Source organism: Poromitra crassiceps, assembly GCF_964638095.1.
Source record: "Poromitra crassiceps genome assembly, chromosome: 18".
In the NCBI taxonomy this organism is placed as follows: Eukaryota; Metazoa; Chordata; class Actinopteri; order Beryciformes; family Melamphaidae; genus Poromitra; species Poromitra crassiceps.
The window spans coordinates 24,510,355-24,581,599 of record NC_139636.1 but is presented as its reverse complement, the minus strand read 5'-3'; the positions used below and the strand labels follow the sequence as shown (position 1 = coordinate 24,581,599).

At 43.0% G+C, this 71,245-nt stretch overlaps 6 protein-coding genes across 6 annotated transcripts in view; 2 read left to right on the top strand and 4 right to left on the bottom strand.

The window, feature by feature from the left end:
- megf11 (multiple EGF-like-domains 11) overlaps nt 1-9,743 on the bottom strand; it is a gene marked incomplete at its 3' end in the record, with an annotated part of 72,691 nt that extends 62,948 nt beyond the window's left edge. The window contains exons 1-2 of the mRNA XM_083654536.1: nt 9,668-9,743; nt 5,042-5,134 (exon numbers count right to left, since the gene is read on the bottom strand). Coding sequence (XP_083510662.1) covers nt 5,042-5,134; nt 9,668-9,728 — 154 coding nt within the window. The 5' untranslated portion in view covers nt 9,729-9,743. The remainder of the gene's footprint in view (nt 1-5,041; nt 5,135-9,667) is intronic.
- Nucleotides 9,744-31,943: 22,200 nt separating this feature from the next.
- map2k1 (mitogen-activated protein kinase kinase 1) lies at nt 31,944-47,014 on the top strand. The gene is made up of 11 exons (XM_083654347.1): nt 31,944-32,159; nt 42,457-42,667; nt 43,356-43,502; nt 43,712-43,789; nt 44,027-44,078; nt 44,844-44,968; nt 45,730-45,937; nt 46,166-46,230; nt 46,364-46,422; nt 46,601-46,646; nt 46,733-47,014. The coding sequence occupies exons 1-11, from the start codon at nt 32,077-32,079 to the stop codon at nt 46,844-46,846; spliced, it is 1,188 nt and encodes a 395-aa protein (XP_083510473.1). The 5' UTR covers nt 31,944-32,076; the 3' UTR covers nt 46,847-47,014.
- Nucleotides 47,015-47,747: 733 nt separating this feature from the next.
- Nucleotides 47,748-52,461, bottom strand: rpl4 (ribosomal protein L4). Its single transcript, XM_083654437.1, has 10 exons — nt 52,393-52,461; nt 51,594-51,765; nt 51,195-51,301; nt 50,806-50,944; nt 50,371-50,495; nt 49,966-50,095; nt 48,598-48,754; nt 48,295-48,378; nt 47,982-48,102; nt 47,748-47,884 (listed from the first exon to the last, which is right to left on the bottom strand). The coding sequence occupies exons 1-10, from the start codon at nt 52,393-52,395 to the stop codon at nt 47,813-47,815; spliced, it is 1,110 nt and encodes a 369-aa protein (XP_083510563.1). The 5' UTR covers nt 52,396-52,461; the 3' UTR covers nt 47,748-47,812.
- A 646-nt stretch (nt 52,462-53,107) lies between these two features.
- On the top strand, nt 53,108-59,011 carry zwilch (zwilch kinetochore protein). Its single transcript, XM_083655122.1, has 18 exons — nt 53,108-53,198; nt 53,372-53,414; nt 53,515-53,607; nt 53,827-53,936; nt 54,115-54,302; nt 54,427-54,503; nt 54,586-54,741; nt 54,929-55,000; nt 55,081-55,174; nt 55,271-55,323; nt 55,417-55,543; nt 55,648-55,727; nt 55,871-56,027; nt 56,222-56,250; nt 56,344-56,480; nt 56,582-56,677; nt 57,995-58,110; nt 58,602-59,011. The coding sequence occupies exons 1-18, from the start codon at nt 53,149-53,151 to the stop codon at nt 58,688-58,690; spliced, it is 1,767 nt and encodes a 588-aa protein (XP_083511248.1). The 5' UTR covers nt 53,108-53,148; the 3' UTR covers nt 58,691-59,011.
- A 1,208-nt stretch (nt 59,012-60,219) lies between these two features.
- On the bottom strand, nt 60,220-66,626 carry lctlb (lactase-like b; the record flags this gene model as incomplete). Its single annotated transcript, XM_083654426.1, has 14 exons — nt 60,220-60,362; nt 61,243-61,287; nt 61,911-61,974; nt 62,321-62,520; nt 62,701-62,827; nt 62,977-63,253; nt 64,541-64,706; nt 64,818-64,872; nt 64,978-65,073; nt 65,230-65,358; nt 65,478-65,587; nt 65,688-65,775; nt 65,920-66,080; nt 66,500-66,626. The coding sequence occupies 14 exons, from the start codon at nt 66,624-66,626 to the stop codon at nt 60,247-60,249; spliced, it is 1,761 nt and encodes a 586-aa protein (XP_083510552.1). The 3' UTR covers nt 60,220-60,246.
- A 1,766-nt stretch (nt 66,627-68,392) lies between these two features.
- snapc5 (small nuclear RNA activating complex, polypeptide 5) lies at nt 68,393-70,644 on the bottom strand. The gene is made up of 4 exons (XM_083654559.1): nt 70,511-70,644; nt 70,019-70,146; nt 69,839-69,919; nt 68,393-69,034 (listed from the first exon to the last, which is right to left on the bottom strand). The coding sequence occupies exons 2-4, from the start codon at nt 70,106-70,108 to the stop codon at nt 68,849-68,851; spliced, it is 357 nt and encodes a 118-aa protein (XP_083510685.1). The 5' UTR covers nt 70,109-70,146; nt 70,511-70,644; the 3' UTR covers nt 68,393-68,848.
- Between the last annotated feature and the right edge of the window lie 601 nt (nt 70,645-71,245).

The following is a 71,245-nucleotide window of genomic DNA, read 5'->3' as shown; positions in this document are numbered from 1 at the left end:
TTTACACGGCAAATACCCTGCTGAGAACAATGCTCTCTTTTTCAAGACAAACACTGTTGACCAAACCAAGTAAACAGCAGCACACAATACACAAATACATTGTAATAAAGAGAAGGAAAGAACGCTAAACAACAAACAACATCAAACACAAACAAAGCATAGCAAGACACATGGTGAAACTTAAAGCCAACAACAAACCACAAACATTGACATAACAAGTGCGGGTACAGTACGTGTCAACATTGACGCCTTGTCGTTTTACAGTACAGAGCTATTATTTCTTCCGCAGCCTCAAACGGGTTCAATGAGGAAATGAAAATCTCATCTCTCAAAATCTTCTGATGATTAATATTATTATTATATATTATTTATTAACCCCAGGGAGAAACTCAGACGCCACAACAGAGAGGCCAGAGAAACGCGCTCAACACCAGTCTGCACAAACACAACACACGAGTGATGCGCAGGCTACCCAAAACCCACCGGGTCTGCGGGTTGGGCCGTGCCCCGCGGGCGGACTCGGTTGGCAAATTATGAAAATATCGCAGGTGCGGGCGGAACAGGCTCAGAACCTGACAAAGCAGCATTATTAATTAACTTACATACAGTACAGCATAAAAACAAGCAGACTAACCCTTTTATTAAATACGTGAACTCTCTATCTCTCTCTCTCAGACACACACACGCGCGCACACACAAGGCTGTGAGTTTGACATAAGCCTCTCTCTCAGACTCAGACACACACACACACACACACACACACACACACACACACACACACACACACACACACTCACATGGCTGTGAGTCTGACATAAGCCTACTGCCCCTGCCCTCTGTAAAAAGACGCGTGGTGGAAAGACTTCAAATGAGGTCGCCTCTGTGCCCTCAAAACAAACATTTTGGAAGGATTAATCGGTTGTAATTATCTGAAGTGTCCATAAACGAGTTCCACCGCATATTTTTGTCTTCATGGACTGTGATCTATTTTTTTCAACTTTACTGCAACATGAACATATCAATTGAGAGCGGTGAAGACGTATGAACGAAATTAAAAGATACTGGAAAGAATAAGAACTGTTTCTGTAGTCCTGCCTCCTTTTGAAGAACTTTTGGATTAATTGAAGAAAGACTGATGGGTATTTAGAGTCTGTAACGACGACGAAGCATGAAAGACATGACAGATCAGCCGTGCATTGAGTAGGAAAACTGTTGCACGTGTGTGTGTGTGTGTGTGTGTGTGTGTGTGTGTGTGTGTGTGTGTGTGTGTGTGTGTGTGTGTGAGAGAGAGAGAGGGCGAGAGAGAGAGAGAGAGGGGGGCGGGGGAGAGTTTTGACACCTTGGAGAGCGCCGCAGCGCTCAGCCTGAGTCCTGAGATATATTACATAAAATTGGCAGTTTGCGGGCCACCGGGTTGGGGCGGGTTTGACATTAATGCATACTTTAACGGGGTGGGCGGGGCGGACTGGCTCTAATGATGGGTTGGGTTGGTGCGGGGCTTAAAAAACCCTGACATCACTAAAAGACACACAAACAATAACAACAATCACAGAAACCAACAACATAATGAATCATTCATTCCCTCTTTTGGGTGCATAGCCTAAACTGCGAGCGCCCCTATTCTAAATCCATAAGTTGAACTTGAATGGAGAACCATCATTCCCAGTGAGATCAACATTCCTGGATGGTCAGTACGGCGGCCATTTTTATGTGTACTAGGCTAGTCATAGCGCTTTCAGACAGACACGGTTCTGGTTCTGGCTCCGGCTCCGTTCTGGAGTCTCAGAACCTTGGTGCTTTCTGGCGAACCAGCCCGTGTTCACACCAGTTTAAGCGGAACCAAAGTGGGAGGACATTATTCGGTAGTCCTTCTTCAGTTTATTTTTTATTTTTTTAAGTTTATTAATTATTTGGTCTGGCGTTCGAGTGAACCCAGCCTTGGCCCTCTCTTCTGCAAGTTCGGCATATGACTTGCTCTTTCTTGTACTGCTTTCTAGCTTTTCTTGAGATTCGGTAGAAGCCCAAATCGCCACTAAACATTTGGTTTCCTCAGCAGACCACTGCAAATTATTTTTCTCCATGTTGTCACTGCCTTCTTCTCCTTCCTGCTCGTTTTCACAGCCTAGAATGAGACACGCCCACTGATGATGTCACGGTTCCCAAGGAAAACCAACTATTTTTTGGTTCCGCTGAGAACCAACTTTTCAGGTTCCGAACCAATTATTTTTTCGGTCTGAACATGCCGGCCAGTTCAGATTAGGGTTCTGGAACCGGAACCGGCACGGAGCCCTGCCGGTGTGAAAGCCCTATCAGTGTAACGGTAGCCAGCGGGTAGCGCTGTGCAGTGAGTAAACCTCCTTTGCCGAGACCCCCATAGATGCTCAAGCTCATGGGTTTTAGCCTCCTTGCCAGAGCGTCTGCCTCCCATGCCGGAGGTTGCAAGTTCGATCCCCAGCTGTGGGGGGACTACACAACGCGGGTTACTCAAGCTTGTCTATAAATTGACTCACAAGTCGCCGAGGTGAGAGGCTTTACAGCAAGGACTAAAGGATCTCCTCCATCTCCTTGATGCCATGGACTACCAATATGCAAATATTGACTAGAAGAGCTAGCGAGAGAAGTACAGTCTTTGATGTTACGTAGTAACGTAACCTTGTTGCTATTGTTGGCTTTCAGTTGAGTTTGACAGTCAAACACATCTGCACAGTTGTCAAAGCAAATACGATACATAATACAGCCTTAATTGCATTTTCACTATAGCAATTAACCCTTGTAATTCCATAATCGCCATTTTATTTTATGCTGTACTAGCCAAATTACCAAGGCAAAAAATGGAAGGACTGTTCTATCCATTCAAATTCTGTGGTGGTAGTTGAGTCGAAAGTTCGCAAGCTATTGAAATTTGCTATTGGCCTGCTCTGCATCTACCAATGTGCCGTGTCCTTGAGATGAGTCGGAGACACCAGGACTCCAAGGAGGTCGCAGGGCAGATCTGTTCTCAGTGGGACAGTTGCCTCGGGCACAAGGACGAGCACAGAACGTTTTCTGACCACAGCAGGTGGACACCAGCAGGTGAAAACTGGAGATACGGTATCTTTCTCCAGCCTTACCACCACCCTGCTCCCTGCAACTTGCAGCATCTGTCCCACCGTATCGCCTCTCTCTCTTCTAGCCACCAACTATTTACTTCCTCCACCTGACCCATATGCTAACTAAACTGTTTCCTGGCGAGTGCTGCTCCAGAAACGAGGTCCAAAGCCTTTGATGCAGCTCCAGATCCGTGGCTGAGAGGCTGTGACTTTGGCTTTGGGCCGCTCAGCGCTCAGCATCCCACCGCATCCACCTCTTCATCTCCAAGCCTTTTAATCACACTCCCACATCCTTCATCATGCGACCAGCTCATTCTGCCCTCTCACAGCTAACAGTACCAGGGAATTGGCTTTCATGTGAATACAAATACCCCAACTCAAACACAATAGCTGTAAGAAATACAACAACAACCGCTAAATAAACCATGGCTGTGATTGTGTTGAACTGAATAGGTGTGTAAATGTGTGCTTTTCAAGCGCGGCGAGCCATAATGTAAAGGCTGAATCCACTTACATGGAGGCCACCAAAGCTCCCATCTGTGTCGGAGGGAGGAAGTAAAAATTTACAGTGAAAGACAAAAAAAGCATGCTGCATCATTTATATGAAGGAAAAAGGGGGCCGATTTAATTTAAAAATTGGCACACATTGCTCATTTCTACAGATGAAAGCTCGTAAATGAAAAAGCCTGGAATGGTGCCTGGTATGGAAATCTAAAGTTATGAATAATGCCTCTGTCTCAATCATCAGGTCTGTTTTAATAAGGTGGATTAGCCAGACACCTGCAGCAGGCTGGTATGTAGCCCTACGCCCGACTGCGCTCCTAACCAACCGAGAGTGGGACAAATGTCCCTGGGGGCCCCTGGACCTCACATCCTGCCTGTGAGTAAAGCCTGGGAGCCTCAGTGGTCTGTGAGAGGGAGCCGCGGCAAACAGCTCAGCCTTGTCATTTACGCCCATGAATCCATCTAAAGGGCCAGCGCCACAGCGAGAGAGAGAGAGCAGCTGATTTACACACAGCTGGTAATCAGGGAATGGCTCTTTTGTTAATGAAAACTCATAGATCTATACAACACTACATATATGATTTTTGCCGCCATTACTCATTCCTTAATATGCAATAGGCAATAAGGGTTAGACTAAAACGCTCCTGACATGCACACAGCTGGAATTAAGGATTTGGGGTCAGAAAGGTGTACGACTGTTAATAGTCATAGAGATACAAAGCAAAACACAGCAGCGTGTTTTCAGCGACACAGAGGCAGATAAATTCAGACAGTTGTGTTGTGAAGAACATGGTGACTGGGCCACGGAACATGGCTACCCGTCTCCTGACCTGTGAAAAAGAGCCGGTGTACATTCACTTCAACTAATCCCTCGTGTCCGGCGTCTGGCGCACATAAATATCAGGACGGAGTCAATAGATTCATTCGTCCCGTCTGGCTTCAGCGGCGCTCCGGCATTTAGCTGATTGCAGGAGGGATATGCCTAACTCCACCCACCCTCCCATCCTTCCTGGAGTCGAGCTAACGGCTAACCCCAGTAAACACAAAGGCCAGCACAATGGTTTTGTTTCAGCTCGGCATTGATTCATCATTCCACCACACAAGTCATATAGGCAGCAGTCTAATCATGATTAAAAGAGAGAGAGCTCGGTGCTAGACGTAAGGGGGGATGCAACCAGCCATCCGTCCGCGATATTCGTCATGAGCAAGTCACTCCCACTTCCGACAAATGAAAATGAATTCATTGTGACTCACCTGTTCCATCGGCTGTGTTTGCTGAGAGGAAAGAGTACAAAGCTGAGCAGCTTTGAGGTGGACTAACACTCTGAGGCAGGACACACTTGTACGTTTCACAGCAAATGATCATGGACCTCCTGACTGTGAAAACCATTTAGGGATAAATGAGTTTTAAGTGAGAAATTGTAGGTTTACAAGTAAAGTCCACTCACCGCTGGAGCAGTCCAGTCCGCCCCAACCAGGCTCGCACTGGCAGGTGTCAGGAGACACACAGCGACCATGGGCACACTCCTCTGAACACAGAGCTGAGACACACAAGACAAGTTCCCTCATTCAGTACACAGCTTATAATCACATTAACACACAGGCACACACACACACTCACACATACAGCACACACACACACACACACACACACACACATACATATTACACACACATACAGCGCACACACACACTCACACACACACACACACACACACACACACACACACACACACGTGCGAGCGTGCGCGCGTGCACACACACACACACACACACACACACACACACACACACACACACACACTCACAGAGTATAACATCATTAAACCACCAATAAACTGCATAATGAAAACCATGGAGATAACAGCTGAAAGAGAATGGCCCATAAAATTGAACACTCAATATCGCCCTAATACCATCAGGGGACTCAATCTGAGCCATGGCACTCATATTTAACATCCATCTCCAGCCCTTGACACCAGGCTAAATGATTTCTTAAGAGATTGAGTCCTTGGTCAAACATCTCCGTTGATCACATGGCTTTGCTTTCCACAATGAGCTGTTATCAGCAGGCCGAGGCACCAAGAAACACGCTGTAAATCCCCTGTAATTTGATCAGCCGGTGCTTTGTCATAGTGATGCTTTAATGTAGCAGGTCCCGGCACTGCAGTGTTTACTAAGTGCGCAGTTTTCTTGATCATTCATATTGAGCAACACGGCGCTCAATTGATTGGGTGGGCATTAGTATTCCTGAGAGGGTGTCGGGAGGAGTTGAAAGTTTGGCTCAGCCGGGTAATAAAGTGACCTACATGGAGTTTTTTTTGCTACTGTGCCAGTTTTGTGTGTGTGTGAAACCAACAAGGAAAGTATCATAAAAAATAGGCCCTTAGCATGAATAATTCTGTGTGCAGCCAAGGTCATCTGGCCAGCAGGTTTAAGACAGACAGACTCTTATCTGAGGAAGGAGACAGCGGGGCCAGTACGACTACAGCGGCCCCGCACTGATGGGAATCAGCAGTCCCCCATCATCGCCTGGGGAAGGGTGATGCACCATCCAAGGGCAGCAGAACAGAGAGATCTGTCCCTTAACCTGAGCAGGCCTCATCCCAGACACCGTCAAAGTTCTGCTGCTACTTTTGTTTGTTTCGCTTGTGCTACCTACGCCTGGGTCAGAAGTGAATAAGGAGAGTATCGGTGAGATGCGCAGCTATACTTTATGGAACACTTATGATGACACTCATCCTGCAGGCAGGGAGAGGGCAGTGCGAGCTGGCCGTGGGCCTGAACAATGCTACTATGGATTATCACTCAATCAGGCTTCGATTAGAATCCACCGGCGGGGAGGAGGGCTGCAGGAAAGGGAGGAGAAGGAGGAGCCGATTCCCAAAAGATCCACAAGCCGGGTCTAATCGTAGAAATGCTCCTGAGGCAGAAATGGTAAACCAGAGATTGGGGGATAATTCGGGGCAGATTTCTGAGCATCACTAAGCTGGCAGCAAACTGTCTAATTACAGTAAGCCAGCGGAGGAGAAAAAAAAAAGGGGGTGGGGGGAGCTTCAACATTTGTGCTGACGAAGGTGTCAGATCGACTACCTGTAATCAATGAGTCTACAGTATGTGGAGGATTCAGGGAGGAGGAGAAGAACTCAATGTCACCATGATGAGTTGATTCTGTTTAGTTTAAATCAGCAAATTCTGATCAGCAAGAACAGGGAAATGCAAATGTGTCACATCCTTTGGAAATATGGAAATGGAGTTTTGAATATGGGAGAAAGGATAACGCGCACCCTTCTCCTGAGATCTGAACCGGTGTAGTGAAGGGATGGTATAATAAAGTAGGAAGTAGGTCTTTCATTTTAATTGAAATTCATGAATCCCTCTGCTTAACTCATGTCTATGGAATCTGTCAGAAAATTGAGTCTTTCATCGAGATAAAAGACTAATCTAACTCATTATGCAGAGGTGTTATCAGAACGGGGAACAATGGAGCTAATTGGTTGGTGATTGTCATGCAGTGTTAAAAAATTTAATATTCTTGCACAGTCAAACTACAATCTTTTAAAAACGTCTGATAGAATATATATATTTTTTTAGACACTAAACATATGTTATTCCCCCTATCCTTCTATAGGAGAGCTTTGCAGCATTTAGGACAAAGACATAGCAATCATACAATAGTGTTTGTTTATGTTTTTGTACTTGGCAGTGTTGTTTAGAGCACTGTTAAGAGATAGGAAGTGACACACTTGGAACAATGGTTAAATCAATCAGGAGAGAGATCCCTACAGCAGATATCAAACTGCTCCCTCCAAAGGTTCATCCCTATCTATCATTTCTATCTCTATCTAGCACAGAGAGGATTTACTTTAAAACTGTCTTTGAAGCATAAAAAAATGCAACAAAGCCAAAATGAAAAAGAAATCAAAGGCACAGAATTCCTTTCTAGAGAAAAATCTCATCATCTCCTCTCGATCATTAAAGCTCAAACGTGAAATGTGCTAGCTCATATTACTGCCAAAAACTTTATCAAACCTTCGTCAACTAATTCTGCACGAAAATCAACGGCACATCCTGAGGCATTTTTTATAGGATTAAATATATTACATTGCATCACTTCCCAAGCAGGAATGCAAGAGACAGCCCGCCTATACGTTGTGTAGGAAGTGGAAACAATAGGCCCTGCTAACCCTTCAGATGCTGTTGGGCTCTTCAGAGAATCAGAGCAGGTTCCCCCGTCACTTCTTCAAGCACAACGGAAATGATTGCGCTCATTAGGAAGGATAACCCTAACCTACTGTAGGACTCATTAAAGAGAAAGTGCTCAAAGGTCAATGTATCACGCTGCAACGCTTTGTGAAAATAAAGACGTCACTTCCAATCAACCACAACAACGTGTAGTAAAACTGCATGAGGAACCCCTTAATCCAAACAGCAGACAGGCTGCATGCAATTCAAACAAACAAGGGAAAAAAAAAAAATCTAGCGAAGAAAAAAATCCAAAAAAAGATCATTGTTGATCTGGCGTCAGATGTATTCTCTTTTTGGGTGTTTGTGTGCCAATCATTGTGGTAATTTTGTCTCATTCGAGGCCTTCAAATCCCCAGATTCATTTAGCCCCCCTCTCACTAGAACTAATGTTGTGTTGATGTGGTGCCACATGGGAACTGTAGGCAGGATTAAAAGGCAAACGCTCTCAAAACTTTTTTTTTTTTTACTTAAGACTTCATGGAGATTACTAAAGAAAACTAACAATACACATGGATATTTTTACATTCAGTAAACAACAAAATGTCCAGAAATAGAAGACTTGAGTTAATTTTGGGTCGATTTCCTCCATAATGTCCCTTCTGTCGCTGTGTGCAGAACATCTCTGGGAGTACAAATCTCTTAATCCTGGTAGTGAGAGGGGTGGGATTAGAAGGGGTGGAACGCTTTGCAAAGACAGCAGAAAGCAAAACTGCCCTCTCTGCCCCTGTCAACTCGCTCTCCGCACTTCACCTAGAGGGGGCGTCGGGGGTCAACTTGCCGAGACATCATGTTATGGTAACAACCTCTTTGAGGAACAGCAACATACATGTCGTTCTTTACATTCACCTGGGTTAACAAAATGCTCAAAATGACTATTAATGAACAAATCCTCACATTGTCCGTCAAATGTTGAGTAAATACATTATTGATATTGGTGCCTCCCTCCACAAGACCCTGGGATAATCACGTCGGCTCCTCCTACTCCCCGTTGGCAGGGTTCCCACTGCTCCGCTGCCCTCAGGCTATAAGCCTAGACAAGGACGAGCTGAGCTGTGGTCAAAGAGCATACCCATATGGCTGATGTCACTATCAATAAATCCCTCATCTTCGTGAAAGATCAGGGAAAATATTAGAGTGAGGTTTTAATCTATTTATAGAGAATAAAACATTAGATAGGTTGAGAATATCAAACACGTACGTCTCAGAAGAAGCTCTGTCTTTATTATTTGGTCAAGATGAAAAATATTCCGTTTGATGCGCTGGGTATAAAAATAGAAATCAATGACGATTAATGAAGCCGTAAAAATGACACCGTCGGATGGTAATCAGCATATTGCTATACTCCAATTTTCCTGGCTTCTGCTCTTTTTATGTTATTGAATTCTGGTGTGGTTTTATAGCCAGCGCTGTGCGTTCTCGGCCCGTAACCAGGGCCCACTTGGCTCGTTAATTTTTCTCATTGTTATAGAACTTCAATTAAATTACTCTGGGCTGCAAAAGTAAAGCCAGGAACGGGCTGTCATGTAAAATAGTGTGCAGCTACCTTTATGCTAAATCATGTGCTATCGTCTTAAACTGAATAAATTCACACGGCTATGGGCATGCTAACAGAGGAGGTAGTGGTGGAGGAGGAGGAGGAGGAGGAGGAGGAGTGTTATTGGTTACTCATGATTTAAAAAAATTACTATCAAGTTTGGAGGGATTTTTATAGCTTCATCTGCAGGCCATCCACAGTAATGATCAATCACACTATTTACTCCTCTTCTCCAAGTGTCTAGTAGATATGTGGCCACGGAGGACAATGGAGTAAATATAAGGATACTCACGAACACACAAGTCTCCGCTCTCAAAGTAACCAGGGCAACACTGTGAGCGGCGCCTATACATGGTCCTCACTCCCCGCCGGTAAGCCGTCTTATAGCTGATCCTGAGAAACAGACGCACAGAGAGACAGCTACGTGCGTTAGAGAGTGAGTGACCCTTTTTGAAGGGCGTGCAAGCATTCAGCTGGTGAAGATGTGCCACGTGTCATTCTTCATCGTAATTGTCAAGTTTTGAAAGTCGAGGGGGCAACGAATGCGAGACAGTAAAAAAAGAGTTGATGGAATTTCGTGCACATTTTGTGCTACATAGAGGTCTATTCGGGAAGTGAGTCACTGTGTACTTAGCTACTTACTTAGATGCCCACTATAAACCTTAATGGAGTAATTAAAACAGACGCTGTAAGATGATTACAGTCGGTAGCATCCTGCTTCTGTCACTTCGGTGTCAGCTACATTAACGGGAGGCAACAAGGACGTTTTACTGTGGCCGTCACAGACTTGGCTCTGACTTGGGGGAAAGACAGGAAAGGGCAAACCTCTGATGGAACTGCATGGGGACATGTAAGGAGACTTCTCAAAACGTACCTGTGCCTCGTGCATTTAAACCAGTTGAGAATGTCAGTGCATCTGGTGTAGTAGATCTGGTCGAACGGGTGAGCATAGGATTCCTGGACGGTCACAGCATAGCTGAAAGAGAAGACATTTGTGATGATCGCCACCATCGTAGTGGATGTACGTAGCTGCCCGCCATATAGAATTTTCTTGTCGTTTCAGTGGATGGATTCATAACATCTACTTGGAAAAAAAACAAAAACAAAACATAACAAAACTGATTCTGTCCATTATAGTGTCTGAAATGAATAAAATACCTTTGATATGCAAAGAATAGGACTTGAAAGGACCTTTTTGATTATTCATGCTAGTGACGATACATGCAGTCAGGTACAGTGTGAAGCCATGGGAGCATCGTACCTGATTAAAATTCCAATTTCACCTCAAAACCATGAACACAGCGCACTTAGGGAATTCATTTGGATGCCAACAAGGTGGCACCACGGTCCCTAAGTACTCTCACCTCGGTCAGGCAATTGTCCAAACAATATATCTTCACAGCCTTCTTTCCTCCCCTTCTGCATTGGGGGGGACAGTAATTATTCCTGCTTATTTCTCATAAGTGACACTAGCCAGCACAACTAATAATTATTCCGGCTATATGGCTGTAGTGATTGATTGGGATGAGAGTACACTGATCAATTTGTCTGCATATTTCATTTGCTCCATCTCCTCCCACTGCTCACAGCTCGGTGATTGGAGCTGCGTGGGATCAATAGTGTTGTGTGGACTTTTGTGAAGAGATCTGGAACTTTGGTTTTCAAGAGTTCATAGCCGGGACGTTGAAAAGGCTCCGGCATCCGTACGTCAATCATGGCGGCTGGTACTGCCGACTTATGCCAGGATTCCCCTGCGACTCACTCAATCTGAAATTCAATGTGTTTTGTGCGCCGCGGGCTGCACAGGAGGATACATGCTCACCTCTCCCAGTGGCTGCAGACATTGGGGTCGTCTGGGTTGAGGCTCCACACACTGATGGTGAAGGCCAGAACAAGAAACTGGGCCAGGGGGGCAGCGAACAGCCCCATACTTCACTCTGATGTGGGAGACAGCGAATTTAGAGAGAGAAATAGATAGAGACAGACAATGCTATATAAAGGAGTGCATACATGCATATTCTGATCAAATGAAGGAATAAACGCAACTGACGCCTTGTTGTTCCAGAAATATAATAAGTTAGTACTAGGCTGCGAGAAGAATTTAACACTGCTTAGATCAGCACTCGTATTGGCCAATTTACCTAATAAAGTATCTAATAAACACATTTGTATCATTGTTTTGCTTCTTTTTTTGGCATTTTTAAATCCAGCTACAATGATCAAAACATAATGTCTGTGGTTGTTTCACATTTGTTGCAGCGTTTGTCTCCTTTGGTGAGACCTTCACCAAAGAGGGACCCTCCCTGTGACAGTGACAGAGAAGCTGATTTGTTTAGAGCAGCAGGTTATTTCATTAGATGTATGGCGTAGGAAGAGAGCATACCATCAACAGACATGACAGTGATGGATTCTGCACATGCACGGGTCTTACCTCTGCAAATCGCTACCGAAGATGAAGGATGTATGGACGACACGTGTTTGAGTGACACACAACATATCTCATAGGTTAACACTTGAATGTCCCCAGCAAACATTTTCACGTATAACGACCGTCTTCTGCACGTCAAACCACTATGTCTAGTCAGGGTCTAATTATATATCTGGAATGGAAATCGTAGCGACGTCAGCTCCCCAAACGGCTATATTCTATTAAGAGTCCTTTCTCTTAACCACTACGCTGTTGATTTGTTGAAGTTACTCTCTGCATTTTGTCATATACTGTCCTCAATGGAAATATTCAGTTTCATGATTCCAACCAGCGATGAGACAGGTATTATTTTAGATCATGTACGATAATGTAAGAGACTTTATGTTGACTGTGCGTGCGTCTACTCTGTACGGCTTATACTGTCCTCAATGTTGAAGGTTCATACTACTTGCATTGCGAGGCTGCCTGGCAGTTAACGCTAATTCAGTTTGATGATTCCAAACAACAATGAGACAGGTATGTATTTTATATTGTGTACGACAATGTAACCAATGTAAGTTGACAATTTATTTAGCAGACAGCACCATACAGCACAATTAATATAGCCCAGAACACACTGCGTTCAGTTACGGCAAGAGTAATGGGACAATACACCACAGGATTCAGGAAGCTTGTGATAAATACAATAAGAGGCACTTCCTATGGTCGTGTGGCAATTAAAGTTCTATTCTATTCTATAAACTTGTTTTCATATTTAAATTTTTTGTGTGTTCATGAATAGTAGTCATTGCACGTGGAGTGCACGTCACACTGTGACTATCTGATCACACAACCAAATAAATTGTCAATCAAATGTCGTTTTATTAACTAAAACACAAAAGACACCTACCGGTACATGTGGTGTTTTCAAAGAAATATAAGATCAATATTTCTTGTTTTGCAAGGGTCAGTCTAGAAGACGCTACTTTGGGGGAACGTGGAGACAACGTCACCTTGTGGCCGGCCACCGCCATTACCTTCTGGTAGATGACGAAACAGAAATTCGACAGTCAGGTAACGTCACGGTCTAGACCAGTGGTTCTCAAATTGGGGTCCGGGGAACCCCAGGGGTCCTTGAGGGGGTTCCAGGGGGTCCCCAGCCAAAAGGGGGGTAATTTATTTTCCCTATAATTCCATTCACAAGTAACACAATGACTATTTTGGTCATGGGCTTTATACACAAAACACAAAACATCTAAAACCATCAATGCTATTATCATATGGGGGACCGTGGGACAAAATCAAATGGGGGTCCGTGGTCTAATCTTTGTCAGTTTAGGGGTCCCTCATGTGAAAACATTTGAGAACCACTGGTCTAGACAATGTTTGCTGGGTCTTTATCAGCAACACAATGGTACCCTATGTAGGTAATATGGCAGTCCGCTTCTGTCTATAGCCACTGAAGATAATATGGCCTTGTGAGGGAAAAACTCACATTGTTGTATTCCCAGAGCACAGTATGTTAGAAAAAAATACAAGGACATCTGAGTCTTTTGTGTTTGTGCCTATATGTCAGAGTGTAGGTTTGTATGTATATATACATGAGGTTGTGTGTGCCTGCCCAGCCATGTGTAACCCATGTTAAGACCTTGCCCATTGAAGCCGCGCTCTCCTGCTTCCAAAGTGCACGTGCTAACCGCAACAGCAAGAGAGAGCTATAGCTCCCTTGGCGGAGCTGCTTAACGGGCCTTACTGGCAGAGTGAGTTCAACCAACAACTCGCGACCACTCAAGACTCAGCAGGACTCTGATTCACTCGCTTACACATGCATGTGCTTTGGTGTGTTCTACTGGCTCAGGAGATATGCTCAATATTTCTGAGTGACTGTATCCAATAAACACAGGCATTCACATGTTCCCCTAATCTTCTGCATTGATGGCTGTGTGTAGTAGTTCATTCACATGTGAAAGAAAATCAATCAGACCCTCTACTTTCTCTAAGTAGCGGTTCATCTGAACAGGCAGAGGTTAAAGTCGTGTTAATTTCCGTAACAGGATGATTAATCAACGTACACACGTTGCCGGCTAGCGCCGCTTTCATATTCAACCGCTTCCCTGAAACAATCCTGTTAAATACTACGGGGACCCTGCTTGATTGACTAGAACGCTTTTATCACTCCTGCGATTAGGCCGCCGCCCATCCGTCACGGCGACGAAATGGCTCTGGACAAGTGGAATACCTCATAAGTCATCGTGTGACATTTTTAAAATCTCACACAGGTTCTCGATCACAAGCCCCGAGGCACAGGGGCTCAAAGTTGATCAAGTTGGGACGATCGTGAATAAGTGGCGAGATTGAGTGAATCTAATGGCTTTTGGAGAGTTGTTCGAAAGACGGCTGCGACCAAAGTAAGTGCCATGTAGCCCTTTGATGAGAGAGGCATGCGACAGATATAATAGCCAGAGGCACCTGTGGCCTTAACAGCTCACCTAATCTTACAGCCTGTGGTCCCTCGCTGGCTCTTTTCCGTGGATGTGGAGAGAGAGAGAGAGAGAGAGAGAGCAGTGCTGCTGTGCTCTCACTAGCCGGCAGAGGTGATGACAGGTCGCAGATCTGTGGAGGAGAGCAGAAAAATAACGAGCTTGTGATGACACACAGAAGACACATGCTTACTCGCTTGCTCACTCTCGACTCGCACACGAGCTCATACATTTCTTATGGGATCGAGAATCTCAGCAGGGGGTCTAGTTCACAAAGGCGTGTTCTTGAAAGGCCAGGGTGCGCCGCGCTCCGGCCTACACGTCCAATTTTCATTCCATTTCCCGCAGTCCCTCCTCCTACTGTACTTTTGGTTCGCAGACCCACCGAGCTACCCACGAGGATAAAAGCCTGCATTAACTCAAGAGGCGCTCACACAATGAACCCTGTCCACACTTCAAACGCTACGAGTGGCTTGTCGACAATACCCAGCGAGATCAAGTCATCCGTCCTCATTAATCAAGCCTACACAAGTGTTATATAGCAATGATAATGTCAGAACAGAACATCGATGTGTTTATCCTCCTCACTCTCGTTACACTGCTCTCAATTATTCCTCTGGCAGGTCAGGGGGCCAGGTTGGAGATTCTCTGGCCCTCTGTCTGCTGTGCACTGAATTAAAATGTAAACACGAGTGCAACAGAAAGCACGGTTGTTTTTGTCCTTGGCTGAATAAATAATTCAACGTTTCCTTCAGATGTAAAACTGTTCCTGAGGCCCAGCTGGCTGGACACTGTGACACGACTGGGCTGAGGAACCAGTTATACTCATTGTGTGTAAAAGTTGTCATTATAGCAGCAGAAACATAGTAAGGTTTGAATTGATATTCTAATAGTGTTGACCATTTTGCTTGTGCACAACTGTAATAATACTACAAGTGCCCGCTTTAGTTTTAAATTAGCCTATTTCACATTACACCCAAAGCAGCCATTTTGTGTCTAAAATGCAGGAAGTAACACGATATAAAAGATTTGACGGCATGCACTGACATAAATGGTATGTTTGAACAGCAAACGTCTTTGTTTTACTTCCTGCATTTTAGACACAAAATGGCTGATTTGGGTGGGATGTGAAATAGGCGTATAAAAAGGCTGTAATTTTAACTAAATTGGGTGATAATCTACTTCCACAGAAGGATTTGTGTGTGCAGCAGTGTTAGTATTGGTTCAGTGGCATCAAATCTAAGAAGGATAAGAAACTATCTGATACCGTTATGCCTGAACAAATCCCTGCCGTTTGCTTTAGCATCGGTTTTGACATTTGAATTTTCAGAAAATACAAAGGAAATTCACTCTCAGCAGAGGTACAGCAGGTGTGAGCCATCTACTGCTCATTGCTCATTCTCTGAATGCAGAGTCCATAAACAAAGAACAATAAGACGCACGATTCTGATCGATACGACGCTTATCACTTGGGGCTTCCCTGTATAGCTCCTCCCGCAATCTGCTAACATCCACAAAAACAGCTTGTTTCCTTGACTTTAGATGTCTTCACTTTAACAACAAAGTGCTCTCAAAAGACACCCATTCGCCCTCAATGAATTTCTCTCCCGCTTTTCCACCACTTTGATTTCCGAAACTATGAAACCCACTCAATCACTGTGCTGCCGCCTCTGATGCCGCTGACAAACTGCTGAGATAAGCAACATCCCTAATGATGGGGATAAAAGTGCAAAGTATACGAGGCAGTGTGGCGCGTTAAGATGTATATGGACATGTGTCGTGTGTGTGAAGAACTGAAGATACACCCCGCGGTTAACATTGGACACCTGTCTGCAGATAAGCATTTACAGTGATGAGACAGCGCCACCTCTGTCCCTCTTACCGTCAATCTGCATGATTAAGGCCACATGTCTCCAATGCAATTAACCAGCTGGTCCCCTGGGTCAGCAGCATCATCTGCGTTCCCCTGTGAATGATGCTCAGCAGCCATGAGTGACCGGCGAAAGTCAGAAGCTCAGCTCCCGTCTACGCATCCAAGAGACGTTCCAAGCTCATCTTAGTGCTCTACATGTTCATGCATCAGTTTCTTCTTCTTGCTTGTGTTAATTTACATCTACATAATGGAAACCGTTCACTGGAAACATCGCATGGCATTGCAATCTTGTCTGAAGTACTACAGAGAATGCCTGATAAGTTGGGGTCTTCTGTTTGTGTGTGTGTGTGTGTGTGTGCGTGTGTGTGTGTGTGTGTGTGTGTGTGTGTGTGTGTGTGTGTGTGTGTGTGTGTGTGCGTGCGTGTGTGTGCGTGTGACATGCCTCTGCACAATCAGCCTATTATCCCATCTGCAAATTCAAAGTGAACGCGCTCATATGCAATTTTTACGAGAATGCTTGTGGCCACTGAATCTGGTTTGTAATCACTACTGAAGGATTTCCCAGAGCAGCCTAATTTGGAGTGATCTAAAGTTTACAGATGTAACCATGGGTGGCAATGAGATAAGCCCCGCTGCTGCTGGCCCTCCCTGTCTGCTGCTGACCGTCCCTGTATGCTGCTGGCCCTCCCTGTCTGCTGCTGACCCTCCCTGTCTGCTGCTGACCATCCCTGTCTGCTGCTGACCGTCCCTGTCTGCTGCTGGCCCTCCCTGTCTGCTGCTGACCCTCCCTGTCTGCTGCTGGCTGTCCCTGTCTGCTGCTGACCCTCCCTGTCTGCTGCTGACCCTCCCTGTCTGCTGCTGACCCTCCCTGTCTGTTGCTGACCGTCCCTGTCTGCTGCTGACCCTCCCTGTCTGCTGCTGACCATCCCTGTCTGCTGCTGACCCTCCCTGTCTGCTGCTGACCGTCCCTGTCTGCTGCTGACCCTCCCTGTCTGCTGCTGGCTGTCCCTGTCTGCTGCTGGCCCTCCCTGTCTGCTGCTGACCCTCCCTGTCTGCTGCTGACCCTCCCTGTCTGCTGCTGACCGTCCCTGTCTGCTGCTGACCCTCCCTGTCTGCTGCTGACCATCCCTGTCTGCTGCTGACCGTCCCTGTCTGCTGCTGACCCTCCCTGTCTGCTGCTGACCCTCCCTGTCTGCTGCTGACCCTCCCTGTCTGCTGCTGACCGTCCCTGTCTGCTGCTGACCCTCCCTGTCTGCTGCTGACCATCCCTGTCTGCTGCTGACCCTCCCTGTCTGCTGCTGACCCTCCCTGTATGCTGCTGACCGTCCCTGTCTGCTGCTGACCCTCCCTGTCTGCTGCTGACCATCCCTGTCTGCTGCTGACCCTCCCTGTCTGCTGCTGACCATCCCTGTCTGCTGCTGGCCCTCCCTGTCTGCTGCTGCGGACTGAGACACATTAATTCAGGCCTCATTAGAGAGGCCAGTGTGCTGCATCATCACGTCCCCTGGCTCCTGTGTGACTGACTGGTGTTTGAGAGGCCAAGAGGAGGGGACAATGACATGTCAGAGGACATGCTGCTTTCTGACATCAAGCTATAGAAGAGATATGAGAAATGCCCATCAAAATAGAAATATTTACAGACTATGCAGATTGTATGGAAAACTTTTTTTAAATTCTTACATATACTGTACACTGCTTTGAAGAAAGGTTTTCAGACCACACACATGCCTTGGCATCCAGTGTATAACAGTCTTAATACCCGAGAGGGTGTTCATTGCTGAGATTCTGGGTATGTCAGTAATGCTGACGCTACGAGGTGCAGCCAAGCCAGCAGCGTCTCACTCCTGATCCCAGTAAAGTCAAGAATGCCCTCTGGAGTGTTATTGCTACATTACCTATTATGGCAGTTTCATGAAGAGTGCCAGCTCTCAACATGATCCAGCTGGGGATTCAACTCACAAACTGTCAATCTCAGACTGGACACCCTGGTCTGCCACTGAGGGACTCACTGGTCAGACTGGACACCCTGGTCTGCCACTGAGGGACTCACTGGTCAGACTGGACACCCTGGTCTGCCACTGAGGGACTCACTGGTCAGACTGGACACCCTGGTCTGCCACTGAGGGACTCACTGGTCAGACTGGACACCCTGGTCTGCCACTGAGGGACTCACTGGTCCGACTGGACACCCTGGTCTGTGACTGAGGGACTCACTGGTCAGACTGGACACCCTGGTCTGCCACTGAGGGACTCACTGGTCAGACTGGACACCCTGGTCTGCCACTGAGGTACTCACTGGTCAGACTGGACACCCTGGTCTGACCACTGAGGGACTCACTGGTCAGACTGGACACCCTGGTCTGACCACTGAGGGACTCACTGGTCAGACTGGACACCCTGGTCTGCCACTGAGGGACTCACTGGTCAGACTGGACACCCTGGTCTGCCACTGAGGGACTCACTGGTCAGGAAGACGGACATCATGCACTCCATTTTATTTTATATAAAGTGTTACCCAAGAAAAACACAGTTTTTTCAGCCGTTGCCATAGACTAGCACATGCTTCCTCCGATAGATGTGCAGTCTTTTCACCTGGCAATGAGGAGTTTCACCGGCAGGACATAATGCGTGGGAGAATCACACTATTCCCATGGATACTGACTTTGAAGAGTAGTCCATTTTTATTTCTCTGTCGTGTTTGGGTTTTTATTTCATTAGTGTGTAGTAATGATAAGAGTTATGCACGGGAACATGACAATCAAATTAGTCTTGATTGTCTTCTCTCCTTTTAGGAGACTTGTTCTTGTAGACTTAGAATGAGACTGACTAATCACGAGGATAACATGAGAATTCAGAGAGTGCTTCATAATAACTAACACTAACATTGATGATTGAAGATTGAACAAGCTAATTTGGAATTAAAACAGATCATCATACCCCCCTGATTGTGTTTGCACATTTCCAACAGCCCGCAGAGCCTCTCCACTTGGCTGCACGACCTCTTTGGTTTAAAAATTCCAATTATGGTGTTTCAAGTCGCTCTCCTAACAAACAGCGCACAAAAACGATAGTAATTTCCCAACCTTCAGCATGACAGCGTCGCTAAAGTCGTGCGAGATATCGGCTATTAAGCCTCACAGAAGATTTTAAAGCGGTTCGGCAGGCAGCTGCCGCGCCGGGGCCCCGTCAGAGAGCAGTCGTTTGAAACAGCAACAACACAACTTTCATGATTGTGTGCGATTTGATTTCCACGAGGAGGGTTCGAGACACCTGGGAAAATGCTGTGCGTCGTTTAACAGGAGCTTAATTCCGGCCACATGGTTTATTCATGTTGGCCACCGCTGATACCCCACGACTCTCATAAATCACGCAGTGCGGCACACTGGCCCGTTCGCGCGCTCGGGCAGGGCTCACTAATCTCAACACCATCTTTCATCTGAATAACCTTGCATTACCGCGGGGCAGGCCAACACCAGACACGGCTCATTGGAGGGAGGCTTCTTCTCCTAGGCTACTTTCATTTCTTTCACTCTGGGCACACAAAGGCTTTTTTTTCTGCCGCCTGTCATGTCAGATAAACAGTGTCCTGTGTGTGCTCTCAGGCAGGAGCCTTCCCACTCTCTCAACCACCACAGGCGATAAGAAGAGATGGCTGCTTCATGGACATCAGAGGAGCTCATCTCGCCTAGCGTTAGCTTTACTAATGTAGAATCTGTGGCACGGGGGAGGACAGTGTGGATATAGCAGTCGTTGAGCCATCTGTTCACAAGTGGCTCAAAGAAAGCAGACAGTTTGAGACCAATATGAGTAAACATGATCATCAAATAGATAATGGAATAGTATACCAGCTTTGCCCTCTTTTTTCCTTTTCTCTACTGTCAAACATTAACACGTTTTTTCTTTTATTCGTTAGATTTGAGTTCACGTCAAAACAAAACGCATAAAACCTGAAGTTATAAACATGTCACCAATTACCAGCTTTAGGCCCACATTTTCCTCAAGAAAAACTAATTAGTGAAACAACACCCACTTACTGAACAAAATAACTAAGTGCCGGATGACACATCACTCCTGTGTGCTACTTAGAGTAGTCAGAATGTTTCCCCCTAGGCATCCAATAACAACAAACCCCAGGCAGCACATTGACAGTGGAGTGGGTTTTTCGTTGCCCTGCGCGCTCCGTCTGGTCTCTCTGCTGGCCCCGCTCTCTGGCCTCATGCTAGTGCCCGGGCCACGAGGCAACAGCACGACTCCGTCTCCTCCTCTTCTCTCTCCAGCGAGCCTCTCCTCCTCGCCCACATAGACAATTAGCCACCCCGTGACTGATTGCGAGTAATGAGAGCTACGTGAAGAGCAGTTGGACGTCTTGGAATAAATTAGCGTGTGTGTATTAGCCTATTGAACCGTCTGCTCTCTCTCCCACCGGGATCCGTTCTGGCGGAGAACAAAACTGAACTATTCTATTACTCTGGTGGTGTTCTGGTCAAGGAAGCGCAACCGACCCACCTACCTACCGCACGACCGCGCATGCATACCAAGCAGGCCTAGGCGCTTATTGCTCTACATTATAAAGTTGCAGCTTTCTCGGGCCAGGTCAGGAGAGGTACGATGGTGTGGAGAGAAAACCAAATGGAACGGGGGGGGGGGGGGGTAAAGGTGGGATAGAGGAGGCACGGAACAGGCAAGCGAGCCGAGCACCGAGCAGCTCGCCATGAAATGCTGAAACAACAGCACGGCTGCCAGGGCAATTTTACACGTGGATAGTTTCACGCCTCAGCCAGCAGCACCCTCCCAACTCTGAACCTGGTGTCTTCTTTGTGTCTTCATTTATTTTGTGTCAGTGTCCAAGATGTGAGAAGCCAAGCAGTGAGAAACTCGCCCCAAATGTCGCGGGGTAAGTGATGTGTGAAGCAGCCGGGGGAGCGAGCTGGAGAGAAGCCACTGCTCTGTCTGCTATGCAGTGCACCCTTGCAGTCTGTCAGGAGGACAACTATCCTCCAAAATCTCCAGGGAGCGTTGGGCCCCTTGAGACCTGCACTGAACTTTATCATTTGTCTTACATTATCAATAATTATGCAATCACATACTGATAGATCACTGCATGATCAATATTGCAATCACATACTGATCACTGCATGTAGGTTCGGTATTTTACTGACCAATCAGGGGCATTTGTTGCAGGGAGGTCAAGCTCCAATGGTAATTCTGAGAAATTCCACGCTGGGCCAAGAGGACCGTCCGTCCCGCTGGCAGGGTGCATCTGTCTCATTACAGTAAAGTGGATACTTCTCTCTAAAAATAAGCATTCAGAACAACATTAACTCCTCGTGCTCTGATAAAAACCTATCATTCAGAACAACATTAACTCCTCGTGCTCTGATAAAACCTATCATTCAGAACAACATTAACTCCTCGTGCTCTGATAAAAACCTATCTCCCAAATCCCTCTATTGATCCATGGCTATTCCTTCGGGTAGTGTAGCGAATTAACCTTCAAGATCTGCAGTCAATGACTGAATGGGGAATGAGTTATCATCATGACCATTAAATCTGAAAATATGTTCCTGCGGCGTGCGCAGCCTGGCCATCGTGGACCCAGCTGATCTCAATGCGGTGAAAAGCTCCATCAACCCTTTTCCCATTAAAGATTTATGCCCAATTCTTGCCACCGTGACCTTTTGAATGTCCTTGAGACCACTTGAGCAAAAATCCCCCATCCTTAGATTGAATGTATTAATAAAATGAACAAAAGACAGTCACAGGAGTGCATATACGGCTCTAGTCCGCCTGGCTGATGAATACCCGAAGAAAGTGACCATTTACACCGACAGGTCACTGATGTCGTAGGAACATGACAGAGCCAATACAAAGCCAGTAAATGTTTATTCTACCTTTTACTGCACGACTACTAACTTATGGATGTGGGGTCTCTCGCTATGTGCGCACGCTGAGCACGCATACGCACTCGCGTGCGCGCACACACACATGCAGAGGCATTACAATCATTCACACAACAATTATACTGCCTGCCAGTGCCACAACACGAGAAAAACATGAGCAATTGTCTTAGAACACACACGTGCACGTGCGCACACACACATGCACAATTTGAAGTGAATTCAGTATTTAAATACTATTTAATCACCGTTTAAGTAGAACTTACACCTGAACAATAATGAGATAAAAAATAAATGGTCGTTTAGCAATTTGCTTGCACACTCATTACGATACACAATGTACAACTAGGCTGAACAGGCAAGGCATTTGAAATGCATTCTAAGATTTCTTTAGCTTGAGTGTATTTCCCTTACATGCCATTACCAAAGAGCTCAAGTTAAATTCATCCTGTATCTCTTTTCTGCTATGCACCTGGGTATAACACTCAACATGTTCTAAATATCACTATGCAATATACATCCAACACAGACAATAAAAAGACACATATTCGTGCACTCAGATGTGCAGAAACAGCAACATTATTAAGCCTACCAATGCAACCCTCACCACCGTTAATGAATATATCATGTCATACATACTGTAGTACCATGACCTCCACATGGAATTAATGATCTCTGTCACATGAGAAAGGTCTGCCCTTATTTCTATCCTGATCTTACTATCCTTATCCTTATCTTATTTCTATCCTTGGCCTAAAGGGTTAAAAGAAAACACATACAAACTTTTGACCACAGTCTCTCGACAAACTTGCAGGCATAAGAAAAAATACTCCCAGAAATCTATAGAAACATCTCTTGAAAATGAGCATTGCAATGAACATACTTACACACTACGGCTGGGCAATATGAACCAAAAATCATATCTCTGTATTTCAAGGCTGAATGGCGATACACATTATATATCTCTGTATTTCTACCAAGTGGACTAAATTGTAGCCTAAGTGCAAGCAGGCTAAGTTGTAAGTCAAAGCCACATCATGTGAGATGTCACAAGCACTTGCATTAAAACAAGACTGATCAAAATCAAATTCAAAGACTGTTGATGCTTTCACAAAACATCTACACAATGAGCTTTTAATTGATAAATAATCATCAGTAATGTGGATATAATGACTAAATGTGTAAAGGCAAACAATAGAACAGCTAGAACAGTATGGCAAGTTCAGAAAATTACATCACACTTTAAAACCAGGAAAAGTCTACACACTTATCACATATCACGATATTACAATATCCAAAATCTAAGACGATATCTAATCTCATATCACGGTATCGATACAATATCGATATATTGTCCAGCTCTACCGCACACACTCACTTGCCTCTCTGTCAGTTTCTGTTCCATAATTCTGTCCACTCCTCTACAGCTGTGGCAGGCAGGACTGCCTCGGCCTGCTCTTAACTGTGGGGGTGCCAAGTATCCGCGGCCTGACCTTACGCACTCTGGACAGGTCTGGATGACCTTACGCACTCTGGACAGGTCCGGATGACCTTACGCACTCTGGACAGGTCTGGATGACCTTACGCACTCTGGACAGGTCTGGATGACCTTACGCACTCTGGACAGGTCTGGATGCAAACGCGGTTCCTCCGAGGGGCCAAAGGAGATGGGACATTCGGCAGCTGGTGTGTTATTCATGAGTCGCCCCTGTTGAGTGGGCAGTTTATTCAGCATCCAAATCCCAGATGTGGTTCAATCTGTGCTCCATTCACTGGCCTGACTGTCGGCCATTGATCACGAGCGAGGAACCCGGCTGCTGAATAAGCGCAGGAGGGGCTTTATGTTATAGGGCTCAAAGCGCCTCGCTGATAGCACAAAGATCCATCACTAGCCTCTGGCAACGGGCCAGGTTTTGCTCACCAGAACTGATCCCCATTGGCCGAGAGGAGAGATACGGCACACAGGGTCTCTTCGACGGGGGCGGCCCCGCGCGGGGGCTGTGAAGTGTCAGCAATATGTTTATGTCAGATATCCATGTGATCATCAGTGGAGCCATGAATATTGTAAGTAAGCATCTCTGGTTCTGACATCCCTTTCATAGAAGTTAGTACGGTTGTGTGATTGTATTTCACACACACACACACACACACACACACACACATACGCACACACACACACACACACACACACACACACACACACACTTTAAAGAAAACACACACACAGACAGACACATAACGTCAACTATGAGATCCCTATCTGAAAGGTGCCAGAGGCGAGGCATCACACTCTCTAATAGGCATCACAGTATATAAATGGACAGCTAATAGCACACTGAGTCATCTGTCCACTCAGATCATCAATCAAATGGCAACCAAATGTGGCATGTCCACATAACTCGCACCTTTCTACATTTGTCAGGATCACGAGCATCCATCATGATGCAGAATGACTGTATAATATGATGAAATTAGTGGGAATAATAATAATAATTATCATGTCAGCTGTCCTACTACCCACGCTTGCAATCTTGTGGCCTCGGGAATTCATGTTCAGGTCATTCACATTAATAACATGGTTGTTCAGCTTCATCTATCAAGAGGAATTTCCAACTTCATATCTATATGAACTAAAAAAAACTGGGTCTTTCGGTTCCTGTCTTTCTTCGATTTAATACAGTTTGATTTTTGGAGATGAGGGAATAGCACAAGAAGCATCCGAAAGCTGGGTCTCACGCAAAGCTCACAATACAGGATGTTGACATTTTTTACTCAGTGGAGTGACATGACCAGGCCACGGGTCGGGACATTTTTCAAACTAGGAATCTTGCACGCTCGATTCTGGAGACTTTGGACTGACAGACAGACCGACAGACACAGACACCGCCAGAGATAGTGATGCGTCACCGCAGGCTCCGCCAATTCTAACAAATGGTACGAGCAACAACAAGTCTCCTAAATGGTCACGTGGTCACCTCTCTACTGAAGTGTTGTGAGAGGACTGTGCCTGGTGATGCGCGGTTAGTGCTGACCTAGCGCGCTAACTTGAAATACAGATTGTGAGTTCCCAAACTCCACACAAACCACACAGATAAACACAAAGCTGCCCTTTGTTAGCTCAATACAGTTGTAACTAAGATATTAGATTAAAAAAAAAAAAAATCCAACCACAGATTTAGCTGCCACTATATCAATGAACTTCAGATGTAGCTTTAGCTAATCGCTCCCTGCTAATGTGAGCTCCTGTTGCCAAATCTCACGAGTGTGTTGCTGAGACAGAGACAGGTCTTGAACTATTTTAATTTTCTCCTGATCTGTCTGTCTGAAAAATGCCATTTTAGTCAGAATGTTCAGAAGATATTTGGCTTCGGAAAATGGACAGAATATTTAGTTTGATGACTATGGGGGCGAAATAATCTGTCATAATCTGAGATCACGTTCACTTCTCCCATTGACTCCAATAATAGACTCAGTCCTGCCGAAATTCTCCTAAGTGGGCGTGTCCGTGGAAAACCATGGGCAAAACCCACGTGACAAAATTACATGGAGTGAGTTGAAGTTGGGGTGTCTTGAAATCCCATCGTCTTTGACATCGCCCACCCACCTAGCCCCATCGTGCTACTGTGTGCGCCATCAACTCATACCAGGAAGGATTTCATGAGGACAGTGACATCACTGATGACATCACAGTTGCTCGTGTGACATCACTGATGACATCACAATCATGACTGACACTGCCACCACAGACACCACTTAGCCAATTTTAACTAAGAAGAAGGTTTATGCGGCCTCGATTGCTAGGGTGGAGATATGGAGATGATACGCCATGGGTGCAGTTATGGAAATCGCCCAATCCGCGGGCTCTCAAAATCGTGACTGATAGACAGACAGACACCACCCACCCACCTAGGGCCAACGTGCAACTGTGCACCATCGGCTCATACTACATCACAGTTGCTTGAGTGACATCACTGATGACATCACAATTGTTCAAGTGACATCACTGATGACATCACTGACATCCAATTGCTCAAGTGACATCACTGATGACATCACAATCATGACAGACACACCGCCCCAGACACCGCCCAACCACTTAGCCAATTTTAACTGAGATTGTGTAAAATGGCCTCTCTGTTCAATGGGGGCAATGAATAACCTTTTGAGTAACATTTCTATCTACTTAGGTCAAAAGAATCCGATCCACTTTCATAGATTTTCTCCACATTTCTTCAGCAATTTTAAACATGCCCAATGCCTCTCAGTACCTTTTTGATACATTCAAATTAATATGTAATTTTAAACTTCAGGATGTTTCAAAGGGACACGGTATTTCAATACTCTGTCCATCCACTCAAACAACCTGATTGATTTCTCAGAAAAACATGAGCTAAAAATCAAGATGCTCACAGAATGTTTAATGTATTTTCTCTGCAGTCAAGTGATTGAGTCACTCCACTCCAAAAGCCAATTCAACTCATCTGCAAATGTGCAGCAGCAAATAGTATAGAGTACACTATGTATAAAAGCATATGCCTGAGATGCAGGGTGGGTTTTTGCTGTTAATGCATAATGATGAATAATGGCCATCAACAATAAAACCGCATGCTAACTTTGAGATCTTATCAATGCTCGTTTCCTCAGCTCCTTTGGGAGCTCCACGCACTGGAGATCCACGCACTGGAGAATGTGTGATATGGCTCTCTGTGCTGTAACAGACAGCCTGGCCACGTCTGAAGACTTGAGCTTTATGGTAATAGTCCTCTGACAAGAGAGGGAAGAAAAAGTGGCAGATGTAAGCAGATGCATCAGCAGTATTTGCAAAAAGTCACCCGAATCCCAGGAGGGACGTGCTTGTCATTAAAACAAACAAGAAAAGAACTGATGAGTGCATTAATCAGAGCACGGCCAAGCGTTGGTGGTGAGCCGTAGTCCACGGCGTTCCACCCCAGGAGCGCCAAGACCCCACCGCACCTGCGGGAGGGGGGATTAACACAGCTCCACTCTGGAGCCCCTGTATGTGAAATCTGCCTTAGCTCATCGTTTCTGCTCCTCGCAAGGAGGCTGTGGCTACTGGCTACATATCAGGCTCAGGCAATCTATTCCCCTGCAGAGTGCTGGCTGACCGACATCAATGCTGTGCATTGTCCAATTATTAATTAAATGCATGCAAGCATAATAAGATGCAGACATGGTCTGACCTTTGGGACAGCTAACATAGAACTGAGGCAGAATCTAAATTGCAGATTTCGCCTTATTTTGCAGTGCAGGCTATGCGTTTTAGGAGCAAATTTTGTGGGCTGTCGAATTCTTACTTTAGCATCACTTTGCACTGGCAATGCAAAATTTGCATTACCATCACTTTTCTTCACAATCCATATTCACATGGAAATAAACTGCATGACCGAAATTATAAACTTTTCTCTAGATTTTATTATTGTTGTGCTACAAATTGATGTGTTCATAAAATAGTATAGGCCCAGGGCAGTGATTTTTACGGTATATCATATGTTTCACCGTTTATACATTTTAATCGATATTTGTGATTTTCTTTTCAAACACTATGCTTTGCTTTGCCTGCTCTAGTCACATAATAAAGGCTACAGGCTACAGCATAAACTTAATGGTATAGCAAGAGATATGCTATGTTAATATATTTTCCTTTCCTTTCCACAAAGGCGCAAAATGTAAATACCACATGTACATAGGTTTGGAAAGCAAAATATAAAAAATAAATAATTGAATAAAAATGCCTGCTTCCTTATTTTTCATTAACTTCCGCTAATGCAGTTGCTATGGCTCCAGGGTGTTTGGTCAATGTTCAATGCACTTTTGCAGAAATAATCACATATATCAGTCAGCTCAAAGAAGAAAACAGCTTAATTTGCAGAATAAAGGTCATTGGAGCTGTTTCTTTTGAAGGCTTCTGAGAGAAAACTGTTTTCAAAGGAAATTGTGCTGTTCTCTCATAACATACTCTCGAAGAAGCTGACCCTATTCCAAACATCTCCATACATATTGAGGTGTTCATATGTAGCTTTGAAAATCAGTCTCAGGTTCATGGTGTTGAATAGGGCACTGATTATATGATTTGCCTTTGTGAATACCCAGCTCATTCATTATCCTACAGCAGGATGTATACTGCATATCCCAATGCTGGAACATTATTTAGCCTGCAAGCATTTCTAGCCTGTGGAGAAAAGTAAAACCGTTTCCAAATTCAAATGTGATTAATTGATCATTGTTCCTTGGTCGAAACCAATGGCTTATCAGATGTTAATTGCATGTATTGAATAATTAAAGAATAAATCACTGTGTCCTGGAGAAAAACTTAATTGTATTTATAACTTACACGTTGTTTCACTATTATTAATCTACTTTGTGAATGGCTAAACTGTTGCATACACATAAATGCAGTTACATAATGTAAAAATCAGATTTTTTGCAAATTCATAGCATGGACAGCAATTTCTCCCTGCTTGCCAATAGACTGTGTCCTTGGGAATTGAAACAACTGTCAGCTTTCCACAGCCACACGATTCCATTAATCAGCACTAATTAAATGTATTGATTGAGGCAAACATGAGGATTTCCAGTTCAAAGGGTTCACTAGACTGTAAAGTGCACACAAGAAAAAAACTCAAGGAAATGGACAGAGCGTGTGTGCGTGTGCCTGTGCCTGTGCAGAATGCATTGCTTTTCGAACGCTTCAGAAAATGAGACCAAGATGTTTCTGCTCACTTCTCATTAAACGCTGTCAGAATTCACGGCATCTCGGCAGCAAATGTCCTTGTCTGAAGCCACTGAAGCTCACCTCGGTGTAGTCTGCATTCAAATCACCACTTGAAACAAGTAAAATAGGAAGAGCAACACGAAAACCCAGTTCCCGCATTTTTTATAATAGCCACTGCCACTTTGTTTAGGCCATTGAGGGAAATAACAACTCTAGAACTCCCATATTGTTTCCAAGAGCAAACCATGCATGACAGACTGAAATTATGACCACATAAATGTGCACATGATGCCAGTGTTTGTAAATACATGGCTATATATAACTGTTGAACAATTGTACAATTTGTAGCATAAGCCAATTTTGTATTTATACAAATATTGGGTGAGCGATTTCATAAACTCATAAGTTACCTGATAATTAACATGAAAAAATAGAGGCATCTGGATTTAACCAAAAATATTTGAAATTACAGCTGCATAGATGCCATAAACAAAACAACATGTAGGCTAAACATAGAACACATGAGTCCATGTCCATTTGTCTATCATCCCCAGATATCAAAGTTGGCGTTGAAGGTCCAAACAGACTAAAAAAGACTCAAATCCATCCTCTACTGGCTTTGTTTGTTGTTGGATTAAATTGGATGTTAATGACAACAAAACTGACTAGCTAACTGCTTGATACACGACAAACGGAATGTGTAGGTCAAAGATGAATTTGCATGTCTTTTGAAACTGAGAATGGTTTATTAGTATTTGAAAACTGGTACAAAAAGGACATGGGATTTGAAAATGGAGAGTAATTGTCCACCCTATGCTCAAAAAAGAAATAAAAACTTAGCTTTAAAGGGCCTCATTGAAGGACAACAAAGATTAAAGCAATTCTTAATCTTTGAAACCATCTAAGACGGTTCATCATGCATCAGTCTGCAAGTCAGAAAACACAAACTGCACAGCTGCAGTGCCAATAGGTGCATTTATGACAAATTACTTTAGAACACATTGCTGTATAGAATTCAGGGAACCCATGCAGAGTAGAAACAATTGTGCAGCTTCCAAGCAACAGTCAAATATCGAGCTCCACTCACAGTTGTGTAAACTGCTCGATAAAAAGCTCCTTTGTCTTTTTTGATGTGGAAAAGGAAAATCAACCACAGCAGCATGCTAATGATTTCATTATTTAACCATGGTCCCAGATCTGCTCGTTGACTCACAGACTTGTGCAAGTTTGACCATTCCTCCTGCCAGTAGCTTGCACTCTGTTGTCATCTAGCGGCGTAAATATGACATAGCAAGACTACATCTCTAAACTGAATCAAAATTGCAACCTCCTCTGCTGGATTCATTCGCCATCCATGGCTTTGAAGGGCAAAACAGAATCTCAAAACATTATTCTGACTGCCTAAACAATATTCAAAATCGAATAAAACACACATTGTCATTCTGCTCGGTTTAGGCTACATCAGGTGCAACTTTCTGAGGCAAGGAAAATAGAAAATATAGCCTACATTTTAGCAGTGCAGAGACGGGGGTTGGAAACTGAAGCAAAGGGCAGATGCTACATGCAGTCACCAAACGTGGAGAAAACCACCACAGACATCACTTTCACTTCTATGACAGCCTCGTTCACGGTAACAAAAAAATGCATATTTGCTGTCTGAATCAACTGCTCATGTATCATAGTTGTGCGTCCGATAATAATACACATCCAAATAGTGCATCATCATTAGCCTACATTACGATTATAATGTATGAAACATAATTTCCCCACAGAACAGGCTACCACTTGGAACAAAAATACATTGTTGCGTGGTAGATTAGAAACATCTTGGATGAGCCTTTTTCTTTGGCAGAGCGGACACGTTTTCGTGGGAAAGACTCGCCAATAGCCTAATTAAATAGAAAGCACTATTTGTCACATCAAAGTAGCCAACAGCAGCGCTTGCCAAATGCCAAGGATTATTGCACCCAAGTTACTGCAACACAGAAACATTACAGACAACTTCATGCGACTCACTCCCATATCTGCAAAGATGTGTCTTAAGGTCTTACATATCGACATGACATAGCCTATGTCATGACATGCATGCATGCTGCAACATCATTAGCTAGCTTCCCTGACGAATCACTCAAGCTGATTTTTTTTATTCTTCTTCTTTCCGATTTTCGTGAAAACTCACCTTCAGGAGACTTCAAATGTAAAGTTATCGCCCTCGAAAATAGCACTCAGTGGTCCTATGTGCAACAACGCGGTCTTCCATCTCTGAAGTGTGCAACTTAAAATGCCTGTGTGAAATATCAGCAGGCAGGAGCTCAGTTCTGAGTCAGAACGTCTTTTTAACACGAAGCTGCGCGGTCAAAACTCTCAGGTGTTGTGAGAGAGAGACAGCTGCGATGCTCCCTCACTGCTCTCTCTCTCTCTCTCTCTCTCTCTCTCTCTCTCTCTCTCCCTCTCTCTCTCTCTCTCTCTCTCTCTCTCTCTCTCTCTCTCTCTCTCTCTCTCTCTCTCTCTCTCTCTCTCTCTCTCGCGTCTCCACTGGCTGAAGCGCGGGCGGCCCACTTTAAACTCAAATGACGTCATGGGCGCTGATGCTGATGTTGAGGAGGCTGCCCATAATTAAAGAAAATCGCAGAGGAAATCCTCAATATGGTATAAATAGTGACTACAAGAAAAATGGGAATTATATAAAGTCAGATTTGTTGCTATCAAAGGAAAGTAATGAACTAAAAAAAATATGCACAAACTTGATTATACTTATTATTATACTTGTTTTTTACTGGCAAGAAGAGAGTTGAAGGGCATTTAGCTGCAGTTATCACAGCTATCAAATTTACGGATTGAACATTTGAACATTTGCCAATTGGACCAAACACTGGATGAGGCAGGTCATCCAATAGTGGATGGTTGTTCTCTTCTCTGTTCAAGGAAAATAAAAAACATTGATTAAAAAAACCGAATTGACTTGGACTACCACCTACATCGTGGTAATACCGTTAGCCACCAGGTGAGGGCGCGCTGTCCCAAGCACAGCTGTGTCCGGAAGACAAATGTAAATATTTTTGTGACGTAGCCTACCCATGGAGGTACCATCCCCGGATCATTCACATCCACGCACCCATTAAGTAGAATATATGTGCTGCTGTATGTCTGTCAGGAGCAGCTATTCCAGCTCCAACATTGCTCATGTTGTGTAGGCTATTTGATTTCGAGTCAACAGATTGAGTTGATCTGATATCAGACCTTTTTTGTCACGTATATCAAGGTTGCTTGCGCCTGTGCGTTTTGACAGCAGATTGTTTCTTGTGTTCAATATGCAAAAGAGAAGGAAGCCCGAACCGATCCAACTCAACCCGATTCCCGATGGAAACACCATCAACGGCACCGGGGCCACAGAGTGAGTGGGAATATTCGTCTACCCCATGCCATATTGTCGGCTGTACAATAATAACCATCCAAGTCTATCATTCATTGAAGCTAATCTTCGCTATGACAACTGCTATTTTGAATTGTGTGTGTGTGTGTGTGTGTGTGTGTGTGTGTGTGTGTGTGTGTGTGTGTGTGTGTGTGTGTGTGTGTGTGTGTGTGTGTGTGTGTGTGTGTGTGTGTGTGTGTGTGTGTGTGTGTGTGTGAGAGAGAGAGAGAGAGAGAGAGAGAGAGAGAGAGAGAGGGAGAGAGAGAGAGGGAGAGAGAGAGAGAGAGAGAGAGAGAGAGAGAGAGAGAGAGAGAGAGAGAGAGAGAGAGAAACTGCAACCTGTGTGAGCGGCTGATGCTGACCTGCAGGCTACTGTAGGTGGTTTATTTGGGATGCTCCTAAACTCAAATCTGGCAACCTAATGTAAGAATATCAGTGGTGTTGGTAATCATTTTCACATTTAAATTGTCGATCTTAACAGAGATGATCTAATGAATCTACTCATCTTGGTGTCACTGATGACCAGTCGCATCACTATCTATTAGTCAGAGGTCGAGAATGCACTTAGAATAATATTTTGTTGTGTTGAGGGCCGAGGCTACTCCACCATCCATCCAACTAAACAAAATAATATATTAAATTGTTATGACACCATGCTCTAGTTAAGTGATTCTCAACCTGTGGTACAGATACCACTGGTGGTACGCGGGGCTCCCTCAGGTGGTAATTTCTGAGGTGGTAGGCTACTTGGTGTAAAAAGGTAGAGAACCACTCGAGTTTTCAGGTCAGAGATAATGGCAGCCAACCCTGCCACATCAATCTCTCCTGCTGGCTCAGCTGAGTTAAGAATTACATAACAGGCCATCCAGTATAATGTTGAGAGATGGCTAATGTGTTGTAGAAGTGGGATGTTTTGTATTTTATTTTATTTTTCACTGGGTCATCCCCTGCACATCTGAAGGCAATGCGCTTTCTCAATCTTTTGCAATGAATGACTTCTTTAAAAACAAATGCACTAAATTATTTTATAATTTTTTTTATAAGGTGTCACCCTCCACAGCTTAACATGTTCATTAAAATTCAAAGACACTAATTGATATTGGTTATGTAAAAACATATTATTCTTCCTATCCCCCCCCCCCCCCCTTTTTTTTTTTTTTTACATTTAATTTGATTAATTAATTTGGTTTTGCTTTAGAATCAGAATCAAAAATACTTTCTTGATCCCCGAGGGGAAATTGGGTGACATTGCAGTTGCTTTATTTGGATAGTCTGCCTACAAAGAGTTTAGAGAGTTTTTGTACCATTTCAACAGCGACATTCAACAATTCAACTTTTAAACACATAGCAGAGGCTTTCAAAGTGGGAGGGGGGCCTCCCAAGTGGGGGCTCCAATCAGTTTCAGGGGAGGCTCAGTGAATGGAAATCAAAAAGTATTACATTAGTTATCAAAAGGAGATCACAGAATAACCTAAATGTGTGTGATTTGGTTAAAAATATAGTTCAGAGATAAAAGTTTGGAGGAATTTGACAGTTTTCCTCACTTTCTCAAAGTCAGAAACAAATAAATGCCTTCAGACAGACTTTTTTATGCATTTGGTGTAGTCTGAAGTATGTCAAATAGCAATATCAGGCTGTCTTGGCTCAATTTCATGTACACTCAATGTAAACTCTTATCTAACTCTGACTGTAAATTCATGTAAATCCCCTGCCTATTTAACATATATTTACTCAGCCTGTAAATCTCATGTAAATCCAACATAAATTCATATTTATCATCCACAGAACACTTCACCACTCATGTACATATTGTATATATTGACTCGATTTGATTTGATTTGATTTGATTGCACTTGCAACCTTGCGATTGCCGTTAGTTATCTTCCTACTTCTTATCCCTGTATATTGATGTAACCGCTACGCTGCATACAGACACTAAGACAAATTCCTCGTATGTAACTTGCATACTGTGGCAATAAAAGTGATTCTGATTCTGATTCTGATTGTTGAATGTCTATGAGATCAAATAACATCATCATGATCTCATAGGCATCTAGGAATTGAGCGAGGGGGGCGCCTTTTTCCAAGTTTTGTCTAGGGGAGGCCCACAGTCTCAGACTTTGAAAACCCCTGATCATGTGACAATTTATGAACATATTTACATGTGCAGGTGTGTGGAACAGGAAGCAAACAAAACCTTGTTGAATCTCATAGACATAGAGTGTATGTGTGTGACTGCTGGGAGATGAGTTGGCTTTGCTCAGCAGTAGTTGCTGTAACGTGACATGACATAATGTTTGGCTTGAGCAGAGTGCATTCCTGTTGCTGCTGCTGGGCAGGCTGTGGCGGGCCAAACACCAGGAACTCTGATTCAGGCCTTTGGAAGTCTCCGGAATCTCTCTCTTCCCGGCACGGCACAGGAAGTCACAACGTGTGTGTGTGTGTGTGTGTGTGGGGGGGGGGGGGGTCTAGTTAGTTAGTCTAATTCGACTCTCTGGCTCAGTGATAGATACTGTGGCAGCCAGCCGGACAGAGCCAGACTGATATAGCGCTGGCAAAATAGCCATGGACCCTGGTGATAGTTGGCGCTCTTTTCCATAAAATGTTTTATCTGAGTCCTTAGTTTCAACTCTCGGAGGCTCTAAGAAAGGGAGGGCGTCCTGTTACCCTCTGATGGTACATCAAGGGGCAGACCCTACTGTAGGCTCACAAGTATAGGCCTATATACCTTTTGTAAAGATGTGTGCGTTTTGCCATCTTGTGATTACTAGTTTTTATTGTTTTTAACCCAAAACCTAAGGCGCCCTCTAGAAAAGCATTCTAAAACCTAAGCCGCTTTTGAAACAACCTCCTCAAACCTGAGGGATAGTGTATATAAAGTATCTTTGCAGAAAGGGTTAATGACACAGATGCTGCATCAGGTCTTAATGGGTTGACAAAAATAATAAGTACATTGTAAACAAAACAGCTTAGATCACTCACTCACTCACTCACTCATTCATTCCCATTGCACTGGCTGGCGCATAGTGCAGCCAAAAAAGTCCCTCCACTTCTGTCTGTCTTTGGCCTTTTCCTCTATGGTTCCCCAGCTTTGTTGGTGGTGTTGTAGCTCCTTTCGTAACTTGTTTGTCCACATATGATTTCATCATCTGCCGTCTAACAGTTCCTTATCTGTACATAGACTTCCCTGCGACTCTCACTCTCAAGCTGTCTAAAAATCAGTGATACGCACGTATTTTACAAGCGTCACAGAAACATTTCCAAGCCACCTACTTGAGCAGAGGGGTTCATTGCTTCTCAACGGAGGGATTTGAAAGCTCGATGCTGCTCATAAATGCCTCTTTTCATCCGAATTCTGTGCTGGTGACATTATTTTTTACGGAGCTTTCCACCAGAATGGTGCTGCTGAGCGCTACGACGGCTGGGCTCTCTAACCCGGAAAAAACAATATCACCAGCACAGAATTTGGATAAAAAGAGGCATTTATGAGCAGCATCGAGCTTTCAAACCCCTCCCTCGAGAAGCAATGAACCCTTCTGCTCAAGTAGGTGGCTTTGAAATGTTTCTGTGACACTTGTAAATACGTGCGGATCTCTGATTTAGACAGCTTGAGAGCGAGAGTCGCAGGCAAGTCTACGGATAAGGGACTCTTGTAGGGTCGACGATCATGTGACATCATACCCGAAAGAGTCCGAAAGGGGCTAGTGATGTTGTAGTTCTCTTTCAATGGTCCTGCTCCATGTTCTTTTGGGCCTCCCTCCCTCTCTGGCCTTCAGTGTAAGGCAACTTTGGGAATAGCTGTTGTTTCCATTCTGAGCACGTGTCAAATCCAGGTCCACCGGGGTCTTTGTAATGTTGTGTAATATAGATTGTCCTGCTGATTGATTCTGACACGGTTGTTGGTGGAGATGGTGTTTGGCCAGAAAATATGCATGATTTTTCATAGGCATGATGTACAGTATGGAAGGTAGGCCTAGATACCGAGCTTGGTGAAAATTTCCACTACTGGTAACGCAGGGCAGAAAAAACAGCTCAGATAGTAAAGAGTAAAGAAGAAGTTGGCTGGACACAAAAAATGAAACTATACACTGACTTGCCTACCTGCTAAAACATGAGAGGGGGATACGATTTGGAATAGTTACATAGTTACAGCATTACAAGTATGACATAGTCATGCAAAGCACTCGACAGCCGAGGGCCACTGAGGTAATGACATGAGGTTTTACGAGCTGGAAACACTATGACATGACTAGTATGGTATCTATTCGACTTCAAGTGAGATTCCTCCACCCTGCTAAGCAGCCTGTATGATAGATGTTCTCTAGGGCAACTGGATGGCAATAGCAATGTGCCACAAACAGGGCGTAGAAGAGGCTTTCCCCTTTCCAGTCTCAGGTAAGGAGTTTCAACTCCAGCAAGTAACAGAGCCAAATCCATCAAAACTGGATGAAACAATCACCAAAATACACAGGATAGGGGAGAATTGAATGTCTCGACCAATAAGACTTTGCAACATGGCCATTGATATCCCCTAAAAATACCCATGTTTTCAAGCAACTCCAGATTATATGTACTAAAGTGCCTTCTTCATCATGGCATCTCAAGTATCTAGAGTTTTCACCCAACCCAACCCAATTTATACAGCTCAGATGCATCAATAAATACACAATGTATTGTTTTAGATTGGATTAATCTCGTCCGTAATTCTCTTGATATCCTTTTCCCATCCGTAAGATGTTTACCCTATTCGACCCCTGTGAGACATTCAAGTCTGTTTCCCATGTTGGGTTAGAAGCTGACCTACTGGCATCTGAACCTGCAATGATCATGGAGCAGTAGACACATGCTTCATGGGCGATCCCAAAAATGCTCAGTCAGTTGAAGAGTGTCAGTTTCAGGCGGGCCAAATGCCTGAACCAGTAGTAGTTGGAAATATTTCAAAAATTGATTGTATGGTAGCTCTACACTATGCACTCTAATCAAAACGCTCCACAAATCTCTCTCTCTCTCGCTATATTCAACAATTCTCCACACTCCATAGTCCCAGCATGGTGTGCAGGCACTTTTATAAACTTTGGCTGGGAGGGGCCTAGGCACGAGAGATGGGCGGGCTGGGTTTGGTGACATCACTGATCAAGAGCTCAGCCAATAGAAAGGGAGGACAATTGGAGTCTACAGCTGGCCTTTTTGGTTTGTATGGAACTGCATACGTATGTGATGTGATGCGTATGTGAGAAGAGAAGAGGAATTACTCAGATTTACAGTAAATGTCAGGACTTTGACCTGGATTCCTCAAGAACACAGCTAATTTCCAATATATATTTTGATTTTCAGCAGAAAAAAGTGGAAAAAGTGTTGAGTATCTCTTTAAGCAATAAGCGCATCCTGAAAGATTTCAATATTTCCACATTATATACGGTAGTTCTCCTATAATTGCCCTTAAGGAACTGAAAGTTGGAATAGTGATTTTGTTTATAGAGCTTGGGATGCAGACAAATGCCTGCAGACCGATGAAGATATTTAAGGAATTTAAAGATCCGAGGTACTTTGCTCCATGTGCGATATAATAGGATGATTGTGGATCTCTGGGGTCAACCTACAGTAGCTGTGATGTAGCAGATAGGAGGAAGGGGGCTGTATTGGGTGTTTTCAAGGTCAAAAAAAGGGGGGGGGGGGAGGTTGGTTATCATGCTAACAATAATAACAATACATTTTATCATGCTAACAATAATAACAATACATTAGACATCCCAAAGCAACTGCTGTGTGCTGCCTTTGCTGTTTTCAGTCTAGGGCTGAGTCTTTCAGTATTGCAAAAAATACGCAAGTGCAATTTAAACTAGGAGAGCCTGCAGCAAATAATTAAAATTGGGAGAACTGTTTATTTTGATGATGTTGACCTTTCCTGTTGACCAGAGAGACATACAGAAGGTCATTGGTCTATATCAGTTTGGAATTTGTGGTCGGCAGACAGTTAATGTACTTTGAATAAGACGTGAACTAGAAGAGGGGAGAATGTTATGTGCAGCTTATGCCATGCTTGGCCCAGGTAGAGCTGCCTGACTGAAAGAGAGATTTTGAGCAGCAGGAAGTCACAGGAGGGACTTTTTTTTTTTTCTTTCTTTCTTTCTTTTTATTATGCTATTACAGATACAGGCTTCATGAACGACATTCAGAGAGCCTAGCATTGATCTGCAGCTACTCATACATATATGTGAGACTGATTAAGTATGATAAATAGAAGTCCTTGAGTTTTAGGGTCTCGTGCTGAGGAGGTGTTTGTTCAGTCTCTTCTTGAAGGCATCAACACTGCTTGATGTAATGTCTCCAACAACCACGGGGGGAAGGCTGTTCCATGTTGCTATGGCAGAGTGGAGAAAGCTCCTGTCCAGGCATTTGGTGTTTGCCCTGGGCAGTGACAGGGCATGGTTGGGTGGGAGCCTCCGGGTGGTTCGACCTGGGACATGAGCGGGGGGTAGCAGCGCTTTCAGGTCTGCTGGGCACTTGGTAGTGTGCATTTTGAAAATAACAGTTGTTGCAGCAACTGTTCTGCGATGTCTCAATTTGGTGATGGCAAAATCCTTATGGGCAGAGTCCTCATCCACACCTATGATTTTAATTGCCTTTTTCTGGATATTATCCAGCTGCCTGAGAGTTGTTTGTGAGGCATTCATCCCGGCAAGGCAGGAGTACTCCATGATGCTCCTGACCTGGGTTTTGTAGATGTTGGCTCGGCCTCTAGGATCAAGCTTGTTGGCCAACCTCCGCATTGCTCCGAGACGTTGTCCAGCACGTTTAGAGATGTTAGAAAGATGGCTGGTCCACTGGAGTTTTCTGTCAACTGGGCTGCAAACTGGACTTCATCCAGTTTGCTTGGTGAACTGAAATTGAAGACAAAGTTGTTTTGAATAGAGAGGGGGGGGAAAATGCTAGGCTTCCAAAACAAACACAAGTGTGTTGTCAGCATATACAGCATTATTGTGTAGTCTTTGTCACCAGTCTGGATGCCAGGAAATGCAGTGGCCCTGCAGATAGTCACAGCTAGTGGATCAAGTAAAGAGGAAGGGGGAGGGGCCCTCTGCTGAGGGCCGCTACCCAGCTCAGAGCAAGATGATGCCACTGGTAAAGCATGGAAGTTGTAGTTTGGATGTAGATGAGCTTAATCCAATCAATGAACTTCTTACTCAAACAAAAACATTCCACATTGGTGAAAAGGGAGGTTATTGCCATTCCATCCTGTTAAATACTTTCTCAGCATGATCGTGGTGTTCATGGGGAAACTGCTCTGATTGGCCCATATAATGCCAACCAATCTTATATGTTTATCAGAGGAGGTGTGAGAACAAATACAACCGCTGTGGTCTGGATGGATCAGAGAGGTTGTAACTTTAGCCAGGCGGTTTGCTAAAATCTTACATAAGATCATACCCTCACAGAAGGTCAGAATTATAAGTGTGTTTACAGTCTAAGGTGTCCTTTCCAGGGCCGCACATATTGACACGTTCAGTCACACAGACAAACACAGGCTCACGGATAAGATAGGAGGTTTAGCTTTTACTTACTTTTTTTTTTATATAATATTTTTTCCCCAGATTTTTTTATCCCATTTTTATCCCCCGTTAGTGCTCATTTTAATTTATTTATCCTGGTTGCTCCTCCACCCTCTGCCAATCTGGGGAGAGCCGAAACTGGCTCCATGCTTCCTCCGAGACATGGGCAGTTAGCCAGCCGCTTCTTTTCACATGACAGGGGAAGTTCACCGGTAGGACATAGCACGTGGGAGGATCACGCTATTCCAACAAGTTCCCCTCCCTCCGAACAGGCGCCCCTAACGACCAGAGGAGGCACCACATCAACGACCAGGATATTGCATGTTTTGGTGAAGGGGGTTCCTATATGAAGGAAACCCCCAGGGGGCACGGGGAGAACATGCAAACTCCACACAGAAAGGCCCTTTTGACGACCCCACCCGGGCGGCGGGCACTCGAGGACATGCGCACGGGCACGCACTCCTTCAGCGCTCACAGCGTCCCAGGGGGGAATCGAACCCAGGACCTTCTAGCTGTGAGGCGACAGCGCTTACCACTGCACCACCATGCACCTTTTACTTACTTAACCTGCATGATGTTGTTGATGATTATATTTGTCATCAAAATCATGAGTACTGGGGGAACGTTGAGAGTAATGTGTCTCTGTGACTGTCGTCAGTCTGGACTGTACAAGCTGGACCTCACACAGACACTACTGTATACTGTAGGGAATGGCAAGGAAATCACATTAATGATTAACTGCTTACAGCGACCACAGTCTCTGTAGCTGACTGCTCAATGCTTACATGCCTATTACTATCCTATCTGACTACAATGGAATGTGCCCATGTATTCTAAACACAGAGATATGTGTGCTACTAGCCAAAGCCCGTAGAGCTTTTAAGTCAGATGTGGGTGGCTCGCAGCCACAAACTGATTTATGATGACAGTGATGCCATCGTCTTTGGGAGCTTTATTCCAGGCTGGAGAAACAGAGTCTCTGCTCTACTGAGAAAGATGTCCTTGGACATTGTGGATGCAACACAAAAGGCCAGAATCGTGCTCACTACCTCGTCGTGCACTTAGAAGGGGGCCTGCGGTGTGCAGCTCTTGTAAATAATCCTCTTCCAGTATCTCCTCCACCTCCACCTCCAGCTCTCGTCGACGAAACGCCCACACCGCCCGGCGCTGCCCCCACAAACTCAGCACCTCGTCTCCATGGATATGCAGTCCAAAAGAACACCACTTAACCCTCTCTGTGCCGCATGTGCATGCTTGGCAGAACAGCATCCTGCCCCTGCTGTAGTGGCTCTCCGTTGAGACGGGATCAAGTACAAAGAGAGGCAAAAGTACAATTACCGCTGTGCTTGAAGAAAACAATACTGTCATCGCCAAATTAGCATATTATGATGCAAGTATAAAGGACCATCACTTCCACTGATTCAAGTTTCAAGTTTATTTCACCATTTTCATTAACATTTACATTCAAATGCATGGGAATTTCTTGGTCACAAGCCTCGCCTCGACATGGTATAAAAAAACAACATTAAAAACACATAAGAAAAAAAACATAAGAAAACATATAAAAACAAGATACGACATGGATACAATCAGCATGTCGGCACAGTGTAAAGGTTGTACAAGGTGTTGATTTTTTTTTATAAAGTGGAAGTCAATAGTATAGTCACTTAATAAGGTGCAGTTGTGCTTATTGATTTAAGAACCGGACCGCCTCTGGGTAGAAACTGTTTACCAGCCTGCTTGTGTGAACCCTATGCTTTGCCCTTCTGTCTGGGCAGCGCTCCCAGCGGCAGCGTCTGACTCTACCTGATGGTAGCTGGGTGATAAGGCCATTGCCTGGGTGACTGTGGGATCCCGGATTATTTTCTGGGCCCTGGAAATCAGATTTGACTTCCCAGTAGCTAAATAGGAAAAACTTTACTTTAGTAGCCGGTAGTTCTTACAGAAACAAATACATTGGCAGGCAAATGTCCTGAACATGAATCAAATCATGGATGCTTTTGTTTGGTTCATTCATTTGCATAAAGCTTTGCACTTTGCATCAGCAAACATTCACTCTGAAATGTGATGCCCATGTTTGCATTATTTATGCTCCATTGTCTTTATTTTCCACCATTCTAAATGAACAATGTTTAAATTCTTAGATTGGTATTGTGTTAATATGAGGGTGGAGGAGGACTATAGGAGGAGAAGGAAAGGTCAAAGAGCAGCCGGTCAGATGAGTCCACGCAGCTAATTACTTATAAAGGAAATGCATCGCCATGACAACAGCAGCGCCAGGGGAGAGGCACCGCCGCTCAGAGGAACTCCCAGCTTCCACATATTGGGATCTGGGTAGGAACAGAGGCACACACCCATGGCCTCGCTGTCTGCCTGCCTGCTCTTTGCTTGGTGCAGAATAGATATTCCAAATGGCATAATATGTAGTATTAAGCTATAACATGTGTGTGTTTGCTATGAATGAATAGACCCTGATCACCTTGTTTCTCTCATGTCCCTGTAAAAATGTCTCAATGGACACTTGCGATCTCACCTAAGTCCAAGATATACACCTTACATACCATATTAATAGTATACCCTATTGTTTTTTCCTGTGTCTGAGCTTGTTTGTCTTGTTTGTTTATTGTTCTGCAAGAATTTGAAAATAAAACATATTAAAAAAAAATAGTATACCCTATACTGTATATTGATTACTCACCTCTCTTTCTCTCTGTCTTCCTCCGTGTAAGAACAAACTTGGAGGCCTTGCAGAAGAAACTGGAGGAGTTGGAGTTGGATGAGCAGCAGCGAAAACGCCTGGAGGTCTTCCTGACCCAGAAACAGAAGGTGGGGGAGCTAAAGGATGATGACTTTGAGAAGATCTGTGACCTGGGCGCGGGCAACGGAGGGGTGGTGTTCAAGGTCTCCCACCGCCCCTCTGGTCTCATCATGGCTAGGAAGGTATAAGCTGTTTATTTCACCCCTTTTTGCTCCCTGCAAGGCAGAGAGAGACTCAGTCTGAGCGGTGTCTCGTAGAGAAGTCTATATTGTACTGCCATAAGTATTTATAGTTATTTTTCGTTCATTCAGTGTCACTTAGACCAGGCTGCTCCCTTCTCCAATATCTCAGGCAGGCATTCATTTTTACAGGCATCATCACTGAACTGTTTTAGAGACTGTGGTCAGAAATGTATCTCTCTTGTTTTCCTCTCGAGGATATTGTGAATGTGCACACAGTGAGAAGTGGGTCAATTGGAGTACAGTTTATCCAGTGATACAAAAACCCAAGAGTTGTGGCAAAAAAAAGTCGTTATTAAAGCATATTAAAATGTCTTCCCACAGTTCAAATAGTTAACATCATGAAAAGAAAATCTGAAGCATCTTTGCCATATGATCATTATATAGTTTTGTAGTTAAAAATGCTGCATGGTTGACTGCATTATGTCATGACAACTCATGCAGCACTTCTTCAGTGAATGCATCCATGTCTAAAGTGTGTGTGTGTGTGTGTGTGTGTGTGTGTGTGTGTGTGTGACGTGTGTGTGCGTGTGTGTGTGCGTGCCACACGTGCACGTGCGTGTGGCACGCACATGTGAGTCTGAGTCTGTGTATGCCAAAGGGTCATGACGTCATGTTTAATCTGTTCTAGCTGATCCACCTGGAGATCAAACCAGCCATCAGGAACCAGATAATTAGAGAACTGCAGGTGCTACATGAGTGTAACTCCCCCTACATCGTGGGCTTCTATGGAGCCTCCTACAGTGATGGAGAAATCAGTATCTGCATGGAGCATATGGTAGGCCTCTTCAGACCTGTCACAGTTGTCAGCGTTTTGACTCTACATTCACTCTGAAATCTGCTTGATAGTGCTGTAATTAGTTGGTCAATGTGTTTCCCATGGATACACTCATTGGAACGGAAAAAAAAACGTTGATTTAGAAATGGAAAGAGCCATACAGTCATTCAGTAGACGCTCTCCTTGTGTTCCTTTCCTGGTGGCTGTAGGACGGCAGCTCCCTCGACCAATCACTGAAGAAAGCAGGCAAGATCCCAGAGCAGATCCTTGGAAAAGTCAGCATTGCTGTGGGTAGCTCAAACACCCCCCCCCCCCCCCCCCCTCACACATACACACACACCAGATACACGGTCTGCCCATGACGCTACAGCTATATTTATGCAGCTTTTTTGGCTACGAATCTGGGCTTTTAATGGCTGCTTATGCATTGTATTATATCTGCTGGAGTGTGCATACTATACTGATATATTTATATTTCTGCTCTGTGTGCATACTATGCTGATATATCATATTTATCTTTCCAGGTCATTAAAGGGCTCGCCTACCTGAGAGAGAAACACAAGATCATGCACAGAGGTTAATCGCCATTTTATTCACTGAAAGATGTCACAGAAGACATAATGAATAAGGTTTTGCCATCTCGTTAAAGTGCGTTATCTCAGTGGTTCTCACAGTGGGGTCTTGGGAACCCCAGGGGTTCCAGGGTGTCCCCATCAAAAAGGGGATTAATTTATGTTTACTTAGAATTCCAACCATAAGTAACACAATGACAGAATGTATGACAATTTTGGTCATGGGTTTCATACACTTTCTGTAGAGAGAAAAAAGCCAGCACTCCAAATGTCCTTTCACAGGTTTTAATTGTTCCTCAATCAGGGCAGCAACAACAAACGTTTCAGCCAAAGGCCTTCCTCAACGTTGACAACACTGAGGAAGGGGAAAAGGCAGTGGGATTTTAGTATGGGGATTTTGGTTAAACTAGAAATCTTGTGAGACTGCTCACATGCTGACTTACGAACATAGAATACAAAGTTGATACGCATAGTTCATGCATGGGGTATTATTCACTTCACACTTTGGAGAGATCTTGACTGAACATCACCACCGGTCTGATCTCCACTTAAAGAGTAATTTCCCCACTTCAGCTGCAGACACTATATTTGAAATAGACATGTTCTGCACTCAAAAGATGAATGGTGTGAAGAAATCACTCAAAGATGCACGAATGATGTGAAGAAATCTGACGACCTTGTAGCAAAAGCTTGTTTCTATGGTGGCACAACTGTTTCCCCTTGAACTGCCCAGCGTGTTCTCCTAAATGCTGCATAATTCTTCTTTCAGATGTCAAGCCCTCTAACATCCTGGTGAATTCCCGCGGTGAGATCAAGCTGTGTGACTTTGGCGTGAGCGGACAGCTCATAGACTCCATGGCCAACTCTTTTGTGGGCACACGCTCTTACATGTCGGTGGGTATGCAGCCCTTTCCCCTGCTGCTCTCACTCCCACTGTTGACGCTTAGCCTTTCTCCTACAAGGGCCACAGACCTCATACCTGTGAGCAAATAGAAGACAGCACCCAAGAGAGTCAGTGAGTGCGTTTACATGCACACCAATAAACTGATAACTGTGAGTAATCAGTTTATGGCAATAATCTGATTTCTGCGTTTACATGCACTTTAATAATCCGACAATAGGAAAAATCCGGGTTTACATGATTCAGTCAATTACCGTAGTCGGATTTCTCTCCAGAAGGCGGCGGTAATTCAACTTTTTACATGCAACTTGTACATGCGCAGATGTATAAACCCACAAGAAACCTGATACGCTATATACAGTACATGCACTCAAAAGACGGGTTATTGGCCAAAAACCTAGGTATGTTTATCGGTTTATTCATAACCCGATAACGGCCATAAACGGATAAAGCTTATCGGTTTATGCCGTTTACATGACCATTTGAATAATCAGGTAACTCCAGAAATCCGCTAATAAACTGTTTATTGTCTGCATGTAAACGCACTCATTGATCATAACTTTCCAGCATGCAGATGTTGCAGCACCAATTTATCATGTCTGCATCTCAGTGCATGAATTCCATGTTTGCATTTACCGTTATGAGATTTGAATTGTATTTCTCATTATATACATTGCTATTGTTCCGTCTGCAACTTTGTACTGTAAACAATAGTATTGGTAGTAGTAATAATAGAATTGCATGTGTTGTACAGCCGGAGCGTTTACAAGGTACCCATTACTCCGTTCAGTCGGACATCTGGAGTATGGGTCTATCCCTGGTGGAAATGGCCATTGGACGCTTCCCCATCCCGCCGCCTGACGCTGTGGAATTGGAACAGCTCTTTGGCATCCCAGTGGAGAGGGAAGCAACCTCCAGTGAATCCTCTCCTAAGCCGCGGCCCCCTGGGCGACCAGGCAGCTGTAAGTCTGAGAAGACACTGGTGGCATCTCCTGTTTTTGCATTAGCATCTTTTCTAAAATAATTCCAAACAGATTTAAAGTCTTTGCTGAATTATCTCCACCAAACAGTTGTATAGTGAAAACTTTTATTGGTCACCTTGAGTAATGCTTTGTGCAGAGGCACTGATAGTAAAATATGACAGCCTCATGTCCACATGCTGTTTTGACAAGTAGGTTCTTCTCCTCTAGCGTACGGATCAGACAGCAGACCTCCGATGGCTATATTTGAGCTGCTTGATTACATTGTCAATGAGGTGTGTGGATATCTCCATTACTTAATTTCCATGTGTTGATTTGAGACTCAACATAAATGCATTCTGCTATTGCTAATGCCTTTTCCACACCATATTTGACCACTCATTGTTGATTGGACCATCTTATTTTCAGCCCCCACCTAAACTGCCTGGGATATTTGGCTCCGAATTCCAAGACTTTGTGAATAAATGGTATGTAATCACAGAAATGTTGAAAATATTTAACGTGTCAACGCTCATTAACTGGGTAAAAATGAGCAAGGCTCTGTCATTTTGAAAATGTAAATTGGCTCATTAGAAAACATTGCCATCTAGTGGTATAAATAAAATCTGCACATTGTCATTCTAAGATCCAATGTCTTCTTCGCAGTTTGATAAAGAATCCAGCAGAGAGAGCAGACTTGAAACAGTTGATGGTGGGTGCTCATCTAACGGTTTCTCAGTTCCTACCGATACAATTGTTGTGTGCCCAAGATGGCTCACTTTCTTTCAATGTCTTTAGGTCCATTCTTTTATCAAGAAGTCTGAGGCAGAGGAGGTTGACTTTGCTGGCTGGCTGTGTAGCACGATTGGACTGAATCAGCCCGTGACCCCCACCCATGGCTGCAGCATGTGAGAGACCTGCCATTCTGTCTACAAGCGACCTACAACCCGACCATTGAGCCGCTCTGCCAGAACCAGCTCCCAATCTCAAGGTCCTCTTAAAGGAACACTCCGCCCATTTTCAACCAGCTTTGTATCATTAGAACATCAGTAGTATATCAGAAAACTGTAAACGGTTTTCAAGTCTGTCATTTAATTTGACAGTTATTGAGTGTTCAAGTGTGGACCAGTGATGTCACTGGTCCACACTTGAACACTCAATAACTGTCAAATTAAATTAATTAAATTAAAACACTAACTCAAATTAATAACTCATTAACTCAAATCAACTCTCAATAACTGTCAAACTATTCATCATTCATCTAGTTTGAGAGTTATTGAGTTGATTTGAGTTAATTAGTTATTAATTGGAGTTAGTGTGGACCAGTGATGTCACTGGTCCACACTTTAACACTCAATAACTGTCAAATTAAATGAGACTTCAAAACAGTTTACAGTTTTCTGATATACTACTGATGTTCTAATGATACAAAGCTGGTTGAAAATGGGCAGTGTTCCTTTAATGACTGGATTTGTATTATGGGAGATCTGTATCAGTTTTATACGATTTTCAGCACTCATTGGATCAAAAGTTGTGCAATCACTAGCTGTATATTTAGTATACAAACCCTACATGCCAAGTGAAATTAACTATATATTTATTGAATATTTCTCTGGACTACATTGCAGTCCAGCCTGAAAAGCCATGTTTTCTAATGATGATCAAATCATTTAACTATGTGACTGTGACAAATGCTGCTCAACCTATCTGCTTAGTATTCCTCACTACCCTATGTGCTTACTGCCCCCCCCCGAGATAAGTTTGTGAAATATGGTGTTTACGTATTGTGAATTAAAATTATGAATGACAGGTATTTGAAACAAGTCCTTTTATTTGTCTTTTGGGGTAAACACCGAACACCAGTTTGTATGGACAAATTTATGCCTTAGCTTCTGGAGCTGCTGCCTTCTTTGCTGGCTTCTTCTTGGGTTTCAGCATCTTGGCCTTGATCTAGGAGAGACCAAATGAGATGCATGATTGATAATCAAGTGTCAACTGAGTCAAGTGTTCAAGCGTGGCAGCCAGCTTAAATCGGTGAGCTACTTACAGCAGGGTCGTGCAGCAGGATCGCATGACGTCTTGCCGTCTTGGCATAGGGGTTCAGCTTCAACATTATCCTCAGGTTCTTCAGGGGGTTCTTCTTCAGAACCTTGCGGTTGATCTTCTTACTGCAATGAGAACACGACAGCCAATTATATTAATGTGCACATTCTGCTAATATTCCATCTTTGTGATAGACTAGCTTTTTGGCTCAGGACTTCCATATAATCAGGATTCAGAAACACGGACCTGAAGTGGAAACTCATCATGGTTTGACAAAAGACTTCAAAGTTAAGAACTCAAAACTGTGCAGTGCTTACGTTGGTGCCTTTAGTGCTTTCTGGATCTCCTCGCTCTTCAGAATCCTGCTCAAGTCTGTGTTGGTCATCTTGTGCATTGGCAGGCTGAGGGGGGGGAAATAAAATACAAAAAGAGGCATTAGGAAAGGGGTCCTCAAGTATTGAAATCCTAAGTTTTCAGCATGCGTTATTCAAACTCAGAACTTCTTAGCTATCATGAAATTTCAAAAACACGGACCATGAAGTGGAAGCTCATCACTGCAAAACATCTGAGCAATATCAAGTTCACTAGTGCTAGAAATGTCAGATTCCCTGTATACTCACTTGTAGCCCAACTTCTGGGTGGAAGGTTTACGCCAGGTGCCATACAGCTCATCCAGCTTGCGGAAAGCACTCTCAGTCCAGATGCAGAAGCGTCCAACATGACCACCAGGGGCAATCCTCAGGAGGTTCAGTTTGTTCACGTTCTGCAGAGTGATGCCTGTGAAAAACAATCTGCTACAATCATAGGCTGCAGTACAATGCTTCTCATATCAAGTACTTTAATGTTCTCAGGACATATTAAAGTATGGATAACTCAACTAGCCTTAAATTCAAATCGCATACATTTCCAAGGACACAATCTGCATACCAAGAGACATGTATTAAGGGCTCTACCATTTTTCTTCTTCACATTTCGAGCACATAGTACCGCTTCTACTCCACTTGCTTTTGGTAGTACACCTGTTGGTTTTGCACCACAGTACCCCCCCTCAATGTGCCCACCCCCACAAATGGCCATCATAGCGATGGCACATGAAATTGCTGTGAAACGGTGTATACAAGGATATATAAAATATATATATAAAATATAACTCCCGTTTCCCTTTATAGTGACCCTACTTGTCCTTACATGTACAATTAAAGCCCCTGCATAGAGCTTTTAACTGGTTATGAAATAATGATGCCTCTATATGACCTACATGAGCAAACGAGACCATCAGCAAAAAAAAAAATGCTATTTCTATACAGTTATCTTAACTGCCTGTGCGCGGGACAGGACAGCAGGAGACTCAAGTCTACTGCCAAGGAGGTGCCACGGCTTGGCCGGCCCGCTGCTGACAGCGGGAGGAGAGCGGCCGTCTGTTGAGGCTGAGCAAGGACACCGATTTTATTTCAGAAGAGGCTGAAGGCAGCAAGACAAAAGACTGCTGAAAATAACAGGAGTTTGGCAGCGTTGCCACTCTTTTGTAATGATACTTTAAGCAAATAAAGCCAGGAAAAGAACCAAAAACAAGAAAAAAATATATAACTCCAAGCACTTTCAAGTACACATTGGTGGTTGAGTTGAGTTCCCTCCCCTGATATGTGAAGTGCTTTTGAGTGTCTAGAAAGGCGCTATATAAATCCATTCAATTATTATTATTATTATTATTAAGTACTTTCGAGACAAGTGGCAACCCTGGTTTGTGAAATCTTAATGTTACGTTACACAGTAGTTACCTCAGCCACATACTAGCCCGGTGGAAAAACAAAAAAGGTGAATCAAGTACATACTGTAGCGGTACAAAATGTGGATGAGTTTTGTGCTACCCACTGCATGTGAATTACAAGTGAGCATCATTTACATCACAAGTGCTATTATTTTTGTTGAGAAAACCCTAACTCCATTTTAATTTCAACATTGTAGAATCCTACATGTTAAATACACACCTGGGATATTTCTGAAGGCTTTGGTGACACCTTGGTCTTGGTTGTAGATGATGCATGGTCCTTTGCGCTGGATACGTCTACGATTCCTCATCTTACCCTTACCGGCACGCATGCGTTGGGAGGCATAGACCTGGTGAGGGTGGGGGGGGAGACTTTAACACCTGAGCTCACTAATAACATTGGTCTAGCAGTGCTGTCAGCAGGTAATCCACAGGAGAAGGACAAGTCAGTCTAATGTATTTGTATAATGCTACTCTCCATATTTGATCAATTCATACAGCTGAAGGGCTCAGAACTTCCGTTAAAATCAGGTTTCAGAAACACGGACCTGAAGTGGAACATCATCATGGCTTGACTGTCATTTTGGAATCCAAACACTCAATTTCCAATTGTGATTTAGATTACCTTTTTGATGTCATTCCAGGCTTTAAGCTTCTTCAGCAGAAGCACTGCCTCCTTGGTCTTCTTGTATCCCTCGACTTTGTCATCAACCACCAGTGGGACCTCGGGGATCTCCTCAATGCGGTGTCCTGGTGAAATAATGCATAATGTCAATCTAAGACACATGCACACACAAACCATCACGCTGCTGCCAGAGCTTGCTCAGAATTAAATGTTCATCACCACCCTATGACAGCTTTGAGACAGCAGGCAACTGTCACTGTTCACGGGGTCAGACGCAAATTACACCATCATGGCAAGTTGGATGTTAAAGCATTTTGTACTTTAAAAACTATACTGTAACAAATGGATAGATTTTAAGTGCTTTTTATACTAATAACACCTTGTACTCCTATTTTTAGGACTATTCAAAAAAACACATTTTTACCTGAGGCTTACCTTTGGCCATAACAAGTGCAGGAATGGCAGATGCAGCCAGAGCAGAGCAGATGGCATAGCGCTTCTGAGTTGTATTGATCCTGCGGTGCCAGCGACGCCAGGTCTTGGTGGGAGCAAACATGCGGCCTCCACGACACATCTAGACTCAAGTCAAGGATATAGCCTATATGACTACTACAGCAACACAAATGACTTTACACCTGCTCAGACTCAAGGATTCGTCAGCCATCTTGTGCCAGCCTATGACAGTAGGCATTCCGTCACTGGTCACAATGTCAGACGCAAATTACACCATCATAGCAAGTCTGCAATGTTAATTTGTTTACAACATGATATACCATCAAGTGTGTTTACTCTGCATTAGCTGCAATCCTGGTCAAAAAGGATACATTTCCAAAAGCTCCCTGGCCAGAGCGGTGGGTACCACCACCTCTCACACGAGGGATACGGGCCACAGCTCTTCCTGTGCCCCAGGACTCCGCACTGGTCTGGTGGCCTAAATTTTTAAAATGGAACCATCAATACATTGATGACAAAAGAACCAAGAGCATCAGATTATCCCCCTCTCATTTGACTCATCACAGCTTTCAGCAAGATTTTATCAACATAAAGAGATTGGCTAATATTCCATCTTTGTGATAGACTAGCTTTTTGGCTCAGGACTTCCATATAATCAGGATTCAGAAACACGGACCTGAAGTGGAAACTCATCATGGTTTGACAAAAGACTTAAAAGTTAACAACTCAAAACTGTGCAGTGCTTATGTTGACCCGAGAGATTTACTCACCTGCCAGTTCACTGACTGCATACGGCTGACGGCTGTTCTTGCGCATGTTGGTGTGGACAAAATTCACAATATCTGGCCGAATTGGAGCCTTGAACACAGCAGGCATGACAACATTCTTGCCTGAGGATTCTCCTTTCTCGGAATACACCGAGATCAGAGGTCGGGCACAAGCCTGAGGAGGCAAAAAAAAAGATAATATTGAGCACAACTTTTAGAGATTGGTGGATGAATACATTCTATAATAAACTACCGTGTAACAGCAGCCAAAGTAACCATAACGTTAATTTTGCTCGTGTATCTCGCCATTATTGTGCAACTAACGTTAGCCTGGTCATTTCCTTTGTCTGACAACGTACTTGACATCCAGTCTCAAATTAAGTTGTACAAGACACTAGTCAGGTAACCGTAGCGTTAGATTGGCTAGGCTCAAGCTAACGTGATTTATCATACGAGGCAACGTTAACATTATATGGCGGTCCGCAATCAATCACTACGATGCATCCGCGATGTCGGGATAAACATCTACAGTGATAACTTTGACTAAATTTAAGAGTCATCTGACAGCGCGGCCTTTGCTATCTCGCGGCATTCACACGTGTACTGGGTTTGGATTGCGAAAACTAAACGAGCAAAATGGCTCCTCGTGTTAGCTTTACTAACGCTAGCCGGGAGCATTCCAACTATGAGTTTTAACCTCCGCCAGACAAGAGAATGCATCCCGATTATTTTAAATACAGACATAGATAATAATCCCAATTATTGCACAGCGTGTTAACATACCATTAACGTAAATTCTCACCATTTTATAAGTATTTTTCGGCTCGCCTGGAACTACCACGCTCCTGATCCTATGGCGGCCACAGTGAAAAGGAAGTTGGTGAAACAGCCCAAGTGATATATGCCTCCGCTCGACGAAGGACTACTTCCGACAAGAGCATTTTAGGCAACTAGTTTGATTAACGGATATAAAAAAATTTTTTTTTATCAAAGTAAAGTTTCCGCTCATTATTTCCGCTCATTATTTGTTAGTCAAATGTCAGATTTCTACTAAACCACGTTTAAATCGATAGATACTATTTTATAGTCCCAATTGGCGGAGGATAAACGTAACGTAAGCGTCGTTGACGGAGTTGACGTCACATTCACTTTTAATTTTAATAATATTATTATTAGTGGTAGTAGCTAGTACTGTAGTGGTGTTTTTTCACTGTTCGTATTTTTGATATGATAATAACGCCATGGATCTTAAACAAAGATCGTAACTGATTTCCACTGTGACGCCGATAACGTGATGACCTCAGCACTGTGAAGCTGATACAATTCCAAATAAAAACTGCGGAGGGCAGTAAGAAAGCAATACGCCGTAGCGTCTACACTGCCGGAAACTTGAAGAAGTAGAAGAAGAAGAACGTGATGACCTCCAACCTCATGACGTGCTCTTTCTACCACTGAGCGCGCGACTGTCAAAACACCAGCAAGCAACACAACTTTTCGTTAGAGCATCTGTACTTCTTCAAGTGTTGTTTACTGTAAAACGAGATACTTTGTTTTTGAAATGGGCTCAAAGGTGCTAGCTAGTGCTAAGGAGTTTTTTAATCTTCTTTGGTGAGTTTAAACGTTACTAACGTCAAATTAACGTGAGCTAAAGTCAGTAATAATGAACCGATGCTTCAGTTCAGTTAGCAGTGCTTCTGTCAGTCGTCATGTCCGCTGCTTGTTAATAACGTTACTTACGTAAAAGCCTTTTCTGATATTTTAATGTGCCCTTTTGGTTCCAGGTCTCTTCAAAACGATGAACAAAAGGATTCTTGTACATATGAGGTAACAACTTTGTAACGTCGATGCATTGTCATCTTCATCCATCAAGCTGCTACGAGCTGAATAAATAATACAGCAATGTTGTTAATATCTTGAATTTCAGGAAGACATACAGATATTAAAGATCAATGGAGATAGTTGTGCTGTGCTGAATGTGTACTGTGGGAACCGACCAGTCTTCATCTGTGAAAAAAATGTGAGTTATAACTTAGGTGTATTTGCAGTTTAATTTGTTGAAACCTATCACAACGGTCAAAATAACATGTTGAAAAGTATTACACTGGATGTTTTTTTGAAAGAGTGTGACATCACAGATACACACAGAGCCCAATGTTGGTGGTGTTTCAATCAATCTTTTCTTTTTTCATTTTACTGTTCACCATTGGAATATTCTTTTATTCCTTGATTTTACAAGGTCCCAAAGTTGAATGAACCTGACAATAAAAAAATGGACGAGTCATCATCCTCTGATGTGTCCTCTTGGGCAAACTTGGGATCACAACCGCTCACTGCCATGAAAGCAAGGTGATCTACACACAATATTCACACTTCACACTGGAATTACATTTCAGTGAGAACATCCCAAAGCTAGGAATTGAACGTTTCATCCCTATGAGACAAGTGCCAGTAGTACCATTACCTGTGTAACTATGCAAGATACTGTTGTTGAAAATCAAAGTGATTTATTCTTCTCATTTTACAGGCAACTACTGTCTTGGTATACAGTATCTCAAAATGCTAATGTGTCCTCTGTGGACAACCCCGTCTTGCCCCCTCTGTGGGTGCGCTGTGACATGTCTGATCCGGCTGGAACATCCTGGTTGGGGGCAGAAACAGTCTGCATGGGCAATAAAATAACTGGTGTCAAATTATACTCTGTCACCTGCAAAGGTATAAGATCAGAGTCTCCAGTCCTCTTTGAATAACATATTATTTAGAACATTGTTATTATTAACATTATCGACAGAGTGAATGTTGATGTTTTTCTTACATTGGCTTTACTCCAATGTTTTAGGCTCATCTGTGAACAGAGGATCATTCATGACTTTAGATGAGCTTAAGCAAGAGCACAGGAACAAACATCAATCCATGGTATGTCATCATGACCACTCCTCTTGAAAGTCATTGTAAAAAAAAAAAATTCATTCACACACATCTTTCTTAATGTTTCCAGATGCTGATAAAAGGCAATGCCAAGTACAACCTGTTTGGCTCGACTGTTGTTGAAAACACCATGATTGAGTCCCAGAGTAGCGTGACAGTGGATTTCAAATGGAGCCATGTGGAGAGCATCCTGGAGACCCCTCCTCTGTCCTCTTCTGCCACTCTGGTAAGCAGCAGTTTTTATTAATTGGATAATCTTAAATTATTTTAATTTAAAATATAAATGAAATACTGCAGCTGTTGAGTAGTAACAACAGTAGACTACTACTATTTTAGACGGAGGAGCAAAGTGCTTGAGATTTGCTCATTATAATTGTGATTCTTGCCTTCCTTTGTCTTCTGTTCACATGCAGAATATCAAAGCTGCCATTGGGGACATGAGAAGCCCAATGTTCGGGATGTACAGGGAGCTAGAGTTTCTTCAGGTTTGTCTTTAACAATAATTTGATGTGAATGACTATCAGTGCACAGTAACTAAATATTGCTAATCCCTGTTATTGTTAAGATTCTTGCTACTGGTTTGAGAACTGGTGAGACCGAATGGATGGAGCCCTTGGAAACCAGCTCTGCTGTAAATCTGACCAAGGCCTACCTAGAAGGTATCATGACTCTGAACATTTTATTTCATCACTACAGCTGTACCATTTCATGTTAATAGGTTGTTAAGAAGAGTTTCTTTTTTTATACTCTTTCAGAACTTCAGAGTACTGCAAAGACACTGCCGGACCAGGCTGCAAAAACAGCTGAGGTATGAAGATAATAAAAAAAGGACACTTTACAAATGTGCTTCATTTTCAGAATATGAACAGTAGCTTGCTTGCCTCTCAATCTTTTCTGACAGGCACCAAAGGTGAAGACTGAGAGAAGGCAGAAGGCTGACGACTCGGACACTGCTATTTTCAACTCTTTCATCATGGAACGAGGCGATTTGGATTTTGTAGAGCAGCTGTGGGATCGGATGAGAAAGAGTGAGTCCAGTTTCGGGTGTCTCTTGGGGAAACTGGAAATCCTTGATCTTCACAGTATAGGCAGATGCTGAAAGTCATTGTCACTCCCCCTCCCCCCATTACAGGTGTGACTTCATATCAAGACATTGAAGAATGTCTGAAATTGGTTCTAGGAGCTCTAAGATATGGTGACATCAAACCATGGGTATGTGTGATGCTCTTCAGAAAAATAACTTTTAGTTTAGGGTGACCAGATTATCACCATATTTTAGTTGCTTATCACAGACAAAGAACTGAAGATCATAATGAGTGTAATCTATCTCAAAGGCTGTTTCTTGTTTTGCACAGATTCACAGGGACAGCAGCAGCTCCCTCAGCAAGCTCACCCTGCAGTCCTACCACCAGCAGATGGATCAAGTGTCTCTTACAGGTCTCAAGCCTGTCCACATGCTGCTGGAGATGGGTCTGGACAAGATAAGAAAAGATTACATCAACTACCTTATAGGTAACCTCTTCAGCATCACTCTGTCTGAGATTTATGGATTCTTTCTACATGATTTACCATACTGTATGCCACCTCAGCTCTCATGAATCAGTAACCAACATTGCCTTGATTTGTTACTTTGAAAATAATGTAAGATAATGATATGATAATGTGAAATAATACATCTTTTACACAATGTCCTTTGTTCTTCGCAGGTGAAGAATTGACTACTCTAAACCACTTGGTAAGCTACTTTTACACTACTTTATAGACTTGTAGACAACCACTTTCAAATTATTCTTCATGCTGAATTCTGAGTTTGTTTTCTACTCCACAGAGTTATTATCTTAGCACAGAGGTTGATCTGCAGGAGCAAGTGATCCGACTCAGGAAACTGCACCATCTGCTGGAGATAATCGTGACCTGCAGCAGATTCCTGGGTTTGCCCTACGACCGGCTGTTCTTCCTCACACAGTAAACCCAGTTGGCTTGTTCCAATGATATATCTCTGTGGAAGCTCTATTTTGCCACAGACTAAGTTAAATTACTATTTTTTTCCTTTCCCATTCTCCTAGGTCATGTTTGCAGTACTACAAAACGAACGCATATGATGAGGACCATGAATTCAAATTGCAAATCAAACCAGCCCTGATTAGCCATTTCTACCAGAAGTAAGGAATACAACCATTTGCACAATAACTACTTTGGTAGATTTAAAGACATTTGTAAATAAGACCTAGATGTTTGCAATTTCATTCAAGTTTTAAACTTATCTAACAAATTGTTTCACCTACATGAGTATCAAAAAAGGTGAGAATGAAGGTACTGTAGGATTAATTGGACAGTACTTATAGCTTCATAGTTCCATATGGTTCGATGTTTAGACATTTGTTAGCGGTTCCATGGAAAACCACTGGAAAATGAATTAATGGTTAAATCAGGGGTGTCAAACTACTTTGGCGGGCCAGAACCGGCCCACCAAAGAGTCCAATCCGGCCCACAGGATGACTTTGCAAAGTGTGAAAATTTCACTGAGAAGTCCTTCAAATCCAATTTTCAAACTCAGGATTTGACACCTAATATTGACCGTACCAGGTTTCAGGAGCAAGTTACAATATTAAAGGAACACTCTGCCCATTTTCAACCAGCTTTGTATCATTAGAACATCAGTAGTATTTCAGAAAACTGTAAACGGTTTTGAAGTCTGTCATTTAATTTGACAGTTATTGAGTGTTAAAGTGTGGACCAGTGACATCACTGGTCCACACTAACTCAAATTAATAACTCATTAACTCAAATCAACTCTCAATAACTGTCAAACTATTCATCATTCATCTAGTTTGACAGTTATTGAGAGTTGATTTGAGTTAACGAGTTATTCATTTGAGTTAGTGTGGACCAGTGATGTCACTGGTCCACACTTTGACACTCAATAACTGTCAAATTAAATGACAGACTTCAAAACCATTTATAGTTTTCTGATATACTACTGATGTTCTAATGATACAAAGCTGGTTGAAAATGGGCGGAGTGTTCCTTTAAGTAGTTTATTCATGTTTTCTGTATTCATGAATAAATGGTCAACTATTGTGATGCATAGTTACAGACAGTAGATTTGATAGTAAGCCTATGGTAGGTGAGATAACCCCATGTGAAACAGTGTTGTTAAAATGTACCTGTAGGCCTAATTATTTACACTAAAAGAAACAGGAACATTTTGAGGTGTTATTTATAGGTTATTATGCATTGATTTTCTTTCTCTGGTCTACTTGAGACCAAATTCGGTCCCATGCGGCCCATGAACTAAAATGAGTTTGACACCCCTGGCTTAGATAATAGTTAATGTTGGAGTCGACTGTATGAGTTAATATCCTCAGAACTCATACTCCCACTAAGATCTTGAGTCCGTCCTGCTCCCACAAAGAACAAGTGGGGAACTATTGCCTTATCCCTCACTTTTTCATCCTTTGTGTGCATGTGTGTATCAGAGAGCATCCAGTTGAGTGGGGGGCTGAGGTGTCCAGTGGCCACGGTCCTCGTGAGGTCAGGACGTCCTTACAGCTCAGTGACCGACCGCTGGTTGAACACATCATCTTTGAAACAGGTGACCTTTCTGTACACTTTTAAATAAACATGCCACACAGTTCTGAATAGTTATGTCTAGTATATAATAGGACTGCAACAAACAATTATTGTCATTATTTGATGAATTTACTGATTATTTTCTCTATTAACCGATTAATCATTTAGTAGTCTATAAAACCTCAAAATAATGACAAATTCCCATCATGTTACCAGAGGGTCAAACTGATTGTGAACTGATCTTAAAATTACTTACTTACTTAGTCTGATCAGCAGCCCCCCCCCCCCCCCCCCCCAAGTATCAATTTTATAGTCACATGAAACAAGAAAAAATGGCAAACCTTAGCATTTCTGAAGCTGTAACAAGCAAATGTTTAGTATTTTTGCTTGATATATAACTATAACTATTAATGGATTATCAAAATTATAATCAATTTTCTGTCAATCACCTAATTAATTGTTTGAGCACTAGTATACATGTTTGGATGTCGATGATTTATTTATTTATTTCAGATTACCAAAATGAAACTGTCAATGGGGACAGTGAGGAGCCAGCCTACTTTACCACCATGGTGTGCTGCAGCTTCGTCAACTTGGTTTGAATTCACACAAAGAAAGCACAACTGAAAACAACTTGGTTTTTGTTTTTCTTCTAATCTACAACTTTGTTTTTCTTCTTCCTCTTTTTATTATGCCTCCGCCGGCGATAGCCAGGCCGGAGGCATTATGGATCCGGGTTGTCCGTCCGTCCGTACATCCGTACGATGTTTGTTAACGTGATATCTGAGGAACGCCTTGACGGAATTTCATCAAATTTGCCTCAAACATCGACTTAGACTCAAGGATGATCTGATTAGATTTTGGTGGTCAAAGGTCAAAGGTCAAGGTCACTGTGACCTCTCGAATGCCATTTTCAAGCTTGTTAACGCGATATCTCAGGAATGACTTGACGGAATTTAATCAAACTTGTCTCAAACATCGACTTGGACTCAAGGATGAACTGATTAGATTTTGGTGGTCAAAGGTCAAGGTCACTGTGACCTCTCGAACACCATTTTCAAGCTTGTTAACGCGATATCTCAGGAATGCCTTGACGGAATTGAATCAAACTTGTCTCAAACATCCACTTGGACTCAAGGATGAACTGATTAGATTTTGGTGGTCAAAGGTCAAGGTCATTGTGACCTCTCAAACGCCATTTTCCACCTTGTTAACGCGATATCTCACGAATGCCTTGACGGAATTTCATCAAATTTGCCTCAAACATCGCCTTAGACTCAAGGATGATCTGATTAGATTTTGGTGGTCAAAGGTCAAGGTGAGCTCTAGAACGCCATTTTCAAGCTTGTTTACGCGATATCTCAGGAATGCCTTGACGGAATTTAATCAAACTTGTCTCAAACATCGACTTGGACTCAAGGATGAACTGATTACATTTTGGTGGTCAAAGTTCAAGGTCACTGTGACCTCTCACACACCCAATTTCCAAGCTCTGTAACGCAACATCACAGGAGCGCCTTGATGGAATTTCTTCCAATTTGCCTCAAATGGCCATTTGGACTCCAGAATGAACTAATGGCGGAGGCATAAGTCCACGTTGCGGTCGTTCTAGTTTCATATTTGATATTCTTATCACTAATTAATGTGTTTTTAAAAGTGAAGTGTGAATCACTTTTGTTGCTGTTCTGTGACCCTTTCTAATTGCACCTTCATAATCACTCCTGAATGTTGTTTTCTTTTCTTTCTGTACAAACTAGCTTGTGGCTAATTAAACCTGAGCTCCCACATTTGACCAAAGTAAACACAAAGCAGATCCTTTGTGATAATTCACAGCGATATTTTAATAAGAAAATCCAACATGTGGCAGTTGTATCCCCATTGTGTGAGTGTTTCAGTTTTATCTCCATTGTGTGAGTGTTTGATATTAAAGTTAATTACACGCTAAATCAATCTGTCATTCTGCAGCAAACATTGTATGCACATCAAAATTAATAAATTCATTCAATAATCAGTTCAAGTATAGTTCAGTATATCAGTTCTAAAATATAACTAAAATATGTATGTTCACACATGATACATTAAAGAAATGATGCACGTACAATATGAGTATGTGTTTTCTGTTTGTGATTGTAAACATGCACACTTTGAGAGTTGTATTCTAATTCCGCCTCCGCAGCAGGAACATAAGGAAGATGGCACTGAGCAAAATAGAGAGTGTGCACACAGTGGGAACAACAATCTCAGTTACCATCTCCATGTGGCTGGTCAAAGGGTCTGCAAAGCACACAGACACACATTAACAACTCACTTGCACAATTGCATAGCCTAGAGCAGTGGTTCTCAAATGGGGGTCCGGGGACTCCCAGGGGTCCGTGAAAAGTTTTCAGGAAAACAAAAATAAAACTATATATTTTTTTTTGCAAAAGCTTCATAGTTCAACAAAAATATGTCATGCTTTAAATCTAAAATGGTTCATGGATTACATTCTAATCTAACAAACATCAATTTAAAAGTCAAGCACGTTACCGTGGAAACAATTAACCTTAGCCCAAAATCAGAATGAGGGGGTCCCCAGTAGATTTTCTATCTTGTAAGGGGTCCTCGGCTGAAAAACATTTGAGAACCTCTGCCCTAGAGCACACTGATGCTCAAGCACAGCACTCAAAGGGTTAATCCAGTGGTTCCCAACCTTGAGGTCGTGACCATAAGTGGGGTTGCCTGGAACTACCCCCCCCCCCCCCAACCACACACAATTTAAAACTACCAAAGAGGATTAGGACTAATTTCTTATTTTTTTTAGTAGGATTCTGAGAATAAAGTCAGAATTCTGAAAAAGAAGTCAGAATTCTGAGTTTACTGTCAGAATTTTGGGGGAGAAAAAGTCAGAATTCTCAGATTAAAGTCAGAAATTGAGAAAAAAGTCAGCAGCATTCAGATTTTAATGTCAGAATTCTGAGGGGAAAAGTCAGAATTCTCACATTAAAGTCAGAATTCTGAATAAAAAGTCAGCATACTGTTCACTGATATTACCGATGTTGGAATTTTAATGTGGTCACAAGCCAAAAAATGGTTGGGAAACCCCTGGCTTAATCATTTTCCAAGTATTCTTTGATCTGATTCAATGATCTGATTTAATGAGCATGAGTGTCCTTACCATGTATAAGTCTTAGAATATTGGCAGCAGTACTCCGCTGTTCCTCTAATAAAGAAGGAGAAATGACTCAGAGTTGGATGAAGGCACATTAACCCTTTGAGAACTGCATGAAAGTATTGGGCACAACGTTCACATAGACAGTATTACAATTTAAAGAAGGAAAACAGCATTTGCATTTGTATGCAAGAAGTACAAGCTAATGTTTGGGAGGCACAAAGTCAGTTAAGTTCAAGTTAGTGTTAAAAATGCTCAAATCACGTCAGACTCAAAGCCACACAGCAACAAAAAAAGACGATACATCAATAAAATAAAGATGTATATCTTGTGATAAGTATTATGTACCCCTTAAGTTCTACACTTCATCATGCACTGGCCAAACCTTTGCCATTTCTGCATGTTCCTTGGACTTTCTTCTAGCTGGAGGGGCAAACAAAGAAAAATCCTGTTAGAGACTTTTGGTAGCTAGTCTTTCTATTTCCACCTTTCCTAATTAACCAATCATTTGTTTATGTGCATTCGGAGGTGCTGAAAGAACAGGAACACCTATTTAAGTCAAATATGTTTTTCCTTTACATACAATGTTTGATATTTAGGTCAGAATCGTTATTTGTTTACCCCAGCTAGTTATTCACCTTAAACAAGGTAAGGGATGTTATAGGTGGACTGACCTGCAGCTAGGAGCTGGTTGCTGGAAGAGCAGGTCTCAGTGGCCTTCCTCCTCCAGTTCTCAACCTGTGGAGATGTTTGGTGCAAACACTCATCAGTAGCCTTGTGATTTACTTAAGGGCATGATGTTTATATTGTGTCGATACTGTTGTTATTGGTTTTAGATAATTTTATTCGGTCCTGTCTTTGAACAATGTACACAAGCAACAACTAAAGCTAAATTCCCTCATTTCCCTGTATGTGAAAATGTACTTGGCCAATAAAATAAATTATTCTGATTCTGATCATCAGATTATTTACTGGTTAATCCAAAGATCATAACTTCAAAGAAAGAAATTTTGTGTATCTGTCAACTATATAAAAAGCTATTAACTGTGTGTGTGTGTGTGTGTGTGTGTGTGTGTCCTCTCACCTCTCTCTGATTGGGGAATCCATTGGAGCTGATGATGCGTTTGTAGTACTGAACAGAAGACTTGGGATAGCGGGGCTTGTTTTTGTTCCTGAAGTCCACATAGTACAAGCCAAACCTCTCAGAGTAACCTTCATCCCACTCAAACTTGTCCAGCAGGGACCATGCAGTGTACCCTCTCACATTGACACCATCTTTGATAGCTGAGTGACACCACAGAGGGGAAAAAAGATTGATAACTATTTTGTTCTTGATTACCAGATAAAAATGAAACATAAAAGCCAACGTTTATTTTTTTATTTTATTTATGTATTTATGTATTTATTTTTTGCATAGTGTAATCTTGGTATCTATAGACTATGTTAATATTAGTGCTCACTCACCTTTTAGCATTTCATTGATGTAGTCTTTATAGTACTTTATTCTCCAGTCATCACACAGCTCTGTGCATTGCATCTTCTCAGACACGCCGTTCTCTGTCACATAGATCATTGGATTCCCATACTGAGTCTAAATGGGGAACAAATCACAGTATGATGCAAGTTGGTTTTATATTAAATCAATGACTAGAGGGGCAATGTGTTACACTAATTTCAGTTCAGCACAAATTGTAACCTGCTGTGCATCGTTCACTACACACCATGGGGTGCACGATTCACCTTGACAAAATTGAGCAGGCGCCTGAAACCCCAAGGCACGGAGTAGAGCCACTCTGAGCCTGGGTCCGGCCAGCGGGGGTCGACTAGCTCGGCCAGGTCGCGGTCAGTGAAGTAGCTGCTGCTGCCACTGCGGCCTGACGGGTTGTTCTTCTGGGTGATGTAACGGGTGGTGAAATGGCCGACGCCCAGGAAGTCACAGGTTCCCTTGATGTAGCTCTTCTCTTGGGAGGAGAACGTGGGGAGGCGGGACGTCCCAAGACCCTGCTGGCCGCTCTTTCTTCCTGGACACATGGAAGGAACACAATCAGGTTTCAGGTCAGGTGAATATTGAAGACTCTAAATTTCCCATAGGCCTGAATGTGTTGTAGCCTATATGTGTAGTATGTACATGACACAGTCAAATTATGTATATGGAGAATGTATGATGTAGTAGTAGGCTATAGTATACTAGCAATGTACCTGGCGTTGCCCGGATTAAATTGGCATTCGCAATACTGTCTTTTGCTTGGCCAGAAATATTGGTGGTTTACAGAACTTTCCAGATGGTTTCCAAGACTTTACAACCTGCCCAAGACCTACCATGGATCATAACACCGTCATGCCAATATTGCCATGCCAACCTGGGGAGGTGGTTTCCAGGACTTTTCAGGTTGTTCCCATGCCTGACCTTCCCCAGATCATAACCATCTGCCATGCAATTTTTGGTAACGCTTTAGAATACAGCCCGCAGATTACCCTAAGTACAGGGTAACAAGATCTGCACTTACAGGGTAAGTATGGGGTACTTACAGGGTAAGTACGGGGTACTTACAGGGTACTTACAGGGTACGTACGTGGTACTTACAAGGTAAGTACGGGGTACTTACAAGGTACTGTAAGTACGGGGTACTTATGGGGTAAGTACGGGGTACTTACAGGGTAAGTATGGGGTACTTATAGGGTAAGTACGGGGTACTTACATGGTAAGTACGGGGTACAAGATGTGAATTTACCCTATAAGTACAGGGTACCAAATCTGCACTTATAGGGTAAGTACAGGGTACCAGACCTGTACTGTAGTTACTATGTAAGGGGAATTGACACTGCTTAAGAACTGCTCGTAGTTAGGTAGTAACTACAGGGGCACAGGCTGTATTCTAAAGCAGAGTCAATTGCACTGTTCTTACATAGTAACTACAGTGTAACTACAGGGGCACGGGCCGTATTCTAAAGCAGTGTCAATTCTATCTATCCATATTCTAAAGCAGTGTACTTACCCTGTAAGTACCACATACTTACCCTGTAAGTACCCCGTACGTACCCTGTAAGTACAGATCTTGTTACCCTGTACTTAAAGGGGAATTTGTGGGCTGTATTCTAAAGCGTTACCCAATTTTTCAGCCCAATCTGACCTGGGGAGGTAATTTCCAGGAATGTCCAGGTGGCTTCCAGGACTTTCCTGGTGGTTCCAGGACTATATATAAATAAACTAGACTACACTCATTGGAATCAAAATACTGACTTTCCCAATGACTAATAGCACTTTCTATTTACACAGTCTTTGATGAATTGTGCACAATGTAACTTGCCGATGAAGTCTTTCATCACTTGAGGATAGTCTCCATGAAAGATGGGTGTGGCAAACCAGCCTAGGTAGAACTGGACGTATCTCTCAGCTGCTTCGATGTCCTTCTGGTTGCTAATGTCCACTGGCTCTCCCCAGTCCCCAGACAGAGAGATGCCAATCAGCCCTGCAGACATGGACAGCAGCTCTAAGTGCACAGACTATACTGTTGAGAGGTACAGTATATATTAAATTAAGACTAAATATCTATTACTCGAATGGCTTTGTCCTTGTTTACCTTTTTGTTTCGCCCTCCACTGTGTGTCATATGTGTGCCAAACTTTAGCATGCGCCTGAGAAAACAAAAGTTGCTCTGTGTTATGAATATTTCCATTTCAGTTTAAAGTCATCATTAATTGATAAATGACACTTTGATAGAATTGCAGCCAGTCTCGTACCTTGATGATATGATGGGCGGCCCGGTACGCTCCAGTTCCTCTTAGCTTCATTCCAGGGGCGTGCTCACCAGTCTCATAACCTTCAACTGCTACAGACTGTGGTTGAGTAGAATATCAATTTGATTACAATAGGCTACTTACAACTACAACAGGGTAGTTATGTTAATCCAAACTACTACTGAAAAACATCTTGTTGCAAGGTGTGAGTGCATGTGAAAACATTACTGCAAACCAGATTTATTGTGAACCTACCCATGGGTTGTTGAAGGTGATCCAGTACTTCACTCGGTTGCCAAATCTTTCAAAGCACAGGTTTGCAAATTCATTGAAATGATTGACCATGCTAATATTCTGCCATCCACCATATTTCTCTTGTAAGACCTAGAAAAGCAGAAAGCGAAAGATCCACCCGGTGAAGCAGAACTGATTCATCAATATAGTGCTTAAAAGAAAAGTATTGAGACGGAGGTTGGTGATGATCACTATTTTTGTGTACCAACCTGTGGAAGATCCCAGTGATACAGAGTGACAATGGGAGTGATCTTGTTCTCCAGCAGATTGTCAATCAGATCATTATAGTACTGGATTCCTTTTTCATTGATATGGTCAGCTGCAAAGGGGTTTAAAGCACAGAGTTCTCCTCAGCATCAGCCATCAGTATATTGAATGAATCGTATAGTGGCTGCTCAGTTCCTACATCAATCACTCACACTTAATGCCAGTGGGAATGAGTCTGGGCCAGGAGATGGAGAAACGGTAGTGGGTCAGCTTCAGCTCCTTGATCAAAGAGACGTCATCCTGTGCAACATAAACAGAGAGGACTGATATCATTATATTGGCTTTGGCTTCCTTGCTTTGCACTGTCTCTCTCTCAAACAAACAAACAAACACACAGTTAATGGGCAGTGTTTCTGTGCTAGGTTTTTCTCCTGATCACCACACCTTGATTTTGTAGTAGCCCTCACAAGAGGAATCCCCAGTGTCATTACGTAGGATTTTGCCTTTCTTGTGGGTGAACACATCCCAGATGCTCAGTCCTTTTCCATCTTTGTCCCAGGCTCCTTCTGTTTGATAGGCTGAACTGCCGGCACCCCACGAAAATCCTAATAATGTTCCAACAACCAACCAACTCAGAGTTAGATGACATAGGAGGCAATGTATGTATCCTAGTCCAGTGGTTCTCAAACTTTTTCATGTCAAGGACCCCTAAACGGACACAAATTAGACCACGGATGCCTATTTGATAAGATTTTGTCCCAGGGAGGGTCCCCCATTTGATACGATTTTTGCTTTTAGATCTTTTAGATGTCAAACTTTTGTTACAGAAAGTGTATGACACACATGACCAAAATAGTAGTGTTACTTATGGATGGAATTATAATGAAAATAAATGTTTTTGCTGGGGACCCCGTGGAACTCCCTCAAGGACCGCGGGGGGTCCCCCGGACCCCACTTTGAGAACCACTGTCCTGGGTAAATGCAAGAGCAACTTATATGCACAGGACTTGCTGAGTGCTCATACCAGCTGGAAAAGTGCCATAATAGAAGGAGCCGCGGTCGTTCTTTGTCCAGTCGAAGTCCTCAGCCGCAGACAGACACAGCACCAACACAAGCACATGGCACACCCTGACTGCACAGCGGGGCAGCATGGTATTCACAAGCCTGCAGCACAGTCACTGTCTCGTTCTACTCCAGTCGCTCGCTGACCTCTGCACATACACAAGTACCATTCAGCATCACTGCAATCTCAGGGACACCACACCACTGTAGTGTACCAAGCTTGGTATGGAGCCAAAACATCAATATGTCCAAAATCTGCATACATTCATACTCATACACACACACACACACACACGACACATGCATGCAAATCTCTCATTTGAAAACAGTCTTAAGATTAGAAACAGTGTAGCCTACAGACCAATATGATTACAACAAATTGTCATCAGTCTAGAAGCATCGACTGCAATGGACTATAGGGGGTGGGGGCGGGGGGGGGGGGGGTCCTGTGTCCCTATGCAGAGCCAAATGGCCCTATTCAGACTCAATGGAGTGTGAGCTCATTGTGCTGAGGCAGACTGATCCCTCACAAACTATAGTTTCACCTCTGTAAGCAAAGTGAATGTGAGAGAGGCTGATATGTTTACAGTACAATATGATACCACAACAGAGGGATAAAATAAGGCATTGTCAAGGTCAAATATACTGTGTCTTGGTTTTGAGTGCTCACAAGTCTTGGAAAATGAATAGAGGCATCATATTTCACTGTGCAACTATTTCTTTTGCCATTACAGGTGTCCAAATTCAATTTATATTTCAAATTGAGATTAGCATTATATTTATTTTATGTTATTCTAAAAATCATTTAATCAGTCTGACCTAAAATAAGACACAAGTACAAGTAAAAGACACAAGTACTGCACATAAAGGTGCAATTATTCATCAGAGCTCTGATCCATTCTCAGAGTTGTAACCTGAAACCCTTTGTCCATGTGCATGCCATTCAAAATCTGAATTGCAATACACATTTCCTGTCATACTGTATGTACTTTTTATTCTCTTCTTCTTTATATTTTTTCTCCCTTGACTAGCTCCTATGGATTTGGCATTATTCGCTCAGTACTTCTCATGGAAATAACTTATTGAATTGCAATCTTGCCACCCTAGAAGCAATCATGTACTGTAGAGACGACATGGCTTTTCCGCTTTCAGTAATTACAAAGTAGAACAATTTGAAAGCACTTATTTGCGAACTACAGTAGAATTACAACACATGCCATTTTAACTATGCACACACACAACCAAAATGGGAGGGGGAAATGCTACCACAAAATGCATCCCTATCACACCACAAAATCTGATTTGAAGAGTAGATGTAGTTACCTGTGTACCTTATGAAGTATTCATTAGCAGAAGTATGTACTGCACCCAAGTCCCTGTGTGAATGTAAGCTCTCCTGGATCAGTGGGCCAGGTAGAAAGCTGGTGCAATCCCTATTGTACGTTATCTGCTGTAGCACCACCCTTCTCCAGAGCTGTCCCTGCGCTCCATGTGAAAGCAGGTCTGTATTGTCAGGCTCGCTGCATTGTTTTAGCTGTTTAGAAAATGCTGAATGGTTCGCTGATGGAAAGTGTTTGCACTGCATAACCCATTTGCAAAAGTGGATGTAGGTCAGGCCAGGCCAAGAATGTGACACAAGTATAACCTTGATTCCGTTTGAGAAGGAAAGAGAACAGAAAAATCAGTCCTCACTACCCCATGAAGTATACCGTACATTCTTTACATCTGGTAAGTATGGTTTACAACAATGACTAGATCAGCATATTGGACTGACTGGAGATGTATATTGTAAAAATCAGTCATGTGATCCATATGCAAAACATTTTATTTTGTGCTTACAATTATCCCTAATTACATAATGCAGATTCACTGCCCTCTTATATGGCCCAGCCATACATGTTCATGCTAAGAGACACATCTCACTCCTTTGAATTTCTGCTCAGCCTCTTAAATTCCAGATGTACAATATCACCAGTAAGCTACAAGCACCTAATAACACTGTCTTACTGCATTCCAGTGAGACATTCATCAGGAAAATGGACACATAAATTCTAATATGGTATGCAATCCTAATGACATGCCTTGAACTAGGCAAAGGAGAGAACACTGTTACCACACTTCATCACATGGTGACTGTTACCATCCACACTTCATCATCACATTGAATTGCTATTCGCTCAGTACAAATAAATTAAATGTCTTAAGTGATACAAAATAAGTCAAAAAAATAAAGAACTGTCCAGTTATGCATGGTTCTTCTTAGGTGGTGCAAATATTAAAGCCCACCAGAATACCGAGGCAGCTAAGAATCTCAGTAATCATCCTCGTCGTCCTCATCCCCCTCAAGCACTAGTTCAAGATTGTTGTCATCCTCTTCTTCATCATCTTCCTCCTCCTCCTCCTCTTCTATCTCCTCTTCCATATCATAATCTACGGGGGCACTCAATAGCAGTTTGGTTTGATTGATCTCACCCTCATCGTCAAGGTTGACAATAACCTGTAATAATATGAATAAATCATAAACATAGAAGGCATTTTCAAGTGTTACCAACAAAAAATAATAAACAAGGCAAACAATAAGAATGTGGGACATGAATTCAAACAAGATTTTTTTTTAAATAAAACATAAAAGCATGCCTGTCTGTAATTATATGCATTATAAGAAGTGGTGCATATATAGGCCTTAAAGGTAATCAGTGTTAAGTCTAAAACCATTCGGTAACACATATAGAGATGTTTAAAATGTGGTTAATATATAGCCTTGCTGCTGCATAGTGCACTAGCCATTAGAGCGGGATTACAGAAGATAAACGTGAAAACTTTCTCAAGGTCAGCAAAGGGCTGAAAGGCTAAACACAACCAGTATGGTAGGCAACATACACTTTGTCATTCAATAAGTCACCATCTTTGAATGGCACAGGCAAATCTAATAGAAAGTGTATGCATGTTTCAGAGTCAAAAGAACATGAAGAGGCTGCACATTATTTGTATTTTTTAATTGATTTAATTGTCCTTGTGTATTACTCCTAACTTTCAGAGCAAAGAAGAGCATCACAGGCAGCTGATATATGATGTGGAAAAACACCCCACAGGTGTACAGCATGAATTGATAAACATACAACAGCTATTTAACATGCAACATGACTCATTATGACCCTAGATTAAAAAAGCAGGTTTTAACCATTGTTTTAACTGATAATTGAGGACTTAGCAACACTGTCTTCGACAGTTATGCTCTCTTTCTGATGCTCTGAAACAGTGCTATCACCTACTGTATCACTAATATCAAGTGTCAATTTACCTTAGTTTCTGGGGATGCAGGTTGAGAGGCTCCTTCATCTAACTGAGCATTTATGATTGATTTCAAGGCCCCTTCTTCAAACTGAAACACAGAGGGCCAACCACATCATATAAAGACAGAGGTAACGTACAGTAGAAATACCAACTCCAAGAAACTAAAGTTCTGAACCCTCTCACTCACCTTCAACCTATTCAACTGGTCCTGTAACATGACTTTGATTTTGAGGAGAGTCTCCTCTTCCTTCTTCAACTCCTGCAGACGACTGTGCATGTTTACTGGTATCGTTGCAGTCAGACCATTCCTCGATACTGAATGTGAAACCAACAAATTTCAGAAATCGGGTAAAGTTCAGCTCATTGACTAGCCAGCCAGCCACTACAGCTACATTTGCTAAAATGCAGTTTATGGTTAGCTTTGCATTTGTAGCACATCTACCAAAAAACGTTTGTATTTAACCATCAGGACGGTAACGTTACACACTCTAACCAACTCAGCCCTAATGTAATGAAGATGGTAACTTAACGTTACGTAGTTAGCGTAATTTAGATGTGTGCAGAATGCTAGCTAGCTGTTGATGAAAAGCGGCTTGATAAATAGCGGTATGTCCAAGCTAAGCTAACGTAATTCTCAGCCATGCAAAACAAACAAACATGAAGAGTTTGAACTTGCTACCTCTGCCTACAGCTCCATAGCAATGTCGAGGTTGATAATACACAATATTGCGTTCAATTCCTGACTGGGTATTTCAGAGTATTGTTTTCATCAAAAGCTGTTGTGTTGACTTGTTGTAGTAGCCAATGTTTTGCTGCAAGCTTCATTCATTCACGTGGCCCCGAAGTCATATGTCATATCCGGCCTAATGCTGCCTTCAGGTGCTCTCGGAAATATCGCTACTACGGCATGAACGGTGCCAAAAACGTGATTGGGAGGAATGTTGACATTTCCCTGACGTTTAGGGACTGAGTGAGAGCATCGGAGCTCAACAACGAATGACAACAGTGTGGTAAAAGTAATGTTTACAGCACGTTTTGGCTGGTAAAGTTAATTAGGGAGAGATGTGTTTTTACAGGTCAGGTGTGCGTGACTGCGTGTGCAAATATCTCCACTTCGTCACTCTGTCACTGCAACACAAACTAGTTCTGTGCCATTCATCACCACCAAAATACTTAATATATAAATATATTTGTCGTTATTTCCGACCAAAACCCGTTTGGGCTTTGAGTTTCAAAAGTAGGAGGCTATGATGAGCACTGAAGGCAGCATTCCCCACCTATTCACGCGGGTCTGTTGGCGACATCTTGTGGCATTACCAGGGATTTCCCAGATTCCCAGATTCTGCTTTGTGGTGAGGAAACGTCAGTGGGAAAAGTAAGAAAATAGTCGATAAGATCTTTAAGCGAACGTTTT

Bases quoted from the DNA above. Each gene is read 5' to 3' on its own strand.
- map2k1 (XM_083654347.1), top strand. From the start codon at position 32,077: ATGCAAAAGAGAAGGAAGCCCGAACCGATCCAACTCAACCCGATTCCC. The intron at 45,938-46,165 runs GTAAGTCTGAGA...CTTCTCCTCTAG, and splicing joins CCCTGGGCGACCAGGCAGCT to CGTACGGATCAGACAGCAGA. The intron at 46,423-46,600 runs GTATGTAATCAC...TCTTCTTCGCAG, and splicing joins CAAGACTTTGTGAATAAATG to TTTGATAAAGAATCCAGCAG.
- rpl4 (XM_083654437.1), bottom strand. The intron at 48,379-48,597 runs GTGAGTATACAG...CCCCCCCCTCAG, and splicing joins ACCCAGAAGTTGGGCTACAA to CCTGCCAATGCACAAGATGA. The intron at 47,885-47,981 runs GTAAGTAGCTCA...GGTCTCTCCTAG, and splicing joins TCCTGCTGCACGACCCTGCT to ATCAAGGCCAAGATGCTGAA.
- zwilch (XM_083655122.1), top strand. From the start codon at position 53,149: ATGGGCTCAAAGGTGCTAGCTAGTGCTAAGGAGTTTTTTAATCTTCTT. The intron at 56,028-56,221 runs GTAACCTCTTCA...TGTTCTTCGCAG, and splicing joins TTACATCAACTACCTTATAG to GTGAAGAATTGACTACTCTA. The intron at 58,111-58,601 runs GTGACCTTTCTG...TATTTATTTCAG, and splicing joins ACACATCATCTTTGAAACAG to ATTACCAAAATGAAACTGTC.
- snapc5 (XM_083654559.1), bottom strand. From the start codon at position 70,108: ATGCACAGTCGTCTGCAGGAGTTGAAGAAGGAAGAGGAGACTCTCCTC. The intron at 69,920-70,018 runs GTGAGTGAGAGG...TCTGTGTTTCAG, and splicing joins ACCAGTTGAATAGGTTGAAG to TTTGAAGAAGGGGCCTTGAA. The intron at 69,035-69,838 runs GTAAATTGACAC...ATATTATTACAG, and splicing joins CTGCATCCCCAGAAACTAAG to GTTATTGTCAACCTTGACGA.